This window comes from Lolium rigidum, chromosome 5 (assembly GCF_022539505.1).
Source record: "Lolium rigidum isolate FL_2022 chromosome 5, APGP_CSIRO_Lrig_0.1, whole genome shotgun sequence".
NCBI lineage: Eukaryota > Viridiplantae > Streptophyta > Magnoliopsida > Poales > Poaceae > Lolium > Lolium rigidum.
The window spans coordinates 231,917,732-231,989,820 of NC_061512.1; the positions used below are offsets into that span (position 1 = coordinate 231,917,732).

The 72,089-nt window shown below is 43.8% G+C and overlaps 3 protein-coding genes and 1 long non-coding RNA gene across 4 annotated transcripts; 3 read left to right on the top strand and 1 right to left on the bottom strand.

Annotated features, from left to right (window-relative positions):
• The first annotated feature begins 3,677 nt into the window (after window positions 1-3,677).
• LOC124654869 lies at window positions 3,678-5,668 on the top strand. Its single transcript, XM_047193848.1, has 2 exons — window positions 3,678-4,497; window positions 4,879-5,668. The coding sequence occupies exons 1-2, from the start codon at window positions 4,188-4,190 to the stop codon at window positions 5,019-5,021; spliced, it is 453 nt and encodes a 150-aa protein (XP_047049804.1). The 5' UTR covers window positions 3,678-4,187; the 3' UTR covers window positions 5,022-5,668.
• A 6-nt stretch (window positions 5,669-5,674) lies between these two features.
• LOC124654870 lies at window positions 5,675-7,735 on the top strand. Its single transcript, XR_006988499.1, has 2 exons — window positions 5,675-5,762; window positions 7,419-7,735. It is a non-coding gene; the product is annotated as an uncharacterized LOC124654870 (long non-coding RNA).
• Window positions 7,736-23,371: 15,636 nt separating this feature from the next.
• LOC124657225 lies at window positions 23,372-26,317 on the top strand. Its single transcript, XM_047195812.1, has 5 exons — window positions 23,372-23,470; window positions 23,540-23,729; window positions 23,834-23,995; window positions 24,570-24,633; window positions 26,018-26,317. Exons 1-5 carry the CDS (start codon window positions 23,372-23,374, stop codon window positions 26,205-26,207), a joined length of 705 nt encoding a protein of 234 aa, XP_047051768.1. The 3' UTR covers window positions 26,208-26,317.
• Window positions 26,318-38,921: 12,604 nt separating this feature from the next.
• On the bottom strand, window positions 38,922-43,085 carry LOC124657226. The gene is made up of 5 exons (XM_047195813.1): window positions 42,939-43,085; window positions 42,005-42,194; window positions 41,747-41,908; window positions 40,954-41,017; window positions 38,922-39,538 (listed from the first exon to the last, which is right to left on the bottom strand). Exons 1-5 carry the CDS (start codon window positions 43,083-43,085, stop codon window positions 39,334-39,336), a joined length of 768 nt encoding a protein of 255 aa, XP_047051769.1. The 3' UTR covers window positions 38,922-39,333.
• Window positions 43,086-72,089: the final 29,004 nt, after the last annotated feature.

Consider the following 72,089-nt stretch of genomic DNA (forward strand, 5'->3'; position numbering starts at 1 on the left):
TTGATTTAAGTGTGAGTATGAACCCTGAACTAATCTATTCAAGAATCCCCATACATAACTGCATTTTTAGTTTACAATTAAATTATTTAGGCTTTGTTTGGTACTTGGGTTTTTGTGGGGAGTAGTGAGGATAATCCCCACCAAATCCTAAATGCCCGTTTTTTAATAAAATATGTTTGGTACTAGAGTATTGAGCATCCCCGCTTATCCCCACTTTTTTCAAAATCTTAGTGAATTTTTTCAATCCCCAATTACCCATACCTAGTGGATTGGAGATGGAATCTCGTAGAAATTGAATGAAGGTAGCGGTTTCACTCAATACTCTATAATCTAGAGTATTATTCCTACCAATGCCCATAAAAACTCTAGTACCAAACAAAGCCTTAGCATTCTTCTAGACTTGGAAAGAAAAATACTAAGCTTTGTAATTGCACGGGTTATGTGTGCAGGTATAATCATCGCCGTGCTTGCCAAAGAACATGGCAACAAAGTTGTCGTCCCCCTTGATTTCATCAGGTTCGTATTACATACGCCGCATGCTCCCACAGTTGTAGTACCTCGATTTGACTTCATAACTGACTATGATGTTTGACAACTAATTTAGTGACTCGGTTAATTAGTTAATTTTTTGTCCTTGTTCCTTTTTTGCAAGGAGATCATTAATTTACTTTCTTAATTTGAATATCTTCTATTTGCAGTGTACTTTGTCACACAAGGTTATGAACTATTATAACTTGTAGGTTAGAATGAAAGTGCTTCTACGAATTTTGAAAGTGTGGGTTGTAACTTGTAGGTAAAAATCACTTAAGCGTAATTTGAACAATTAGTTAAAAAGTTATTTGAAATCATGGCATGTGTGTAGATATACATTTATCTGGAACTCAGTAGTGTTGCGCATAACTAAGCACATAGCATAACCCACACCACATACTGACGTAGGAATTTTAGTTTACTTCTCGGATCATTGGCATGTCATCGATTATGCAATACACTGAAGGTCGCTGGCTAACATGCATCCTGTCAACTGTGACACAGGCTAGCTATTTTCAGCATCTACGCTTTTTTGGTGACTAGTAAACGTGCACGTGCAATGCACGTGTAAGATTATGAATTTGTTTGCCAATATAACAAATTATCACTAAGGTACAATAACATACTTATACAAAAAATTTGTTTACAACATTACCGTAGGGGAAACCCCTCTCTATGGTGTAATTTTATATATTAAAGGGAGAGCACACTGTACAAAAAGGAAACACCCAAGTGGGCTTATTACATTAAGGTGGATAGAAATACCAATAAAACGACATCAAGCTATATAAATAGGGTGTGTCTATGTCTCAGTCAACTGAGATTTTCTTAAGTCCCAGTTACCTCAGAAAAGTGCAACTGCAGTTTAAAAGAATGTGCAACTCGGATCAGTTGCACTTTTCTAGTAGAAAAGTGCAATTGCTTGACATAAACGTGCAACTCAAGTGCATTTTTGTGGGTGACTGAGACTTCCCAGCACAAGTAGTGGATAACAATATTATGCGGTATATACATGCTAACATGCATATGGGATAACACTATTAACCTGTATTTACATGCAAAACGGTTTTTGTGCTCTCTTGTGTAGAGGATTTGCCCAATATCATAAATATAAAAATATACAAAAAAATGGCATGCACTATAGTTTCAAACTTCTGAAATATGAAAGACCACTCATATGTCTATTGCCTTCTTCCCAAGATTTGAGCTGAACCAGTTATTTGTAAAATGTGTTTGGACATAATTAAGGGGAGTATGAACAAAACAGAAACTATTTAAGCATCTAATTTGCAGGGGGTGACACATTGTTTACGGATTACCATAAACTGCCCTCAATTCTCTTTCCCCATCTTATGGACAGCCGAAAATACTATGGTATATGTATGTTCTGTAAGACATGTAACTATATGTAGCCGGGATAGATGACGCCGAGGACAGACTATGTGTGTCCTTCCTGCAAAAAAAACCCAGTATATGCCGCTCATATAAGAGGCGATGGAGTTGTGTATGAGACGAATGATGAAACATAACTTTGATAGTTTATGCAAGAAATAATTTATTTCAAAAAAAAAGAAATACTTTATGCAAGAAAAGAATTGTGATGCCTTCTTTATTTGTATTGCTCACATTAGGGTAGAGCCATGAAAACTGGATATAACACTGAGAGGGGTTCAAACCTAGGAATGATGCTACTGGTTTAGATACATGACTATAATTAATAGCCTGACTTCTCTATTTCGAAATCATTGTTCAGTCTAAACAAAGTACAATCTATTTCCATAGAAACATGAGAAGGATCGAACAAAAAATAGTTTGTCAATTGCTGCAGCTAACAAGTCTCGATGCACGACCCAACTGCGAAAAAGTAGCTGTTACAACAAATTGCCGCAGCTACATCTGAACATGGAAAAGAATATATGCATTTAATCAGCCAATTGCCCCATCATTTATCCTCAAACTGAATCAAGGTGCACCAGCTTGATTAGCAAGTTAAAATTATCATGTGTGCCTGTGCAAAATGCATAGATCAATTCATGCCAACTAATTAAAAAAATCAGCCTTATCTTATTGCATGATGAACGACCGAAAATACACCTGCAAAAAATTAATCCAAGATAAGGCTGATTTTTTTTCGTACGACACCATGCTTTCTACCCTTTTTTGCAGGTGTATTTTCGGTCGTTCATCATGCAATAAGATAAGGCTGATTTTTTTAATTATCAGCTGTTGGCATGAATTGATCTATGCATTTTGCACAGGCACACATGATAATTTTAACTTGCTAATCAAGCTGGTGCACCTTGATTCAGTTTGAGGATAAATGATGGGGCAATTGGCTGATTAAATGCATATATTCTTTTCCATGTTCAGATGTGCTGCGGCAATTTGTTGTAACAGCTACTTTTTCGCAGTTGGGTCGTGCATCGAAGACTTGTTAGCTGCAGCAATTGACAAACTATTTTTTGTTCGATCCTTCTCATGTTTCTATGGACATAGATTGTACTTTGTTTAGACCGAACAATGATTTCGAAATAGAGAAGTCAGGCTATTAATTATAGTCATAAGTATATACTATACTAAACCTGAACATTAAAGTTTTTTCTCAATTTTTGGGATATTTTTTTACCCTACCTGCCCTGCTGACACGTGTAATTTGCTGTTAAATTTAGCTTCTGTGTGTATTTCGGGGGATGCGTTTCTATTTCTCTGTATTTTCTATCCTCACAGTTCGTACTTCCGTGTGTGTTCTCGGGTGGACTTAGTGCTTCTTTGTTACTGTGCTGCTGCCGCCTGGTGGGCCCGCCTGGGACATCGAGTGGTCCGGCCGCCGCTTGACCGCTTCTCTGGTCGGTACCTCTCTTCTCTTTTCTTCTCTTTTCTTTCTGCTTTTCTGTGCTTCGATTTGGCTCCAATGGTGAGGGGATCGGCGCGTGGATCTCGCGCCCGTCGTACCCTCGCCGTGCTTCTGTCTCTGCTGCTGAGGGTTTGCTCCAGGACCGCCGGCCGCTGGTCCTCCCCGTGTCGCGGCTCCGGCTCGCGGCCGTGAGCGGATCGGGGATGCTCTTCCCATCTGCGCCCGCGGCGTTCGTGCGCCACGCGGCCGGGCCGTCCTCATTTAGCATTTGCGGATGCCGCTGAGTCCGCTGCCGGCGTTCGTGCGCCCCGCTGCCCTCTTCTTCTTCAGTGCGCCCGGGCGTCGTCTCCCACCGGCCGCTTTTCCCCCCCACCCCACACCACACCTTTCTCGAGCACAGGGAGTCACGCCCGCCACTTTGCCGCGATTGTCTCTGTCGCCATGATTTTTAGCTGTTGGAGGTCAAATCCCGTGGCACCAGATCGACCGCCGGTGTAGATGCCGTGCGGATGTCCCTTTCTTCATCTCCTATTTTCACCCATTATTGGAAATCTCCTTGGATGAAGATGCTCCCAGCTGCCTTGCAGGAATCAAGATCCACGTGCTGCTCTGGCCCCCACGCTGCTCTCCGGAGGTTCAGCGCTGCCAGGTTCCTTTGCCGCGCTGGACGGATTTCGCAGCGCCCCTGGCTCCTGCTGGATGGGAGAGCTGTTCGCCGTGATTGGCGGCTGCACCTTCCAGCGCCGCCCTGACTCCCTCTAGCGGGCGAGCTGGTCGCGGCGATGGGCTGTGGCGGTTCCTCATGTTTGACATCCGGATTGGGAGGGAGAGCCTCCACGGCAGCGGTGCACTCAACGGAGAGGCTCTCGACGGTAGTGGTGCGCTCAACGGAGAGGCTCTCCACGGCAGTGGCGCCCTCTACGACGAGACCCTCGACGGCCGCTGCCCTCTGCAACATGTTGGTTTAGGCGATGCAGGTACCGGAGGCAGGCTTACTGCAGGAGACTCTCCGGCTCGCTGCCAGGTTCTTCCTCCGGCCTCCCCCGCGTGCTATCTGCAGCTAGGAAGTGAACATCTACCAAAGAAAGAAGCAGCATCCACAGGGTTAGCCGGTGAGTTAGCTCTCCCCTGAGGTTGCCTTCGGATCTTTGTAAAAAAGAAGAAGATTGGTGTGGATTTTGATGGTTTTAAGATGGGTTCCTTTGAGACGTGGATTAGATGGCTACATCATCCTCAAGGTTCATCAAGTATGATTAGTATCAGGCAATTCTGAACAATACAAGTTTCTAAAAACATGCCATGGTAAGGTATTTCAGGCCAGATTAACAGCGTCAATGGAGTTAACACGAAGCTGAACTTTTGTTCAGTACAAATATATGTGAACTGATGACTTTATTGATTCTTTCCTGCAGTTGGGGTCAATGGCACGAAGCTGAACTTTTGTTCAGTACAAATATATGTGAACTGATGACTTTATTGATTCTTTCCTGCAGTTGGGGTATTGTTTTTATATGGGACGCTCTGCAGCTGTGACGGTGTGGCACGGGCGGTGAGAACGGACCTGCATCTTTGTTCGAGGCCTCTCAGCCTTTGCGTGGTCCTTTCCTGCAAGGCAATTCTTCATGCTGTACTGTAGGTTTGTTCTTCACCTGGAGTTTATGTTCTACAAAAAAGGTTCTCAATTTAGAATCATTACTTATAAAAGGTTCTCCACATTTAAAAGCCTGTCTTTCAAAAATCATTACCTGAACGAGTTGGCAGCTATTCTTATATTGTAGACCAACAGAGGCAGTTCATACATTATTTTTCTCTCTTTCTTACTAATTGGTACTTAGTAGAAATGCGGAAGGTTCTTCGTAGCAATCATGCACTTTGTACAATGTCAGTTGTCACAGAGCAGTTACTAAGATAGATTATTGCATATATTTCTTAAGCTTACTCTGCTCTAGGTAGCCAATTATTTTCAACGACCAATGCATGGGTTCACATGTAAAACATGAATATGCATTGGACCATTGTCTTGCTCAGTTGTGACACAATTGGCCATATTTTTTTTGTCTACAAATATGATCATTTCATTTCACTTAAGGAGATCTATTTTGCTTCAGAAGGTGTATGCTGGTATTTTGGATTGGGAACTTGTGTATTTATAAAGATATGCTGCATTTTCCTGTTCTCAAACATTTTAATTGTCATTGAATTCTTGGTTAATTCGTTTCCAAGGGTTATTGCTTCCAGATGAGTAGCTGTACATGCAAAGAAGACAAACCATAGGCCGGCTACCACGTGTGGAGAACAGACATATGTGCTTGGAGAGGAACTGGAGGACAGCCATACGTGCCTGACGAAAAGAAGAAAAGTTATACTAATTTATTAGGTAATTAGTCTCTTGAACCAACATATTTTGATCTGAGAGTAATAAGTAGGAGTAACATCACAAGAGTAACCTGATCTTCCTATTAGGTACAACCTAACATCAATACGCACTTCCGAAATCTGGAATGAACCTTGCAACGAAAAGAAGAAGAAAAAAGTGATACTAATTTATTTTATAGTCTGCCTCTAGCTTTGTAGTTCGCCTAAGGTTGCTTGCTCTAAAATTTAGTCATGTGGTTGAGTTGAATGTTCAGAATTCTTTGTCCTTCTTTTTCTTCGGTAAGAAAGAAAATTACTGACCCAGGAGATCTCCCCATACATGGGTCTATGAGAAGGTATTCAGTTGAGGAGTTGTATGTTTGGTTCAGCTTGCAAGACAATTGCTCATTCGGTTATTCCTATGGTACTCTCCCATTCTTGATTTTCTTGGTGATAAAAGGCAGGCTTTTAAATGTGGAGTAATTCTTTTATTGGAAGACTTGTACAGTTGCTTCTTATTATTTTGGGGTTCATTTCTGTTATCTAAATGATTGGCACATTGTTTGCGTATCTAAGTATTCTCCACAAAGGTGTAAATTATAATGCATGATACAAATGCTAGGAAATGACATGTAGTGTTTTTTTTCAGCTTACACTAATTGTTGCATCCTAGGTTATCCCCAAACTTTCATTTTCTTACAAATGGGGAAGCCCCAGCCTCTGCATAAGATGGCAAATTTGCTTCTCCCCTTCTTTCACTTCATGTACCACAGCACCACAATCTGATTCCATGTGGACTGGTTTAACAACAATAGCAACGATAGATTTAATTCGCTCCTGGTGATGATCAAGAACTCACCATGCTGACAAGATTATTCTACCATTGTCATCTCTAAGGACGGGTAACAGACTTCACAATATTCTTCAATAGAATACTGCCAGCTTATTCCATCCTGCATGAGCTTTCCTCCAAGATTCCTTTATTTCCTTTTTAGTGTTCGGAAAATTCATTGACGATGAAAACAATGGCCCTCTTTTCCTTATTATGTGAATCTTTGTTCAACGATTTACATTCCTGAAAAAGGCCAAGTATCATTCCAGAAACAGTGCCAATTATTCAATTCTGCATTTCCTGTCACCGAAGATAAGAATTAATTTGTAAGTGCCAACATCTCCACCAAAGAGAAGCTTTGAAATCAGTTAGTACCTAAGTTACTAAATTTGCTATCCATAGACAAGGAAAAAAGGTTATTTCTAGCAGTGTCAAAGACCTCTAGCTTTTGTACAAACCACATGGCAAGATGAGTCATCTCCCAGTCCATCCCACAAGTGATAAGTGGGAATCAGATCCAAGCTTTCACGTTCTTTGGTGAGTGATGAGAGCATATTATTGTCTTGCAAAGTGCTTGGAATAGAATTAAGCATTTAGAGTTCTTCAGTTGCAGGCTCTAGGTGATAATATCATGCATTGCTTTGCATGCCGCAGAATATATTATCAGTCAAAAAATTCTAGAGAAAGAAGACGGAATTAATAGCTCAATCAGTTTTTAGTTTGCAAGGCTAAACATAGTGCTCTAAACTATTCATGAATTTCTGCTAAAAGTCGGTCTTCTCCATGCTTTTCTGTTTCCATATGTGTGTATCTATCTCTGTACCTAATAGATTCACTTGCACGCAGGTTACAGGGGCAATTTACACTGATTTAGTTAAGGATGTCTTGCTTGGAGCCCATCAATAGAACATATTCTATGCGCATCAGCAGCGGCGGCGGCTCTGCGCATCAACAACAAATCAGATGATCTATCCCTTCTATTGTTTAGCTCAAGACAATCTACAAACCTGCACGAATCTCTATCGGCGTCATCTGTTTCAGGCCTGGAAGATGTATCGGTGGCCTCTAAACCAGTTCAGTCAAACCATGTAATGTTGTTGTCTGGCCCAGTCCAGTGAACCGACATATTCTTCATATAATCCAGTGTGAATGCCCTTATCCACCTAAGTATCCCTGCTTATATTACTCCGTATATGTCTTATCTTAGTTCAAGTAGTTGTTTGGAGACACTAATTTTTGAACTCCTGCAATGCCTGCTTATATTATATGTGTCATTTTAGTTCTCACATGTATTCAGAGACTCTGATTTTGAAACTGCTACAATCCGACAGTCTATTAACCATAAAACATATGTATAGATTTCTTAATGTTAATTACATATACCAAAGATGTATAGGCATGGGCACGCAACCACCTATCTTACATGGGCCAAAACAGTAAGCACCGTATTTAATTTTTTTCTGAGATCATCGTATTTTAAATAATTGTAGAAGCCAAAACAGTAATTACTGGCCCATTCATATTTACATGGGCCAAAACAGTAACCACCATATTTTACGCACCGTATAAGCACACACGTATTTACTAGCATATCCATTTTTGTTAATCCAATTTATTATACATATTAGTGTAATTTAAATAGTGTATCTTTTTTTCACCAAAAAACCATTGCACTGGCGCGGCGTGCTGCCGCGCCCATCTTTTGCTAGTGTATCTAAATCAGTAGCATCATTCCTAGGTTTGAACCCCTCTCAGTGTTATATCCAGTTTTCATGGCTCTACCCTAATGTGAGCAATACAAATAAAGAAGGCATCACAATTCTTTTCTTGCATAAAGTATTTCTTTTTTTTGAAATAAATTATTTCTTGCATAAAGTATTAAAGTTATGTTTCATCATTCGCCTCATACACAACTCCATCGCCTCTTATATGAGCGGCATATACTGGGTTTTTTTTTGCAGGAAGGACACACATAGTCTGTCCTCGGCGTCATCTATCCCGGCTACATATAGTTACATGTCTTACAGAACATACATATACCATGGTATTTTTGGCTGTCCATAAGATGGGGAAAGAAAATTGAGGGCAGTTTATGGTAATCCGTAAACAATGTGTCACCCCCTGCAAATTAGATGCTTAAATAGTTTCTGTTTTGTTCATACTCCCCTTAATTATGTCCAAGCACATTTTACAAATAACTGGTTCAGCTCAAATCTTGGGAAGAAGGCAATAGACATATGAGTGGTCTTTCATATTTCAGAAGTTTGAAACTATAGTGCATGACATTTTTTGTATATTTTTATATTTATGATATTGGGCAAATCCTCTACACAAGAGAGCACAAAAACCGTTTTGCATGTAAATACCGGTTACTATTGTTATCCCATATGCATGTTAGCATGTATATACTGCATAATATTGTTATCCACTACTTGTGCTGGGAAGTCTCAGTCACCCACAAAAATGCACTTGAGTTGCACTTTTATGTCAAGCAATTGCACTTTTCTACTAGAAAAGTGCAACTGATCCGAGTTGCGCATTCTTTTAAACTGCAGTTGCACTTTAGACTTAAGAAAATCTCAGTTGACTGAGACATAGACACACCCTATTTATATAGCTTGATGTCGTTTTATTGGTATTTCTATCCACCTTAATGTAATAAGCCCACTTGGTTGTTTCCTTTTTGTACAGTGTGCTCTCCCTTTAACATATAAAATTACACCGTAGAGAGGGGTTTCCCCTACGGTAATGTTGTAATTTTTTTTTGTATAAGTATGTTATTGTACCTGAGTGATAATTTGTTATATTGGCAAACAAATTCATAATCTTACACGTGCATTGCACGTGCACGTTTACTAGTGTTATGTAAACATGTGAATTTCTAGTTCAAACTCGGGCTCATTCGGGAGGCGCTACTTATGGTGTTTATTCTTACATACATACCTCACAAAGATTATGAGTTTGAACTTGGAAAACTCGCATGCTTATAGAACACCGCGTTCTAACATATCCCCTCCGTTCCACAATAAGTGGTGCAGCTTAGTCTCAATACAGAGTTATCTATATATTAAAATACATCTAGATATATCTATATCTCGATAAGGTTGTGACTCTTATTTCAGAACACAAGTAGCTAAACTTGTCTTTTTAGATATACGCGTCATTGGTCATTGAACTTGTTGAGGATGAGCACTTCAGTTATAAAGTCGCGAAATGTCATGCGTGGGCGGTGGGCTAATCAATTTGGGAAAGATGAGCAAACCGGTTTGAATGGAGATAGCGAGGACAAGTAGCATTGATGTGGCACGCTAACTGGTCTGTTGTTTTGCAAAAAGAACCTCTGTAATTTTTTTGATTGCAAAAACAAAACACTATGCTTAGACATTTGGTCGAACAACTTATGATTTGTTTCGCTGGGAGTTCACATCGACGTTCACGGGGAGTACACGCTGGCGCACGCTAGTGGAGTACATGTAAGCGACGTGGAAGATGGGGATGGCGTGGGAGAAATCCATGAATGGCACATCGTGAGCTCGTAGCTCGTGTGACCAAGCTTGTGGTCGGCGCTTGGTGGCGTGTGCGGGCGAGCTCGGGGCTCAATTTGTGAGTTTTCGGCTCACATCGAGGCCTTGCTCGCAGCTGCTGACTTTGGTAATTTCGGTTTCAGCAATATTTTGGCTCCACAAGTTGCATATCAACTCGGATCGTGATGACTCAAAAATAAAAGTTGCTTGTTTCGATGAGACTCACAACTTCCGTTTGCACCAATTATTCATTTGAGGTCATCTAAAGGATCCGTGGGGCAAGCCATCATAAATTGATCCTCGAGTCACCTCTCGGTGCTAACACAGTTGGCTATCAAGTCTGACCGTGGCATGACACAACATAATTGGCATGACGTCTCCTTGAGGAATAATAACACACAGAATGGAGCTTTCCAAGTGTGTCTCACCCGATTCATCTATCATGGCGAGATTTCATCTTTGATTAGATATCAGCCCAAAATGAGTGCCAACATCTACGGTATGACAACACAAGACACCATAGGAGAGTCTCACTAGGAGCCATATGGTTTCAAAACATCTACATCAACCCCCATCATGAGCAGCGGATCTTAGGGACTCGACCATCAACATTTTACCCTCGGATCACTGTGAAAATCTGATAGAGTGTTATGCCAATAGTTAAATTTAAATTGAAGAAGCTTCTTTAAATTGTTTTAGATAATGATACACCCAAAACGTCTAGTAAGATATTTGTTCGAGCATACACATTACAAATCTCTAGTATTTAAGAATATTGAAGTTATATTGAATTTCCAGTTAAAAATTAGAGGAGCCGTGCGAAACTTTATTTTCACATTTACATGCATTTGGTTTCAAGATATCCTGAAGGAACAATGTTAATGAGGGATAAAACTAACTTAATGTTGGTTACAAAATACATTCAAGTTTTTTTCAACATAAGTGTATCTTCAAGAACCCTACAACTAATATTGAGACACTTCATATGTTGCTAACTACTCTAACAAAGTAATATAAAATATAATACATAAGAATGTAGAAGATAAAATAAGTTAGAAAGAAGTATAAAATTTTGTCTCGCTAACTCATATAGCTTGTATAATCTATATGATGTTGACTACGCTAACTCATATTGCTTGTACTCGAGTGATGTCTTATGTTGCATGCATCCACTAACGTCAACCCAACCCACTGTCACGCACAAAAGCACTTGCCGCAATGAGCTTCTTAGATAGCTTGTATGTTCTTGTGACGAAAGAGAGCACCTGAGGCTAATATTGTGGTGTTGCATTGCAGAGCTAATACGTGGCACACCACCACAATCTTGTTGATACTCTTGCATGTCCTGAGAGCACAAAACATATGGTACGGCTTGGCTTTTTTTACTGCTTCTGTTTCGCTCCAAAGCGGCTGAACCCACGCACCACCTTGTTGTTGACTTTGCCTTCGTTCGCACGATCTGCTCATCGGTCCTTCAACGCAGCTGGCTGCCGCCGCCCCTCCAATCAAAAATGACAAGCCTCACCGAAAGGGCTTTCACACACCGGTCTCGCTAGTCACCCTAACCGTACGGATGTGCCAACCTACACCACACCAGCGCCAAACTACGCCGAGACAGTCAACTGCAGTCCGTCGATGATCTTCATGGCATCCATCCATCCTGCATTGAACTTCAGAGCAGAACTGAAGAAAGACATGTAACACCTATATGGAAGGAGCTGAAGTCTGTTTACCACATACTGAATCCACTACTACCATCTTACGAGATACTCGTCAGTTTCAAACACTATATGAACAAGAAATAGGATCACACACAAAAAAGGCGTAAAATCTAACTTTTCATACAGAAGTTTTGATTAATCAAACCAACGAGTCGTGTGGCATAGGCTCTACCCTTAAGCTCTTTATCAAGAAGGGCCAGCCGGTAAAATGGGCTCGTTTCGTGGTGTGTGTTGTGGCGTCTTACTTTTTCTCACTACCTCGCCGTGACTGATCACCAGGCCCAGGATGGATGGTGCGCGCCTGCCCGGTACTCTGCATCTATACCTTCATTTTCCGTTACGACAAATACCACATTTGCATACATGTTCCACAAAAAAGGCAATACTAGTGTATTCCAGTTGCTAGATACTTCCTAGATGAATAACCACTGCAAAATTCCAGATAACCGCCACACAGTGCATATAGATCCCACAACTTCCAAGCTACAACATCCATTAAAGAAACAAGACATGTGTTTTACCTACGGGTGTAAACGGATAGGATAATTTCCGCACCGAAATCGGTCCCGAAACCGCTTTAAAGCATCCATATCAGATGTTAAGGAATCCGGCGTATAAGATATCCGATTCCGAAGTGGTGCCCCGGATACGGTGTAGGATATGATATACAAAATATCATGCGGATATGGATTATCTGAAATTTATGTAGGATAATCCGAAGGTTTTAAACCGGATAATCCTATTTCTGAGTCAACAGCCAAGGCCAATCTCACAATATTAGTAGTTATTGACTCACTGAATTCATTCGCCGAGCATATTTAGCTCCCAATTTCTATCAATGCTTGAGTTTTAGCGTATTGTCTCTCTTTTCTCTTAACTATACAAGACTACAAGTTTAAATCCTTCTGAAAATTTGCAAGAACTATAATTATCTATCGGTGAGAGCATATATCCAACTATTTTTGTTTCCGATATGAGTCTGCTCCACTTTCGATTCGAATCCGCATTCCGGTATATCCGCATTCGAATCCGAAACCGGTCAATATCCGTTCTGATCCGAATCCGAAAAAATATATGATAAAAGATATGGTATGAGAAAAATTCAATCCCATCCATTTACACCCCTACTTTTACCCAATACATCGCACTGTGTACGGGGTAACCACACGCACGCAGAGCCCCCGCGTTTGCTCCCCTGCTGGGCCGGCCCAGGTAACCCTCTTCTCCAGATTTGTTTTTCTTTTATATTAGCAAAAAATCAAATTTGAAAAACTTTTGATTTTTAGCAAAAAATTTGTTCAGACTTGAGAAATGTTCAAATAAAAACTGTTTAAAATAATTTCTCAAAAAACTTTTGGAAAGAAAAAAATTTCTCAAAATTTTTGTGGTCAAAACAATTTTTGCTCAAAAAAAGTTCAAAAAATAAATTTGTTCAACTTTCTTGTTCAGAGACATAAAATGTTCATATTTAAAAAATGTTCAAAACAACAAAAAAAGATTTGTTGAAAAGATCAATCAGAAAAGAAGAAACAGAAAAAGAAAAGGACAAAAAATGAAAACCGAAAGAAAACGGGCGAGAGACTGCCTGAGCCAAAGAAACAGCAGACCCGAAGAAAACCGGAAGAACCAGTGAGGACCCGAAGAAAATGAAAAAAACTGGATCAGAAAGTTAACCTAGAACCGGAATGAAAAGACACTTGTACTCGCTCATATGCGCGACTGTACTCGCACGTGTGCACCACGGTACTCGCTTGTCTGCTCGACCGTACTCGGTCATGTGCGCGACTGTACTCGCTTGTCTGCGTGAATATACTCGCTCGTCTGCGGAACTGTACTCACTCGCGAGGTATTTTTGATCGATCGATTCACTTGTTAGCTAGTTAGAGCATCTCCAGCCGTTGGGGCTCCCCGGACCGAAATCCGACACTATTTAGCGCTAGATTGGACGAAAGTTTGGCCCGGGAAGCGCCAAAGTTCCAGCCGTTTCCCCGGTAGACACCAGGGGTTCGGCGTTTTTTAGAGAAAAACGTCCTTGATGCCAAATTTCTTGCATAATTCGGCGAATTTGACCAGTTTTACTAATATTTGGCTTATATTTACAAATAAACGTTACAGTTCAACAAAACAAGACAAGTTTTCAAACAAATCAAATGGAAACTAGTTGGTGTTGCCTCGAAGCGTCCATATGTGCTCCATCAGATCATCCTGCTGCTGTTGATGCATTGTGGAGTCTCGAATCTCCTGACGCATAGCGATGAACGCAACTCACGATACCGCAACTGGTGGTTAGGTTGTGCAAGAGGCCCTCTCTGTCATATGGTGCAGCTTGTTCGCTCAGAGGAACTGGATGCTTCCTCTCATCCTCGATAATCATGTTGTGTAAGCACACACAACAGTTCATCACCTCCCACATCTGATCTTTGGACCAAGTCAAAGCGGGGAACCGGACTACAGCAAAGCTCTGTTGGAGGACACCAAATGCACGCTCGACGTCCTTTCGGCAACCTTCTTGTATCTTGACAAACTCCAACTCCTTCGGGATGACGGCGCCTGAGATAGTTTTCACAAATGTTGCCCACTTTGGATAGATACCGTCTGCAAGATAGTATCCCTTGTTGTACTACCGGCCATTGATCACAAAGTTAACCAGGGGAGCATGACCCTCAACAAGCTTGGAGAAGACCGGCGGGCACTGCAAGACGTTGATGTCGTCGTTGGATCCCGGCATACCAAAGAAGGAGTGCCAAATCCAGAGATCATGGGTAGCCACTGCCTCAAGTATCACAGTGCATCCTTTTTTTGTGACCCTTGTACATTCCCTGCCAGGCAAACGGTCAGTTCTTCCATTTTCAATGCATGCAGTCAATGCTTCCAAGCATCCCTAGAAATCCTCGAGCTTCATTGACAACGAGGATCGTAGAAGTGTCTTCGATAGTCAGTGATCTCAAATAGAGGTCCCCGAACACTGCTATCACCGCCCTGCAGAACCGGTAGAAACAATCAAGGGCGGTGGACTCCGCCATCCGAAGATAGTCATCGGTAGAATCACCAGAAGCTCCATATGCCAGCATCCGCATAGCCACCGTGCACTTTTGGAGGGCGAAAAACCCTGCCATGCCGGTGCAATCTCTCGAAAGACATACACAATTTTCAAGAAGAGCTTCCGGCTCATCCTGAAACGACGCCTAAAAACAGCCTCACCGTGCAATGGATCGTCGGCGAAGTAGTCGGCGTAGAGCATGCAGTAGCCCTCCATTCGCTGCCTCGGCTTGCACTTCCGGCGACCTGGTGCCGACCCACCACGGTCACCAATGGCCGACTCGGCGTACAAGCCGGATAGGCAAGCTGTGCTCCTCGTCTTGGGCGGTGGCTGCCGTTTCTTCTTCAAGAAGCTCGGCGAACATCTGCTCCTCCTCCTTGTTGGAGTCCATGTCCGGCCAGGCAATTGGACGAATACCTGTCGGGTGTGTCGACGAGGAGCGACGCGAGGGAGCTGCCCGCGGCGGAAAATAGGCAGAGGGCACGACGGGCGGCGGAATATAGGCTGCTGGGTGGAGGAACGGCGTAGTTGAGCCAACCGGCAGGCGACAGAGTAACGGGAGGGGAGGAGGGATTTGCGTCGACAAAGTGGTGGGGTTTGTCTGTTCTCTCGCTGATAGAGCGGGCCCGTCCCCGCTTTTCTCTCGTCCGGAGTCCCCGAGCGCACCCCGGGGGCCGGGGATGGCCTGGGCTCTCCCGGATGGATGAAAGATCTAAACCGGACGAAAACGAGGAGCCGGGGGCGCGACTGGGCTCGTGATTTGGAGCGCGTAGTTCTTCGGGGGGGGGGGTGAATTTGCGGGACTTGCTCACGCGGGACCGCGGGGTCTGCCACGTGTCAACCACTGCTATGTTGTGGAGCAAGTTTTTCCCTTCCCGAAAGTTGGTCTCTAGCTAGTGGTACCCACGAAACCAACAAAGAAGATAAATGTCCCGGTCGACGAGGAGAAAAGTTCACCGAAACGGGCAGAGCAGTTTCGTTCGCAGGCCATAAGTATTTTGTTTTTGCGGTAGTAGATGGCCACAGGGCAAATTACATGCTACAAAACGATTAAATGGCAAAGAGAATTCTAAAAAGCCCAACTAGCCCAACTCTATGAGAACAAATAGTACAGCAAAAAAAAAAGGAGAAATAACACCATTTAATAGATCGGTGAAGCAAATACTCCCCATTTCGAAATTACAAGTTTTCAAATTGCAAGTCTCGAAAGCTACCCCACCTGCTGTGAGAGAGAGAACAGAAATTTTCCAGAGAGCGGCCGCGGAGTTCGTCGGCGAGAACCGGCGACGCCCGATGGCGACCACCGGAATCGGAGCAGCGGGGCTAGTCAAGAGAATCGGAGTCAATGCAGGTATCCGCTTCGCCGGCGCGCGCTCCACGACGACCGGCTCCACCACGGCGCGCTTCCCCTTCCCGCGCTTCCCCGCCTCGGCCTCGCGCTTCCCCGCCCCCCGCTCCGCCGCCAAGCTCTTCACCGCCGGTAACTACTCGCCCTCCCCTGCTCCCCCATCTCCACCGCAGACCCTAACCCTTTTCTCCGCTCACGCAGCAGGTGGGACGCCCCTCGTGGTTCGCTACGGTTCCCGCCTCCTCCCGGTGCGGTGTGCCCCCGACGCACCGCCAGCTCCGGCCGACGCGCCGCCGTCATCGCCCGACTCCGCGCCGCCGTCATCGCCCGACTCCCCGCCGCCGCCGCAGTCCGACGCCCCAGCTCCTTCAACTTCAAGGCTGAAGAAGCTTTGGACTGCACTACAGCCACTTGGTTTCTCCATGGCGATGCTCGCGGTTGCTGTCAGCGTGGGGGTGATGGCGTCCAAGGAGCATGCCTGGGCCCTATATGTGGTTACGCTATGTGAGAAGTCCGAGAAGGTCCACAAAGTCCTATCACACCTACTTCCGATCCTGATCGCGATCTTCAAGTCATTTTGGTAACTATTTCCTCAACAAATTCTTCTACTCCAGTTCAATTATATTCACTGGTACTCCTAGCCTAGGTATGTGTCCAATTCGACAGGACAGGAAGTGACCCAAGACCTGTGGCTGTCAATGTCATGCATTGGGTTGTTTTATTGGAACGCTAGCATTTGATTGACTTAGCTCAGCAGAATCGTAGGTAGCGATAAAACTGAATCCAGGAGTTCAAATTCAGATCGGCAGTTTAGGAGGTGTCGTGTTTTTTCTACGTCTTTGAGCAGCAGAGCGTCCACGCCTTCTTTACTTTAATGTATCATATCATAGGAGGAGTAGTGACCGCCACCCTCAAACAGTCTGTTACAAACTGCACATTGGATTGATTGCATTACATTTGTAGGGCACTACATTGGAAAGTGTCAATTTTATTCTCTAACATTTGCTTGCATTTTCTAAACCAGGTGAAGGTGCTGAGTATGGAGATGCTGATAGAAGTAACCGATCCCTAGCTGTGAAGGTGAACATATGACAGTGATAGAGAAGAGTTTGTGTGAAACTTTGTTTGGTGACAGATTTTGGTTACAAGGATATCTTGGCAATGTTTTTGCTGTGAAACAGAACTCTATGGTGCCTTTTGAGGTGGTTGAAACCATGTTACAGATTATAAATGATGTGGTCTGTGATGGTTACTGAATCATCTGTTATTATCTATAGTCCTGACAGATTTTGGTAACAAGGATCTCTTAGCAATGTTTTTGCTGTGCAACGGAATTCTATGTCGCTTTTTGAGGTGGTTGAAACCATGTTACAGATTATAAATGATGTCGTCTGTAATGGTTACTGAATGCCTCTGTTATTATCTGTAGTCCTGATGTGAAATAAGCTTTGCTGTGGAAACACATACTTTCATGCGATGCTCTTGCAGGTCCATGCTGAAGTTAGCTGCATGACTGTTATAATTCCAGGAGATTCTTTCGCAGGTCCATGCTAAAGCTAACTGAATGATTGTTATAATCCCAGGATATTCTTTTGCAGGTCTATGCTGAAGGAATTTAGCACAGGTACATGCTGAAGCTAGTGTATGGGTGTTGTAATCCGGAGATGCATATATCCTGTATGACGTTGCCAGATGGTTGGGAACAGGAATACTACATATTTTAGCTTCCAGTCCTGGATGCAACCTGGCAGAAGAAAGGAACAGCCACAGATGAGAATGTTGAGGATTCTGGTCTGTTTCTGTTGCTGGGAAATTACGTCCGGAGTATGGCTGGCCTGGTATGCCATTGTGTTTGTAATTGTCTATAATTGCAGTTTTTACAGAGTTTCCAGTCCATTATAAACAATTCATATGGTTCACTTCTTCTCCCAAACTATCTGTAGGTACACTTCGTTACCTAAACAATTCCTAAACTTGGATTAGTGCTGACGTGGCCATGTTAGCATGCCTAAAACAGCAACTTCTCCTATGAAGGTCACGGTTGAAGTCGGAGCTGCCTCCTCCTCGACGTGCTTGGGGGTCGACTGTTTGGCATAGGCTCACTTGGGTTCCGATGTTTGCGGCGAGGGTCTCGATGGCGGATGTCTAAGGTGAAGTCGGAATCGCTGTCTCGTGGAGGAGTGACGACGATGACGCTCGATGACATCCTCAACGATGGTCTTTCTCCTCGATGGCGTCTGTGCTTCGTGTGGGTAGCCAGGTTGGCGGGGTGCTAGGTGTGTGTTGTTGGTTTTCGCCCAATTTTCTCCTAAAAATTGGACACTTTCTTCTTAATTAATAGATTGAGGCAAAGCTTTTGCCTCCGTTTCGAAAAAAAAATAAAACAGCAACTGGTCTAAGCCGGGATTTGGGTGAGCTGGACCCATTCAACCGAACCACCCCGAGCATCCTGGGGTTGTAGCCAAAGTGTATGTTGAAGAATGTGCAGTAGAGAAAGTTAGCAGCAATGAGGGCAGTGATTATATATTTCTCAAGAACATGCAAGACTTGCATGTCATGTCATTAAGGTAGATGAGTGGCAATGATTATGAACTAGACCTACATGTGGAAAGATATGCATCTGATTCTGATGATGGGCAGTCATGACAAGCCCAATAAGTTACCAGACAAAAACTGTCAAAGAGAGGAAAGAGGAAGAAAGGAGCAGATGAAGGCTCAGAACCTTATGATCTTGTTTCTGTACCTGAGAATGGCCATCATGCAGAAGCACTGGATTCTGAAGAAGAAGAAAGCTCTGACAACGATTTGTCTACCTGAAGATTATGACAGTTCAGGAGAGGAAGAAGAGGCTGCAGAGTACAGCAGGCATGCCAAGTCGGTACAGAGACACATAAGAGAGAAAGGCTTGCTACCTTTAGTTACGGAAGCATCTTATGAGGATGAAGAGAGTCCTGAAGTGCATGATATCAGGAATAGTAGCAGGTTTTCTAGGAACAGTTGCAAGGATGCTATTCCACAGTTCTGTGTTGGCATGACATTCAGAGGCATATATCTTTTTCCAAAAGATGATCTGGACAGGGCAGGCGCTATATGCCTACATGTTCTCGGCAAGGTTTTCCCTGGGTAATATATGGAGCATATAGAAAGAAAAAGTGACTGTTCCAAGTACAGACATATGCAAATCAGCACAACTGCCCTCAAGTTAGGCATAATAGACTTGTCACATCAACCAGGATTGCTAATAAGTATGAGAGGCTCGTTTAGGGGAACCCCAGCTGGGAGATTAAAAGCATAAAAGCGACAGTGCTGTTAGAAGATATTTATTGAGATATTAAGTTCTTATGAACCAAAGATAAAGAGAGCAAAAGCAATTGTTATGAAAAGAGTGCTGGAGGGAAACAAAGACAATATCTTACGTTGTTTGACTACCAGGCTGAGATATTAAGGAGTAACCCTGGTAGCACTGTGGCTATATGCCTTGATCCAGCTTATGACCCTTCCACTCCGGTATTTCAGAGAATTTGCATATGCTTCAATGCCTGCAAGAAGGGGTTTAAACTTTAAAGCTGGGTGCAGAAAAGTAGTCGGTCTAGATGGCTGCTTCTTCACGGGTGGAACAACTGGTGAATTGCTCTGTGCAGTTGGCTGGTATGGAAATGACCAAATATATCCTTTGGCTTGAGATGTAGTGAAGCAGGAGACAAATGACAGTTTGTATTGGTTTCTGTGTCTACTACAAAAGGATTCGGGAAAAAATCATGTTCAGTACTATGTATGTTGTACTATGAGCGCTTGGTCATCACTTAAATGGTACTCTGTCATTCAGTTTAATGAAAGCTACAAGGTTTGATCAGGTCCAAAACTGCAAAAGCAGACACAAGGAGCAGGCTACACTTGACTGACTGTACCAGCCAATATCTGAGTAAGATGAGACAGGAGATTCAGGAAGTGCAAGATATTATTTAGCTGCTCAGATTCAGTTAGTGAAAGAACAATATGCAGCTGCTTGAAGGAAGATGCATAAATGTGCTGATGCATCTCAGTCTTATACAGAGCTAAAAGCGCCAATTGTCACATCCATTACTCACGGAGCTCAAACCAAACCAATATCAGTCCTGATAAGTGCAGTTCTTCTTGCTTCACAGTGAGCGACATCCTGGAATCCTAACGAATCAACAGAGCTTGCGGAGCCCATCTTTTGCTGTCACTCTCTTCGTCCTGCCCGAGGTGACGCAACTGATCCAGCCTTCCGGAGAAGCAGCCGGCATCACGGAGCAAGGCCACACCGCCTTGCTCACCCGTGCCGCTGGCGACGGCGCCGCTGGCAGTGCAACCATCCAGCGCTTGCAAGGTCAATGCCTCGTCGACGATGAGAGAGATTAAGGGGCGACCGGACTAGGGAGGCAATCCTGACCATTTATGAAGATCATACGGTTGAAATGCTTGAATGTTTGCAAAAGGAAAAACAATTGCCCTGTTTCTGAAAGCTTATATCCCTTCTCCTACCGGAAGCCTTCGTTAGAGGTGAAAATGACTACCGACCGTGAGGTCTCATGTGACATTTTCTTATATGGCTAGATTCCCACTCACAAATATGGAAACGTGCATGGTTTTATGTAAACGGGCATGGTTTTACTATAAATAATAGTGGGAAACATCTCTGTATACATGTATTTTTGACTCCCCCATTTGCTTTGATTACCGTTTTGACCAATAATTAATCAATTAACATGTAACTTTTGTGTAACAAAATTGATGTCATTGTATCCTATTCAAAATTGATGTCATGTTGTTGCCTCAACCACCCTCTAAACTAAAGCCCATCCATTTGGGCCATCTTCTCATGCGTCAATAGAAAAATACAAGCTGCAGCAAATCCCTACCTTTGAAATCTACTCCCCGCACAATGAACTTGTGATATGCCTCTGCCGCTACTACCACATTGGCTCCCCTTTGTGTTGTCAGCGACTTCAGCTCGGTCTACCTTTTATATGCAAACGCCACCGCGTCATCGGTGCCTCCAGCTCAATCAACATAAATTAATTTCACTATTGACAAATCAACTAGGTTTTGGGGAAAACGCAACAAATCCCCAAAACTATTTGGTGCTTTGCCCTAGCCCTGTGTGGCAACTGATCTGGAGATACTAGTGTGCCAACTTTTGCTTTTACAAAATGAAGTTACTGGTTCAGTCGTCTCATAATTAAATTGGCAAGATTATTTAATTTTAATTGCAACCCATGTTACAAATCCGACTAGCACAAAATCACGAAGAAATCAACATTTCAAAGCATTTTTTAATGCAACTCATGTGCAAATAATGAAATCTTGTTGGATGCAAGGATGTTAGTGCAATCCTTGCAAGTTGCAACTCATGACTAGAGGGAGCGAGAATTAGGATAATTGTTAAAGAGTGGCTTTCCCTAAAAAAGGGATAATTGTTAAAAAAAAACTCTGAAAAACAAAGAGGAAAAACAGCTTAGCTTTTCCGATAAAACGAATATATTAATATCAAAGATACCAATTACACCCAGCCTCTGCAACAACGTAACACCCTACGTATGCATATATCCAAAAAATAGAAAAGAAAACTAAGAAACAAAAGTCCTGCTATAGTATCCCAAGCCTAACAACAGCAATACATCCACCACCAAGACAACACCTGAAGTACAGACTCTCCAAAAGCGACGCCTTCAAGAAGTGAACAATGCTCCAACACCGTCGTCGCCCGACCAAAGATCTTAGGTTTTCACCTTGAAGATAGTCTCCGCTTTTAAAACAATGCCTCTAACAAGGTCATTGCCAGGCACAACCAGTTAAAGTCAGACCTTGGGTTTTCACCCTGAAATGTAGGACTCTGAACTTCACATGTGTTATCGCCCTCACTTTCATACCGCTGATGTGAAGCCCGGAACACCAAGCAAGTCCCTCAACGGAGACTTGAACCTCCCTTACCTAGTCCTCCCATCCGGCCTTCGTGATATTCTCTTCTTCTGACTTTCATCATGGATCCATAGTCACTTGATGTCAACACAGAAAAGAGCTTCGCGCCGCTCCCTCCAGAACCAAATGGCCGGAATAAAATCATGGCGCGACCGAATACCACCCGATCCAGCAAACTCCAGGCAAAAAATGCGTTGTTCCATTTGCCGGCGGAGCCTTCCGAAACTCAACACTCCGACTAGATAAAAAGGACCAGCATCCGGTATGTCCTCATCTTCGTAGAAGAAGAACCCTAGGACCGCCACCTTCAAACCCGAAGCAGACGAACAGGACCCCACGCCACCACGCGCTGACCAGCGACGACGAAGGAGGAATCGGTGGACGGAGGAGCCGGAACCACACCATCCTCGCCCCGCAAATCGCTGCCCCCTTCCTCGCGCCGCCAGCAGAAGCCGACGATGGATCTTGGCGGGCACAAGATCCAACAGCCGTCGCCACCATCCAACGCTGGAGGCCGTGGAGGAGCTGCCGCCACACGTCCAGGGTCACCGCCCTAAGACGCGGAGCACGTCGAAACCGGTGCCGCCGCCCTGGCTGCCACCGTCGGTCCGCCGCCTCCATCATCCCCTCGGGCACTTTGGCACCGGGGCCCGCCGGCACCGTGGCCAGCGCCGACGGCAGCGGCGGAGGGAGGGGCGGCGGTGGACGGGTGTTGGCCCCGAGCGCCACGGGAGGGAGGGGTTAGGGTTTTTAGTAAGCCCTTAGCTATACACAGTGTAGCAAAAATGAATCGGAAAAAAAACAGCTTAGCTATCAGTCTATCACTCGCCTCCTGCTCCTCGTGGAACCCCCTGCCCTGCCCCCCAACACCCGCCTCCGCCGCCGCCGCCGCGGCCACCCGCCCGCCCGTACCATCCGCCGCTCGCCGGCCCCGCTGCCCTGCATCTAGGCTGCGTAGAAGCTCCTCTCGGCCATCTTATACATTCCTGAATCCTGTAAACAGGGGAGAGCAACGAACCCGTTCACCCCATCTTCCCCGCATCGGCGGCGCGCCATCGCAGCCTCTCCCAGCTCCCTTAATCCTCCCCGACGCTCCTCATACGTCCACAATAGAAGTTGATTCTTTCCGTCACCGCCATTGTATCCATCCTCCTCGTTAGTAGGAAGAGTAACCTGCACCTTGTATGGTTGCTCTAAGGTGCGGTGGCGGCGCCGCCGCATACATGCCGGCGCCTAGAATAACGGCACCTCAGAACGGAGATGGCCGCTTCGGCATCCTTACAGTTCGTGACAGGATCAGGGAGCTTCCCCTGAGGACAGTGGTAAGCATTTTCCCCAGATTTGCATTGGTCAAATTCCACAATTAATCTTATACGGACTCCGCTCTTCAGTGTTGCTCTGCCGGTTCTCCTCCTCGGGCGAAGCGGCGCTGCTTCCAGAATAAGGGAGTACCTGAGGGGTTGGAGGCGTTGAAGGCGGCCACCGCCGACATGTTCCGGCCCCTGCGCCTCAACCTTTCTGACATGCGCTCTCTCAACACAGTTTATGACCTCGAAGACTACCAGATTGGCATGATCTTCGGTGTGCTTCAGTTGTCCACTCAAACAATTCTAGTTGTTATTCCATATGATCGACCACTGGACCCTGTTTTGTTGCTGATTAACTGAGCGTGTCTTTGTCTGTAGGTGCTTTTGTTGGATGCGTTTGCTGTTACCAACTCTGGAGGGCAGCCCCTGCCATCTTTGTTGATGCTGCCCTTGGCTACATCATATACAAGCTTAGTGTTGTGTCCTCGGAGCTGCATCAGCTGCGCAAATCCAACAGTTTAATCACCCGACTAGAATTCGGTATTTACGCTTTTGACTAAACTAATGTCTTACTCCTTTGGATAGGTGGGTAATAACATGCTTCTGTTATGTATTTCTTGGAACTATAACTAGATTCATCAATCCAATGTAACATCATTCAGGCAGTGTGCTTTTGTGCTGCAAGTAAAATCTGGAAATCAAGTGGTATACATAAAATCTTATATAATTTTAAAAATAGTAACGGGGAAAGATGGCTTCTACAAAGATCTTATGGTTACTTAACTTGACTCACTATGAAGCTACAGCAGAATGCTATCCTTCATTGTAAAGATGGATTCCTAATATTCTAGTTGGGAGCAAAAGCCAAACAAAACAAAAGAAATTCTATACATATTTTCAACCATCACTTGACTTTCTGGATTCTAGATAACTATATTCGGCACACAGGAAACAAAACAATGTTAAGTATCTAATTTGACATGAAATCATTTATGTCGAGATTCGAAGCAGATCTCCACCTATGCAGATCGCCATTTTCTTTTGTTGTTTGGAATAATTCAAGCTACCTTTTATCATCATACATTCTGCTAATTGAATAAAAATTTCAATGCAGGGGTCATACTTTTCATGGTCCTCAAGGATTTCAGAAATAAATATGTACTTCTTGATGCTGTTAGGTCAGTATGCATACTTCTTTATTTGGTTTTAAAGTGTCTGATGTCCTCCACTAATTGTGAACTGTCGTTAAGAACTAGTTAATGTGGTAGCTGCATCTCCTGTAACCAGATCACTGTTTTTCAAAAGTTAATGTTGCAGTCTTATTGGAGCTGTAGAGATAACCTGTAACCATCCCCTCTCCACCTGTTATAATGGACAATAGTAACCATCACACTGAAAGTACTATACTGAAACAAGCAGGATATTTGGAGAAACACTACTGTCACACAAAAAATTGTTGGGAAACTAGACTTGAGAAAGCTAAATCAGAACGTTTCAATCATATTTCTATCTGAAATGAAGAGTAGGGTTGAAACATTTGAGGAGTGGAGATTATATCCTGCCTTACCCATTAAAATGTGTATGCAAGCATGCATATTATGAAGATTATATGCACAAAAGGCATAATTTTCTCCTTACGAAAAAGACATAAAAATAAAAATATTCCCTGACTCCAAAATAACTTTTTCTTAACCAAATTTCTCCATCTTACATGGGAGTATGTTACTCTGTTACATTGTCGGAAGAGAAAACAACTATCGGTATGGTTTATCAAAACTGCGCGATGAGATAGCCCTAGTGAATGGACCAAAACAGGAGAACATGATTTTATCAAAAACAGCATTGACCGTGAGAATCTGTCCTGGAGGGTCTAGGAGCTCTGGAAATATGTTGTTCTCCTAATTTTCTTCTCAAACATAAGATCAAAGTTTCTGGTATATAAGAATAAGGATGAAAAGTACTTCAAATACCCTACAGCACCTCCTTCAGTTGTATACAGAGAGTAATAATGGACAGAACATTAACTGCTAAATTCTTTCTTCATCTGGTACTGGTAGTTGCATCCCATTTATCCCATCAAATTACTGTTCTACAAGGCTGGTTTATGTTGGTTGGAAAATGGATCCCACCAGAGGCACCAGAAGGGAGAAAGGATGCTGTCTCTGTAGTTAGATCTTAAGGACATGTTTTCAAGTGTGCCCAGCCCCTCTATAAAATATTTGCCGTTAAAATCCTACCATACAAAACTAATCAGATGTAAAATTTGTGTTGCATTAGCTCCTCAGCCATCCTTAGAATAGTATGACACAGCCGTTTACCATGGTGCTTGAACAACGATGCATAGTACACTGGTCTTGTTAGCAGTAGCATATCCTTGATAATTGTAATCTTCCCCAGAAAGATATCTGTTCTCTGTTTTTTGTTGTTATATTTTTCTATTCGAGGCTCGTAATCACTGATTTGTTTTGGATTGCAAGACATATTAGAATTCGACTGTTCTTACCCATGCTGTAATGGTTTTGATTTATCTGGTGCTCTAAATGAAATTGTATTTCATGGTAGGTTGCCACTTTTCTTTCTGTACCTTGGTGCATTCATGTTTGACGTGGCGGGATTGAAGAAGTATGGGAGGCGTATTCTGATTTCTTTTATTAATCTACTGAAAATGAGAGGCGGAATAAAAGAAATATTCAGGATCATGTGGTATCCTGGATACGTTTCTCCTTATGATGACTCATTTGGCCAGAGATAAGCCTTGGGGTTTGTCTGTTCTGAGGTATCTCCATGAACACTTAATGTAAGCAACATTACAAGTTGTGAGAATTCTTTAAACAAGACCGATTCTAGGGGAGATGTTCTATATACCTGCAATCAAGATCCAACATCAGGACCAATGTTGATATATCGCTGTCACTGCTTTTTCAGTTTCAGATCTTCGAAATACAGTTTATTGAATATCAACTCCACTTAACATGAAGTTGTTTAGAACTTCTGCATATAGCGGTCCATGGAGTCGCTTGATCGATTTTTTTTGCATGAAACTTTGGGATATAATTCTTAGTCCGGTAAATCCGTTAAAAATTGTCATGATATAGTTTTGGGGACAAATAACAGAACGGCTCCTGGCATGACCGACACAGGGGAGAACAAGACGATCGACATGCACATGACTACTTCATATACGCCATTTTCATTTATTTAGTTTTATTATGTGCTCAAAATGTAAAATCTTCATTTCTTACTATACATGTGGTAGGCTTCTTGCGCGTTGTATTGACGGTAGTTAGGTAAAGACCACTTGATGAAATTTCATTTGAAACTCAATAAATGTTGACAGCTAAATCAGTATTGGATTTTTCATTTGTTGAAATACTTATTAGTTCAAATATTACAAGTTTATTTAGTTTACTAATGTATTGTCATATAGAGAGAAATAGGGAGAGTAACATGTTTTTTGTGTGGCTTGGTCAAAATATCACGAAAGAAATATAATGTATATAAGATTTTTCAAAAGTCAAACATTGTAAGGTTTACCAAGTATTTAGAAAAAATATCAATATCTAGAATACCGAATTAATATCATTAGATTTATCATGATGTATATTTTTAATTGGTATACATTTGGTATTGTAGATATAAATAATTTTCCCAATAAACCCTGTCAACTTTTTAAAAATCTTATATGCACTATATTATGGGTTTGTCTATGTCCCAATTTAAATTTTGTTAAATCTCATTCATCTAAGAAATGTGAGAAAATCTCAAGTCACCTAAGAAAAATGCAATTGCAATTTAAAAAATAGTTGCAACTGGAACGAACGTTGCAAGCGCAACTGATGCACATTTTTTGGGACGACGAGACATAGCAAATCTATATTATAGCAAGGAGGGGGTACATTAACAAAATACTAGAAAATTAAGTTGAGCATTACGCACAATTCATAGAGAAAATTCCTTATATGACACTGGCTTAAAACCAGGTTCCTTATTTGACACTGCCCAAAAAATTCTTCCCTATATGACATCTTGTCTTAACTTTTTTCCTCCTGTGACACCGCCGTTTGCTCTGTCAGTCGTTTCCGTTAAAAAATATCCGCGCAGACAAAAATACCCCTGTATTAGAAGAAGGCAACCTGGCCTAATCCGACCAAACGATTCCTCTCCTCCCCGTGTCGTCCCCTCCCATCCTGAGCCTTAGCGGCGGCGTCAGTTGAGGGACCATGGAAGGTGTGGCTGCGGGGGTCAGAGCAAGCAACGAGGCGGACGGCGACCTAGGCACGGGCCAAGTCCATGGCGCGGCTGCAGGCTCAGGCGACGGCGCTGCTGCGGCCTCAGGCGATGGCGCGGCTGCGGAATCAGGTGACAGCGCGGCTGCGGGCTCAAACGACGGCGTGGATGGGGGCTTAGGCGACAGCGTGGCTGGGGGCACGGCGCAGGCCATGGTGCGGCTGCAGGGTCAGCTTCAGGTCGGGATCCTTTGAAATCGTGCTGGCCAGACAAAATAGATATCAACTTAAGCTTCTGAAGAGAGGATCTGTATTTGACCCTGTGAAGACTGCATATGATACCATATATACTAGCAAGTACTGTACTCGGGTCAATTATTATTTCTCGGGCATTGCAACAGAATGTTGGACTGAGATGCATTCTGGACCAGCTAATGCGATAGAAGTTGCAAATTATGTCTATGTTCAAAGCTATCTAAAGTCAAAACACGCAATCTTAATTTCACGGTCCACCTGAGACAATCACCTGTCATGTGCAAGCAATGGCTTGATGAATCCAAAACCAGGTTATGTACAGATTTTTTTGTCACATTATGCACTAGGGGCAAAATAGTATTTTCATATCTCTCTTTAACACCGTTGGTGAACAAAATGCACTAGAGTGTCATAAGAGGAAAGAAATTAAGGCAAGATGTCATATAGGGAAGAAAAGTTTGTCTAGTGTCAAATAAGGAACCTGGTTTTAAGCCAGTGTCATATAAGGAATTTTCTCCAATTCATATGCCGTTATTACAATGCACATGTGTTAAGCTATTACTCCAAAATAGAGAACTCTGATGCAGAAATGTACATCTGAACCCGAGCTCATATGCTCCTGCACGAATAAAATAATTGCAAAAAATAGCAAACAAAATCAAAAAATCCTGAACTTTTTTCACGATGAGCATGAGAATGTGTCCTAACTGCAAGTAACATTGTGATGAGAAATGACATGTTTAGTGGTCTATGCAAAAAAAAAAATTGATGCTGTGTGGAGCATTTGGATGTGTTGTTTGCAACAAATAGGTTTGTCTTTTTTTCACAGACCAATACATGCATCTTTTCTTGGAATTTTTTGGCATGCTATTATAACACATGCTCATGTTCATTGTACAAAAATTTCAGAAGTTTTTGATTTTTTTTATTGGAGCAGAGCATCTGAGCTCGGGAGCAGAAAAACCTTGTCCCATCTCGGAACGGAAATCGACATGGACAATTATTCTCTTCTATATATACACGAGTCGTGGCGCGACCAACACGATCCCAAAATTAAGCAACATCAGATCGAGCGATGGCGTCGCCGGCTGCCTGCGCACAGTACTCGTCTCTCCTGGCGGCCGTGCGGGTTTCCACGGCACCGCGGGGGCGTCCGGCGTCCTCCTACTCACGCGTACGTATCCCGCCGGCCGCCCGGACGACGCCGCGTTCCCTGTCCGTGTCACTTTCGGTGCTACGCCCGTGCGCGCACCGCGGCGCTTCTGGCCGTGAGAGCCAGAGCGACGACGCTGGCTTCGGCTTTTCTCCGTCTGATCCGGCCGTCGACGACCCCTACGATGTCGCAGCCAGCACCGTGGACCTCACCGCCGACGCGGACGCCGATGACTGCTTGGTGCCAATCGTCGAGGATCCCTTCGAGCGTGCTGCCACCACGGGCCTCGGCGAGGGTGCGGACGATGAAGCCGACGCCGACTTGGTTCTGCTCGTGCCGACCGTCGAGGAGCCTCACGAGGTCGCCGCCTTGGTTCCGCGCATGTCGGCCGGCGAGGATCCCCACGAGCTCACGGCCACTACCGACCTCAGCGCCGACGCGGACGCCGACGAAGACTTGGTTCTGCGCGTGCTGTTCGTCGAGGACCCCTTCGAGCGTGTTGCCGGCGCCGACGCCAACTTGGTTCTTCGCGTGCCGATCGTCGAGGAGACCCACGAGGTCGCCAACGAGGATTCCCACGAGCTCACGGCCACCACGGACCTCTGCGTGGTCCCGCGAGACGACGCCGTCTTGGTTCGTCACGTGCCTCCGACGGTGGAGGAGACCCCCGACCCCGAGGTCGCGGCCACCACGGGCCTCGGCAATGGCGCGCACGACGATCGCATCGTGTATCCCTCGAGGCTGACCCAAAAGGATCTCGACGAGTTCGAAACCATGGACTTCAGCCGGAGCGCCATCAACGCGCGGTTCCAGCTCAAGTCCAAGGAGGCCAAGGCCGCCGTGAAGGGCGCCGTCGTCGGCGTTCTCAGCCCACTCCGGGAACTCGTCCACGACGTGACGAACCTGGAGAGCGTCTTCGACGTCGAGGAGTTCCAGATCGGCATGCCCTTCGCCGCGATCATGACGTGCATGGGGATGTACCAACTGTGGAAGCTTAGCCCCTCCACGTGCATAGACGTCGCCATGCACTACGCCTTCTACAAGCTCAGCGTCATCGCCGCGGACGTCCGGCGACGGGGCTTCTCCCCGGACTGGATTATCAGGATTAAACTCGGTGAGTGTCCATCTATCCAGCTTTAATTTTGTTTTGTGTCATATAATTAGAGCATCTCCAACAGGCGCGCTATAAGTTGACGCGGTATATGACGCTGCCGCCGCGCTGTAAACCGTTGCCGCGCGCCGGAGCGATTTTTCCCCAGCCGGGTGCGCCATTTTGCAGCGCGCGTTGGCGCGGTAAAATAGCACCTCCGCCGGACGCGCCATTTTGCAGCGCACGAGCGCAGCGCAAACAACAAACACACACCTATGCATCCAACAAGATCAAATAATTGTATAAAAATTCACAAATAAAATGTACCATCCAAATACAATACATTGTTAACAACAATAATTCACACCAAATACAACACGTCCAACATACAACAATACAACATAGTTTTGAGACAATACAACACATAGTTTTCGAACAAAAATAACAGGTATGCAACTATTGTTGTCCATTCCAATTCCACCATTCTTTCATGAGATCTTTTTGAAGCTCATCATGTGTGTCGTTGCACCGAATGGCATGGTATGAGGCAATGAACCGGGCAATCCTATGTGCGGACCTCCTCACTTGCACGGGAACCCCCATCAAGTTGTAGTGGGTATGATCCACATCTTTTCCGCGATCATCCTCTATAATCATGTTATGCATGATGACACACGCGGTCATGATATACCAAAGGCATTCTTGGTCCCAAAATCTAGCCGGTCCTCTAACAATGGCAAATTGGGCTTGCAAAATCCCAAATGCTCTCTCTACATCTTTCCTAGCCGCCGCTTGTGTATTATGGAATTGGGTTTGCTTCTTACCTCTTGGTTGAATAATCGGCTTCACAAATGTTTGCCACCTTGGATATATGCCGTCGGCGAGGAAGTAGCCATAGTTGTACTTTTGGCCATTTGCTTCAAACTCCACCAATGACCCTTCCCGCATTGCAAGTCTTGTCATTAGTGGTGACCGTTGAAGAACATTGATGTCATTGCAAGATCCGGGCATTCCAAAGAAAGCATGCCATATCCAAGTCTCTTGGTCGGCCACCGCTTCAAGTACTATGGTGGCATCCTTCTTGTAGCCTTTGAATTGTCCATGCCATGCCGCTGGACAATTCTTCCAACTCCAATGCATACAATCAATGGAACAAGCATACCGGGAAACCCCCGGTTGGCGTTGATCTCCAAAAGCCTTGCTGTGTCTTGAGCATTGGGGGCTCTCAAATATGTGGAGCCAAATACATTGACAATTGCAACGACAAAGCGCTTCACACACAAGATAGAAGTGCTCTCTCCCATGGCCAAATGATCATCAATAAGATCCGCCGGTATACCATATGCCAACATACGCAAGGCGGCGGTCACCATTTGATATGTGCTATGACCAAGTTCTCCGGCGGCATTCCTCCTTTGCTCAAAGAAACGATCATATTTGGTGACCTCCGTTGCAATGTGCTTGAACAAGTTGAGACTCATCCGGAAACGCCGCCAAAAATAGCTTTCGGGGAATATCGGATTCTCATTGAAATACGACCGCATCAACTTCTCATGCCCTTCAATCCTTTCTCTCCACAACTTATGTCTACCGAACACCGATCCACAAAATTTTGGCGTCTTAACGGCGCGGTATGCTAATAGTAGCGATATGTTCTCCTCTTCCTTTTGATCATACTCGTCATCCGATGAATCATATGATAAACTCTACAAACATATGTATGAAATTACTTAACTATTGTAGCTAATTGGCGAGTAAAAATAGAGGCCGGCCGGCGGAGGTGCATACCTTGCGAGCAAATGGGCGAGCACCATGGGCGCGTCATGTTGCTAGCGAGCTCAAGGACGATGATGACGACATGTCGACGGTGGCGCGGAGGAGAACGCGACGCCGGCGGGAAGGGGGACGCGGAGGAGGAGCGCCGACTACAGCCCGTCGCTGGCGGCGGCGCGAGCGCCGCAGTGCGGCGGAGCGGCCGCTGCTGCCAGGAGGGGGTGCGGGCGAGGCGGATCTACGCCGCGGCGGCGCGCAGCAGTGGGGGCGGCGACGGAGTCGACCGGCGGCGGCTGGATTTCGCGTCGGCGGTAGGTGAGGAAATGAGGGCGCGGGCGGGGGAAATTTCCAGCCGTTGGCTTTTTGCGCGGGCGCGGAGCGTTGCCGCGTGCTGTAGCCGACGCGTCAGATATGCCGCTCCGGTTTGTGCAAAACGCCGCGCGCCCTAAATTTTTTACAGCGCCGCGCCGTTTACCGCGCCTGCTAGAGCATCTGATTCCTTCGCGCGCGCGGTATACTGGCCATTTTTTTGCAGCGCGACCTATATAGCGCACCTGGTGGAGATGCTCTTAAGTTGCATGCTCAGTCTGTCTCTGAACTGTAAACTAAGGTTTTCAGAGAATCTCCATAAATAATTGAAATTTTAGCTTACTACTTGAGACATGCTACGATAGCGAGAATCATGTTCTGAAGCGGAAGGCGGCGGAACTCGATGCCAATAGGAACCCTGTGTGATTCTACACGATTAAGTTACAAAAATTACTTGAAATGACGCAACATTTTTTTGAAACTTAAGTTAAATGAGGCTACGTTTTTTGAAACTTACATGCGTAAATGTATGTATTTTATCTTTTTTATACATGTCACAATTAGGCATATTTAAGTTTCAGATTGCACACGTTACTGCATCCGTTACCTACGTGCAAATATATTTTTTTCCAGATTTTTCTAAAATTTGGAAATACGAGTTAAAAAAATACGTTTACTTTCTTGGGTCCCACCTTCGCACCTGGTTGGCTTCAAAATTGAGTTCCACAAAATTCCCTCTACTGCTACCAGTCTAGAGCTTGATCTATATTTTTTTCTGTACTAATCTTTGTAATTACACGTGTTATGTGCGCAGGTATAATAGTCGCTGTGATTTACAAAGCACATGCCAACAAAAGCACACCCCTTGATTTTATCAGGTCCGTAACTATCTCGCTTTGGCTCATAATTGTCCATAATGTTTGGTAACTGATTTAGTTACTCAATTACTTTTTTTTTTATCCCTTCTTGCTTATTTTCAAGGAGCTACGTTATAATATACTTATCTTCGGTTTGTTTCTCCCAGACATGTACCTTCTAGCACAAGGTTGAGAACTAATTAACTCCCTGAGGATTTAATATAATTTCAACCAAATTTCAAAGTGTGAGGTGATACTCCCTCCGGCCACGAAAATAAATGTACTTCTACCTTTTGCCATAATTCAAAATCTCAGAAATTTCAGCAGCTTTAGATAAACGAGTAGCAACATATATGATGTAAAATTGGCATATAATAAAACTACATCTGAAGAAGGATCCAGTGATACTCATACATTGCATTTGCATATAAAAGAGCAAAGTAAAAAAAAAGACATGTTATATAATCATATTATTATGTGATTTAGAATTTTGGGTATTTTGAAGAAACGGTTAGTTGGACACCATGACATGTGTCTAGGTATTAATTAGTTGGATACCATAAAACAATTAATTGGGGTACTCAGAATTCTTACTTAAATTCTCCTCCCAAACTAAACACTTCCATAGTTACACACAAAGTGTAGTCCACATCACGTACTGCCATATAGATTGCGGCATGCATTCTTGAATCGTTAACATGTCAATAAGTATACCCGCAAAATAAAAAGCATGGCAATTAGTGCAATATATTGAACTCAGATCGAAAGGGACTTTGTTTTAAGAAATGGGAATGGTAGTAACCTACCAGCTTTTGGCAATATTTTTTTGTTCCCTGCTAACATGGAGTCCTGTCAACTTTGATGCAGGGTAGCTATTCTCATGATCTACTTTATGTCGGTGTGCTGGGACGTGATGGGTTTCAAGAAATATGCTTCCAGTTTTTCTCTATTCTCTTCCACATGTTTAAAGATCCAGAGGGAACCATGTCACAGTTGAAATGAGCCGGTGAAAGCCACGTGAAAATCATTGTTCAAATATTCCAAAAAAAAAGTACAAGTACGCTGGGATTAATGTTCTCTAAACATGTAAATTTAAAGTTGAAGCTCGTATTCATTTGGGAGGCACTACTCATGCTTGTTTTTCCTATATATCTCGCACTTGAACATGAGATTAAACTTGGAAATTTCCTGATTATTGAACATCGCGTTGTAATACGTATTTTTAAAAGTTAAACTTAGTTTCCGTGCAGTTCTTACCGTAGCTTGTTTACACGAGATATTTTATCGTGACACATGTCCTAAGGGGCTCAAGAACCGAGGATGATGTCTTTGGCTACTAAGCTCCAGTGCCCCTTTCATTAAAAAATATCAAAAAATATATTTATAAGTTTCAAAAAATTGCGGGAAAAGTTCTAGACATATTTAATGTTGTAATTTCCAAGTGTATGTAGAATGCAATACAAAATTCTTTATATTATACTAAAACAAAAATGCAAATATCTGATAAAAACTAGAGATTTTAAAATTATGCATTTTTTCCAAACACTCACAAATACATACATATACTCACCCTTATGAACACACGCACACCCTTACTCTATAAGCACCTCCGAGAGACTGAGCCGGCGGATTTTAAGATTAACAAAGTCATCACAGGTGTCTCACTATTGACAGAAACACGAGGACATAGATCCAGTGCCCTGTCTATTGCAGGGCACAGCGTGCCCTGAGCCTTCCATCCACCGTCCAAAATAATCGAACGGCTAAGGCACGGGTCAGCCAATGAGAGATATCTACACTTTTTTGTCATTTTTGTGTATCTTAAAGTCCAAAGTACTCCCTCCATCCCATAGAACTTATCTGAGATTTATCAAAATTTAAATGTATTTAGATGCTATTTAGTGTCTAGATACATCCAAATCTAGACAAATTCTAGATAACTTTCATGGGACGAATGGAGTATTTTAAACTGATATTTTACACCTTTATGAGATCCATCATTGGCTACATCCAGATATATTTCCAAATTATTATGTAATTTATAAAAGTGATTATCGATTTTTTTTAAACAACCAGATCACTAGAGCCATGAGCCAAAAATCTCCGCCGCCGAGAACAGCTACTACATGAAACAAAGAGTGATGATGAATCATGACGTAATTTTCGTGATGTGTGTAAAGTATATATGGTTCTTGTAAGGGTATCTCCAACCGAGCGATCCAAACGCCAGCGCGTCCGTTTTGGGCCGTTTGGATGGCCGAGCGGACACTCGGACAGCGGCTCGCGTCCGCGTGTCCGTTTGGGTCGCACGCTGCGCCCAACGCGCGGATGCACCGCATATGTAATAAAAAACAAAAAGAAAAATGAAAAAGGAAAACAACAAAAAATAAATTTAAACTAGTGGTTAATTAAACTTAGCCCTATTTTGGGCAATTTTTACACAAAAGAAAGCCCTGTATGGGCTTTAAACTAAAAAAAAAAAGCAAACCCTAGCCAGGGTTTGCGAGCACGGTGGCCGCCGGCAGTACTACTCCCAGTAGTACTCGTCGTCGTCGCCGTCGATGAGGACGACGCCCCCCGGCGGCGATGCGCTGTTCCGGCTCGAAATGCCGGAGGGCGCCGGGGACTCCGGTCAGGGCGACCACTGCGCCCTTTCCCAGGCGGAGTGCGGGTCCGGAGGGCTCGTCGGCCTGCGCAGCCGTGCCCTCCGCGCGGACTCCTTCCGGAGCTGCTCCTCCGCTGCGGCCTGCAGCTCCGCCTTTAGCCGGGGCGCGGCCCGGCGCTCCTCCTCCTCCCGAAGCGCCGCCTGGCGCGTGGCTGATACGTCCAAAACGTATCTACTTTCCCGAACACTTTTGCTATTGTTTTGCCTCTAATTTGTGTATTTTGGATACAACTAACACGGACTAACGCTGTTTTCAGCAAGATTGCCTCCGGTGTCTCGTTTTTGTGCGGAAACTCAACTTTCGGGAAAATCCCCGGAATTTATATCAAAAGGCTTATTTTTCCGAGAAGATTCACGGAGCCGAGAAGGGCAGGCTCGGGGAGGCCCAGGGCCCCCACACACTAGGCCGGCGCGGCCTGGAGGGGGGGCGCACCGCCCTACTGTGTGGCCCCCTCGGCCAGCCTCTGACGCCCCCTCTGGACTACTTAAGGGTTTCGATCTAAAAACGCGAGACGAGAAGTCGAAGTCGCCAGAAACCATCCAGTACGCCGCCACCGTCGCGAAACTCCGTCTCGGGACCAGAAACTCCGTTCTGGCACTCCGCCGGGACGGGGAATTGGAGGAGATCATCGCCATCATCACCACCGACACCTCTCCATCGACCAGCCATGTTTCCCCCATCCATGTGTGAGTAATTCCCCCGCTGTAGGCTGAAGGGGATGGTAGGGATTGGATGAGATTGTTCATGTAATAGCCATAAGATTGTTAGGGCATAGTGCCTAGTGTCCGTAATTGGTACTTTTATGATATTGTTGCAACTTGTTATGCTTAATGCTTGTCACTAGGGCCCGAGTGCCATGATCTCAGATCTGAACATGTTATCAATTCATGATGATATTCATTGCTTTATGATCTTACCTGCAAGTTGTATACACATGTTGCCGTCCGGAACCCGAGGCCCCAAAGTGACAGAAATTGGGACAACCGAAGGGGAAGGCGGTGATATGAGGATCACATGTGTTCACGGAGTGTTAATGCTTTGCTCCGGTGCTCTATTAAAAGGAGTACCTTAATTTCCAGTAGATTCCCTAGAGGCCCGGCTGCCACCGGCTGGTAGGACAAAAGATGTTGTGCAAGTTTCTCATTGCGAGCACGTACGACTAAATATGGAACACATGCATATTGATTGATTAGTACTTGGATACAGTTTTATTACTATCTGCAAATGCCCTACCTTGATTGTTACATGAGTTTCTCTCATCCATGCAACGCCCGTTCATCCATCCCTGTGCCTACAGTATTTTAATCCTGCTTGTTTACTATAATCACTACTTGCTTGTCTTTGTTACACTGTCGTCGTTAGTTCACTACTGCTCTTGCTATAAAACTGATTACTCTTGATAAACTCTTGCGAGCAAGTCTGTTTCCAGGTGCAGCTGAATTGACAACTCCGCTGTTAAGGCTTTCAAGTATTCTTTGTCTCCCCTTGTGTCGAATCAATAAATTGGGTTTTACTTCCCTCGAAGACTGTTGCGATCCCCTATACTTGTGGGTCATCAGTGGCCTCCTCCTGCCGGCGTGCCATCTCGAGGAAGGCCCACGCCTCCGCCTGGGAGTCCTCCTTGGCCTTCCTGGCCTTCTCCTCCAGCGCGGAGGCGCGCAGCGTCTCGGCGAGGTGCGGCCATTTGGCCAGCTCGTCGAGGTCGCGCTGCTCGCGGGACGCCGCGAGCGCCGCCTGCAGCTCCGGGTCGTCCTCCCCCTCCTGGGGCTGGGGCTGGGGCTTGTGCTGGTGCTGGGGCTCATCGATGTAGAGGCCGCCGGGGCGGCGGCCAGCCCGTCTTGCAGGTGTGCGCGGCTTTGCGCGAGTCCGCGCCGTCGCGGACGTGAAGCACGTGTGCCGGCGCGCACCGTACTCCACCTCGAACCACAAGTCCCAGTTGGGACTTGCGTCGCCGTACGCGGGGTCCTCCTGGAGGTCCGCCGGCAGCTGCGCGCGGCGCCTCCGGATATCCGCGACGCAGGCGCGGCCGGAGACCGGGATGGGCGGCACCGGAACCCGATCTGGGCTCAGGTGCCGGCCGTGGGGAGGTGCACGTCCCCCCACGGCATTGGGACGCCGGCGTCCCAGAACATCTGCGCCACCGCTACGATGACGTAGATCCGGTCGCGTCTGGGAGGAGCCGGCGGCCCCATGGCGAACGCCGCCGGTGCGACTGGCCGGCTGCTGCCGGCCTCGTGGTCGTTCGCGGACGGGAGGAACTCGCGCTTCGGGGCCATGTCGGCGCGGAAGCTCTAGCCCGCGCGTGCGTGTGGCCGGAGTGGAGAGTGGGGACTGGATAGGGACAGTCCCCCTCCCCGAGTCCACATTTAATAGGACTGGGGCACCGATAGCTGGGCCAGCCCACGAGGACGCAGCGTGCCATCCGCGGGCACGCAAACTCAGCCCAGATTTGGGCCGGGTTTGCGTCGTTCCGGACGCTGCGGTCATCCGCTTTTGCGGTGCGTCCCTGCGTTGGGCCGCATTTTTGTCCGGCTGGACCCATCCGGACGCGCTGGCGCGGGATGGGTCGCCCGGTTGGAGATGCCCTAAGTCTGTAACATTCCGTGTGTATGTTGTTGGTGGTCGGGTTGAGTTATGGCGCATGTGCGAACTAGGGATCGGACTAGTTCCTGGCCCCATGACCAGGACCTGCTGCAGCGTCGGATCTCGGATGAACCAATACCGTCAGCTTTAGTTAGTTCGATCAGCCCTAATTATGAAAGGCTCGTAAGCAAAAGGGTGTTCGGCAGTACACAAAGATCTGGCAAGGGAGCTTCAGACCTGGTCGACAGTATACTCGGCACTTCGGCAGTGTTCAGACAAACGTTTCTACGTTTAGCTTGTATTCCTGCCGTAATGAGATCATAAGGTCAACTCCCATCTGCATTCACTTTGCCCTTCCAACGACAACAAGCAAATCATTTCATTCGGCACCTTGCAGGAGCAGTGCATGAAAATGCATTACATAGAAATAGAAAAGTTGTAATGTACCAAAGGGGTGACCCATAAACTGTAGAGATTTTTGCAAAACTAACAGGACCAAGATCCTGCTCTTTCTTTCTTTCATGATTAGCCAGAGGCTACAGGGAATCCAGGATGACCATGCTATCGAAAGCATGCATGAATTTTTTTGATCACACGTTCTTGTTGGACCAACATCCTCAGTTGGGTGACTCTCAGGCCCCACTAAGCCAGTCCCTCATGAACATTAGGAACAATTTTCTGCATACTTAGGCTCTCGATCAAGACGGGCTGTGGACGGAAGATCGTTTTCTACATCTATACTACGAGTACTTTTCCAGATAACCACTACACAAAGGCTCCAAAACTTCCCAACTAGTGACAACTACCACAAATGCTTCACCTGAGTCTGGAACGAGAGGCATACGCCCATGGAACTCTACGATACCAAATCCCTTCATATACCAGCCGTTTCCGTGCAAATACTTAAGAACTGCTTCCAAATATCTCCACCCGTCCAAAAGAGAACTAAGAGGGTCTGCTCGCACCTCATGCACTCAAAACATCTGACCACTCGGAAGCGTCTTCATAGGGAGAAACGTAACCAGGAGACCACATTATCCTGTGAATTTCTTGAAGGCCACCTCTCATCTTCAGCAAATTAACCAGGGAAATCAGAGCTCTTCTTCCATACTTCTTCACGCCAGCGACATCAAACAGGAACGCATAGATGTATAGCAGGAAAACTGGCATCCTATGACATGAAACAGCACTTAGTTAGTGATTGAATGAAGCACCTCCAAAACAAAGTTCATGATCAAATCACCAACGGCTCTAACATATTATTGGACTGGAACTTGCCGAGAAGCCCAATCTATTAATACGTGTTTTCATGGTATTGTCGATTTGTATTAACTGAGGCCAGAGCTCCTGAGTTAACTCCCACCTTGTATCATATTTATACACTAGATACAAGAATTTGAGATTACTTGCATGAGGTAGGACTCCGGAATCTATAATCTACAGAAAGTTCCACTAATGATTGGCGGACTATTGAAAGTTGATTACAGACATATATCTAATACATAAGAAACATACAGATATAACAGACAGTTGAGTGCTATCCTCTGTGAAAGGATTATACTTATCAAGACCGTCACATCGTTTATAAACCAGAAGTATATCAAGCTCCAATATTAGTTTACCAAGCTAATGCATGAAGTTGGCAAAAATTCCAGCAAAGGTACACATTATTTACACCAACCATGTTAAATGGCACACCAAGGACTCAATGAGACGGCATTAAACATTGAGAAAAACAGAATTCAGCAGCCCATATTGTGCACATTTGTACTCTTTGCATGCAATGCAATGAGACAAATTGGCTTAACAATACTTCATGCATTATGAACTGCTTTCTCATAGAGGCTTAACAATACCTCAGGGTTCATGTTGACTATGAAAACATTGTGTTATCTCGTTTTAGGGCCATTAGACATCATGTGCTGCCTAATGTGTGCAACCCATTGCACTTTGACTACCTTCGCCACCCTATTATGACTTAGAGTGTAAGACAACCACAATCCCTCGCACTTCTCACAAAAAACAAAGTTAAACTGGGGCAGGGGAATAAAGTGGCCTACACACAACGATATATAATAAGGGCAAGAAAATTGTGCCCCCAGCTTTCTCTTCCATCACTCATCTCATGTAAGCCTTACTATTCCCATCCTTATTATGAATTCAACATCTCAAATGTAATTTGTTCTACTTTGCCCCTCACGCGTTCAATTTTCTGGGGATGTTTTCTGGCGCTATAATGTATCCCTAAAGATCACATTTGGCACAAGGTTCTTGTGGATACCAAAAAACATTAGCTACCGCTGTGTGGATGACCTATATGTAGTTAACCACAACTCCTGAAATATAACTTATACGAGGTTTTAGTGCTTCACAAGTTACAGAAATTGTAAAATATACAAGAAAACACAAGCATCAGAACAGAATTATGTGATGTATAAATTGGAGAGTAGGTTCATATTCTAGAGTTTGTATTTCACTGTTAGAGGAGGGATATCCGTCATTTTTAAAATGCAAGCAATAATTCTGTATGAAACTGTCAAACCTCACTACTAATTGATTCGGTGGTCAGAAATTGCATATACTAACCTAACAGCATCCAGGAGGACATAGCTTTTCTTGATATCCTTCAAAACCATGAAAAGAATGGTACCTACATTGAGAAGGATATCCAATGAATGTCCCAAAATATGGCAAAGTGCAACTACTGCAAACAAGACTGAGATTCTCCGTGAAATAAAAGCTGAAGGATAGTTATAAATTATTATATGAACATGTATGAAATACAGTAGTAATTATGGCAAAGAAGCTGTTTAATGTTGCTAAAGAAGGTCCCCCGTGATTTAAATTATGAACACATGAATGGTACTATTGATCAATCACTGTGAAATGTGTATTAACTGTTCAGTTCATATAAACTTATGCAGCGAGAAATATTGCAGTGAACATATGGATTAGTGCAAGTGGCCAAGAACATTCCAGTCTATGCATCATAATTTTGTTCCTTGAATCCCAAAATGAATGATGTTTTAAATTAAGCTGATAACTACTTTCTTTAGTCGCAAAACAGTAATTAATCAAGATAAGACCATAATAGTAGTTCTAGGAACAGAAAAGCTCAACAGCTTGTATCTATGCTTCACAAACAGATACATCTAGGCTCTAATTGGTACCGAGTAATCCAATTCAAGCAGAACCACCATTCCAAGCAGGGATTAATATTATGTTCTCACTTTGTGCATCAGAACAGAATTATCAAATTATGTGATACTAGTTTATTATTAAATTTCCTCTGTTGCCACTTTGTGCATCACATGACACTTCTTGATGCTAACAGTCTTTAGTATAAACAGAAAAACTATTAGAAAACGTAAAGGGGTACCAAATTTCAGCCGGGTGGTCAAGCTGTTTGACTTGCGGTTTTGACGTAGATCCGAGGATACAATGCTGAGCTTATAGAACAAGAAAGCTAGTGTGACATCCACGAAAGTCGAAGGAGCCGTCTTCCACAGCTGGTAACAGCCAACGCACCCAAGAAATGCACCTGTGAATAGACATAAACACTGTAATGTGAGGGATGCTGTATTGGTTCAGCAATTAAACAATGAATATGCAATGGAACTAATCAATTGAAACGCACCAAAAAGCATGCCGATTTGGTAGTCCTCAAGGTCAAAAGCTTGGCGGGTTGAACAAATCTGGGTTAGGTTGCGAACAAGAGGTTGGAACATGTGCGCGATCTCTGCCTTCAACGCCTCCCATTCCTCCTTACTTCTCTTTTTAGTGACACGCCGCTCCTCCGTCTCAGAAGAGTGAACCGACGAGCAACGCTGCAAATGCGAAAAAGAATTGAGGAAATGAGTTTCGCAGCTCTCTTCTCTTCAATTTCACCGAAGAATTCAGGAAATGAATGCAAAAGGAACAACATTAGTAGGATCTTTGGGACTAACACCTCAGAAATACGCCAAAGTCCAACAAATTGCAACAGCACCTATCATCACTACCTTCTTGTCAATCCCAGAAAAAGGTAGCAAAACATTGCTGGTACAATACAAAAAACCACATACCGTCCAAATGTTCAAGGATATCCCTGCAACATTCCAGATATACTGCGCTAAAGGGCAAGAAAAGAAGAGGAAGTCTTATGTTTCATGAGCATCAAAGAGCTCACAAAAATAAGAACCTTTCCATCCTTTTTTAAACAACTTATCTCTGGTAAGAATATGGTTTTTAACAACCAGCCAACACAGAACTTTATAAGGAAAGTTAACTCTCCTGGCTGACAAATAGATGTAACGAAACTTGACAGAAAATTCACCAGATCTTGTTAACAACCACCTAATTTTGTCAGCTTCCTCCGAAATTCAAAACTGACTACAAGTATTTATCAGATTGTTTCCTCCCGTAGGAACCGTCTCAATTTGATAGAACTACAGCCTTTTGTAAAAACTGTATTTACAGTAATGTTATGGCTAAAAACAAGGTACAATATAATCTACGGAATTGATGACATAGAGGACGTTGGGTGGGTAACATGGAATTGGGTGGGTAACCACCCAGATGAAAAAACTTACCAGTGGCCACGAGCCTGAAACACCAAGGCTGTGCGGGTGGGAGCATGGCCAGAGAGAAACTCTAGCAGCACTGCGGCCATCTGCGTTCCTTCTATGGGCCGTCAAGTAGGCGCCGGTGCCACAGCTGCCGCACCGTGAAAGCAACATCCCAACAGCAATCTACCCTGCAGCATGAATAGGAGCAGATTACAAGCCTACTCCCTAACTTCTGCAGCTTCACAACAACGTAGAGACAGAAAACTGGCAATCAAATTTGCAAACCTATATCAGCTCACACGTGGTTGCGGAAGACACAAGTTCATAGGTTCTACCTGGCAACTAAAGATAATGCAACATATTTCATTTTATGCTATTAAATAAACAAAATGAAATCATTTTCATGAACGAGTCCAAAAGAAAAATAAACATGCTGGAGTTTACACAGGAGATGAGCTTTGGTTAAAAGTTTTGGTTTGTAGACATTTAACTCATTTACGTGTTTAATTTGCAAATAACTTTTAACCAAACAATCACAAACTGTCAATTTTAAGGAAATACTCACAACTTTACATCAGCTTAATAACTTCACCTAATGCAATCCACTTTAACCCGTTCATTAGTGTAAGTGGTTGAAATAGAGCAATGACTGGAAGTGACCACATCGACAGATGCCAAAATAGTTTTGAACACTTACCGTGAGTTCGTGAGGAAGACAGCAGATCAGCAGCGGAGGTGGCCGACGGCGGCGGTGCAGGGCGTCGGCGTCGAAGGTGAAGGCGGGGCGGCGGTCATGGGAAGAAGAAAGCCGCCGGCGTTGCTGGGTGGTGGTGCGGGTCGACGGCGGCGGTGGAAGAAACCCTAGGTTGTCGGGGAACGAGAGAGCGAGGGCGGACGTCGGGTGGTGCTTCAGGTCGATGGCGGTTGGCAGTGGCTGCGCAGGGCGGCGGTAGAGGTGCTGGAGCCTGGGGAGCCTAGGCTTGAGGTGCGGCTGCCATGGCGAAGAGGAGCGGAGCGGGGGAGGAACCGAGGAATGGAGGTCGGAGGGGCTGGGTCGCGTCCGGAGCCCGTTTCGGTGTTTTTCTTTCGACACCGAACCGCACCGCCCTAGTGCGATTTCGTGGCGAGCCCGCACCGCGCCTCAGTCCGTTTCACTATTGGAACCGTTTCAGCCCGAGGACGTGGGCATAGCCTAGTGGTTGGGGTGCGCCAGTTGGGGTCGCAGTGGCGCACCCCAACGACCAGAGTTGGAAACCTATCAGAAGCGAATTTCTGGAATTCTCACGCCAAGGTCCCGCTTCTACTATATCATTTAGTGTCTAGTTCCTCCTAGCACTAATTCATTGGAACCGTTTCAGCCCAAACCAGTTTTTTCTTTTTTTTTTGCGAAAACTCCGTCGAGGCGCCGAGTCCTACTTTTAGATGATACAAATAGATGAAACATTGGAGATTTAAAATCTAGGAGAAAAATTCTTGTTAAAGTGGTTGATGTTCCATCCTAGCTGATGATTTAGAAACTAGTTCATCATGTTGAGTGTTACAACTTTAGACCTTTTTGTAAACTTCTATTATTAAGAGGGTAGATACAAAATTTCTAAATAAAAGTGAACAACACGTCAGCCAATAAAACAAATAAATTGTTACTTAACTTATCAAGTGAAATCCAACCACTAGGGTTTTAGCTAGAGTCAAACCAATACGAAGACATCCATTGTCCTAGTTAGCATTAACCCAGTATCTCCACCTAAGAAAAGTGTTACTATAAAACCTATACCTAGACCTATTCTACCAGAAGCCTAATACCAACTTGAGAAAAGCAAGTTTATGTATTAACCCACAACCTAGTTAAATTAGACCTTGTTGGCAACTCGTTAGAGTACAGGTAGATCTAAACCATCACGTAAGCAGCCATTCCAAACCTAGTAGGAGGGATCATTTAATGGTCTTCCAAAAGCCTAATCCATGATCCATTCACCCAAGACATTATCAGAGACTCATTCGATTCTAGAAGAAACCTCTGATGCTAGTAGGGAGAGATAGTTAAATTAGTAGAACCATCCTCTCGAGAATATGATTAGAGAGGTGAAAACCACATGCCTTAGTAATCTAGGAATGTCGTCCTGTAAACCTTAAAGCCTTTGACCTAAGAATAGCAAGAGAGTAGGGAACCTATTTAGTGCACATCAAACTTGATCATTCCCAATCTTATCCAAGTCATGGATAAACCCTTGCCCATTTCCAAAACCCATGGAACAAATCATCTTTCTTATCCAATTATTTCTATGAGTATATATGGTCCCAGCTTAATGAAGAGAGGCATTAAGTGGATGGAGTACTCTAGTCTAAACTAGGGTATAGACATGCCTTAGTAATCCAAAGCAAGGTCAAATATATGTTTTTCATGCATAGCCACTTGACATTAGCCCTATCAATCAATCAAATGAATAATACTCTGATTGTAAGGCAATTCTACCTTGCTTGGAACTCTAAAACCCTAAACTCTACAATTGTTTTGAGATGAACCATACCTCACACATTTTTGAATCAATTAGATGAGTAAGCCATGGTGTTACTCCAGTCACTAGCCATTGCATGCTCAATGCCACACTTCTTTATGATGATTGAAGTAAGCTAGACATACAAGTGGATTTAAAAAATCCCAAACCAATCTCAAACCTATCCTTGCAAACTTTTCAAGTGTATCCAAAACCTAAGGAAATGAAAATGCTTTAAAATTTCTTTGGACTAAATTTCCATATAAAGGTTTTACCAATATCTTAAACTTGAGAAGTATCAATCCAAACCCTTGCCAATTATGGAAATAACCAAGGTCACTTATTTTAATATGTGACCAAAACAATAATCCCTCTTATGGATAAAGCATAAGAATGAATACCCAATTCCTTTCTGATGGGGTTCGTTGCATAGAAAACAAAAAATTTCCTAACGCAAAGACGAATAAATCCAAGATCTAATCTATGGAACACCCAAGATCTAATCTACAAGATCGGAGCAACGAGATTGAGATGAGACTAACCCTCGAAGATTCCAAAGCTTACGAGATTAATCTCGTTGTTGGTGTAGACGATCGTCCCCGGTGCTGCAGTCCGGCAGCACTTCCGTACTCGGTCGCACGTACGGTGTCGATGAAGCCCCTTCCTCTCCCCGTTCCAGCGGGCAGCGGAGGTGTGGTAGATCTCCACGGAATCCCAGCAGCACGACGGCGTGGTGGTGGTGGTGGAGAAGAGTTGCTGCAGGGCTTCGCCTAAGCCTGCACAGCGTATGGAGGAGGAAGAGAGGGGGGCGGCTAGGGTTGGATGAGAGGTGCCTTGGCCGGCCACCCCATCCCCTCTTTATATAGGTGGCGGGTCGGCCTAGGGTTTCCCCTAGGGCCCACCCATCCCCTTGGCCGGCGCATGGAGGGGGGCAAACCCCTCCCCCAAGTGTTCCCCCTTATCTCTAATTTAAACACTTTAAATTTTAGAGATAGATTCTATCTCTAGATTTAAACCATTTAAACTAGAGATAGATCTTATCTCCTAGGGGGGCCGGCCTGGGCCCACATGTCATAGTGGGCAGGACCCACCATGCCATGTGGCGCCTATGTGGCCTATCCGGGGTGGTGGGCCCACTGGTGGCCCTCTAGAACCTTCTAGAAGCTCCAGTCAAAACACCGGACTTTTTCCCGAACCCCGGAAAATGACTTTCCTTATATGAATCTTATTCTCCGGACCATTCCGGACCTCCTCGTGATGTCCTGGATCCCATCCGAGACTCCGAACAAAAACTTCGGACTCCATCTCATATTCCGAATCTACTTATGCGACATCGAACCTTAAGCGCGTCACCCTACGGTTCGCGAACTATGCAGACATGGTCGAGACTCCTCTCCGAGCAATAACCAATAGCGGGATCTGGAGATCCATAATGGCTCCCACATATTCAACGATGACTTAGTGATCGATTGAACCATTTACATACGATGCCAATTCCCTTTGTCACACGATATTTTACTTGTCCGAGGTTTGATCATCGGTATCTCCATACCTTGTTCAACCTCGTTACCGACAAGTACTCTTTACTCGTACCGCGGTATGTCATCTCTTATGATCTAATCATATGCTTGCAAGCTAATCAGACGACATTCCACCGAGAGGGACTGGTAACTCTCCAATAACAAGTGTTGGGTGAACAAATTACAGTTGGGCAATTGATAGGATTGAAATAGCATTAAGACAGAACATCAAGATTATTAATCATGTAGGCATGTTTCCCATATATAGTCATACGTGCTCGCAATGAGAAACTTGTACAACATCTTTTGTCCTACCAGTCGGTGGCAGCCGGGCCTCTAGGGAATCTACTGGAAATTAAGGCACTCCTTTTAATAGAGCACCGGAGCAAAGCATTAACACTCCGTGAAAACATGTGATCCTCATATCTAAGCCTTCCCCTCCGAGTTGTCCCAATTTCGTCACTTTGGGGCCTTTGGTTCTGGACATAGACATGTGCATACAACTTGTAGATACAATCTAAGCAATAAGTATAGAGCTTAAATCTAAGATCATGCCACTCGGGCCCTAGTGACAAGCATTCAACACAACAAGATTGCAACAATAATAACTTCACAAACTTTATAGATAGACTAATCATAATGTAACAATCCATCGGATCCCAACAAACACAACACCGATTACATAAGATGAATCTCAATCATGTAAGGCAGCTCATGAGATCATTGCATTGAAGTACATGGGGGAGAGAATACCAACTAGCTACAGCTAGAACCCGTAGTCCATGGGGGAACTACTCACGGAGCATGATGGAGGCGGTGGCGTCGATGGAGATGGCTTCCGGGGCACTTCCCCGTCCCGGCGAGGTGCCGGAACAGAGACTTCGTTCCCCGAATTGGAGTTTCGCGATGGTGGCGGCGCCCCTGGAGTCTTTCTGGAGTTTCGTCAATCGGTATCGATGTTTTAGGTCAGGACGGCTTAAATAGGCGAAGAGTCGGAGTCGGAGGGGCCACGGGGCCACCTCACACTAGGGCGGCGCGCCCCCCTCCTGGGCCGCGCCGGCCACACGTGTGGGGCCCCCAGGGCTCCCCTCTGGTCCCCCTTTGACTTTCCGGAAGGTTCCGGGAAAAATAAGGTTCCGGGCGTTGATTTCGTCGAATTCCGAGAATATTGCCCGAACAGCCTTTACGGAACCAAAAACAACGAAAAACAACGAATCTGGCCCTTCGGCATCTCGTTAATAGGTTAGTTCCATAAAATGCTTAAAAACATTATAAAGTGCAAGCAAAACATGTAAGTATTGTCATAAAACAAGCATGGAACATCGAAATTATAGGTACGTTGGAGACGTATCGGCATCCCTAAGCTTAGTTCCCGCTCGCCCTCGAGTAGGTAAACGATAAAAAGAGTAATTTACGTAGTGACATGCTACTTACATAATCTTGATCATCCTATTATAAAGCATATGAGATGAATGCGAGTGACTCAAGGCAATGATCTATAGTTGCTAACAAATAGATAACATATAGCAAAACTTTTCATGAATAGTACTTTCAAGATAAGCATCAAAAGTCTTGCATAAGAGTTAACTCATAAAGCAATAAATTCAAAGTAAAGGCATTGAAGCAACACAGAGGAAGATTTAAGTTTCAGCAATTGCTTTCAACTTTCAACATGCATATCTCATGGATAATTGTCAACACAAAGTAATATGATGAATGCAAATAAGCAAGTATGTAAGAATCAATGCACAGTTGACACAAGTGTTTGCTTCTAAGATGGAAAGGAGTAGGTAAACTGACTCAACATAAAGTAAAAGAAAGGCCCTTCGCAGAGGGAAGCAGGGATTAAATCATGTGCTAGAGCTTTTTAAGTTTTGAAATCATATAGAGAGCATAAAAGTAAAAGTTTTGAGAGGTGTTTGTTGTTGTCAACGAATGGTAATGGGTACTCTAACTACCTCGTCAACCAGACTTTCAAGAGCGGCTCCCATGAAGGACGTTATCTCTACCAGCAAGGTAGATCATCCCTCTTCTCTTTTGTTTACACATGTACTTTAGTTTAGTTTTATTTTTTTTTATTTTTTAGATGACACTCCTCCCAACCTTTTTCTTTCACAAGCCTTGGCTAACCGAATCCTCGGGTGCCTTCCAACAATCACATACCATGAAGGAGTGTCTATTTGCAAAATTAAGTTGCTTACTGATGAATCAGAGCAAAACATGTGAAGAGAATTATTAATGCAAGTTAATTAATGGGGCTGGGAACCCCATTGCCAGCTCTTTTTGCAAAATTATTGGATAAGCGGATGAAGCCACTAGTCCATTGTGAAAGTCTGTCAAAAGTAAATGAAATGATCGAAAGATAAAACACCACATACTTCCTCATGAGCTATAAAACATTGACACAAATAAGAGATAATAGCTTTTGAATTGTTTAAAGGTAGCACATGAAGTATTTGCTTGGAATGGCAGGAAATACCACATAGTAGGTAGATATGGTGGACACAAATGGCATAGGTTTTGGCTCAAGGTTTTGGATGCACGAGAAGCATTTCCTCTCGGTACAAGGCTTTGGCTAGCAAGGTTATTTGAAGCAAACACAAGTATGAACCGGTACAGACAAAACTTACATAAAAACATATTGCAAGCATTATAAGACTCTACACTTGTCTTCCTTGTTGCTCAAACACAATTACCGAGAAAATATCTAGACCTTAGAGAGACCAATCATGCAAACCAATTTCAACAAGCTCTACGATATTTCTCCACTAATAGGTTTAAACTACATGATGCAAGAGCTTAATCATGATCTACTTGAGAGCTCAAAACAATTGCCAAGTATCAAATTATCCAAGACAATATGAGGCATTTTCTTTTTCCAACCAAATAGCAATAAATGCAATAGCTTCCAACTTTTATCATTGAACATTAAAAGTAAAACGAAGAACACAAGTGTTCATATGAAAAAGCGGAGCGTGTATCTCTCCCACACAAGGATTGCTAGGATCCGAATTTATTCAAACATAAACAAAAATAAAAACACACAGATGCTCCAAGTAAAGCACATAAGATGTGACCGAATAAAAATATAGTTTCAATAGAAGAAACCTGATAAGTTGATGAAGAAGGGGATGCCTTGGGCATCCCCAAGCTTAGACGCTTGAGTCTTCTTGAAATATGCGGGGATGAACCACGGGGGCATCCCCAAGCTTAGACTTTTCACTCTTCTTGATCATATATCATCCTCCTCTCTTGACCCTTGAAAACTTCCTTCACACCAAACTTCTCATAAACTTCATTAGAGGGGTTAGTACTCAAAAAACTTTAATCCACTTTAGTCCTGTAGTGACACATTGCAAGAACTCAATAAAACATTAGCTACGACTCTCCACGTCTAGAAAGCCTTACTTAAAGTCCACAAGAGACAATGCAAAAAACAGAGACAGAATCTGTCAAAACAGAACAGCCAGTAAACACGAATTTTTAAAAGGTACTTCCGTTGCTCAAATCAAAAAACTCAAAACTAATGAAAGTTGCGTACATATCTGAGGAACACGCACGTAAATTGGCAGATTTTTCTGAGTTACCTACAGAGAGCCCTGCCCATATTCGTGACAGATAGAAATCTGTTTCTGCGCAGAAATCCAAATCTAGTATCGACCTTCTATTAGAGACTTCACTTGGCACAACATTGCAATAAAATAAAGATAAGGAGAGGTTGCTACAGTAGTAACAACTTCCAAGACACAACAAAACAGTAGCAAAATAAAGACATGGGTTATCTCCCAAGAAGTGCTTTCTTTATAGCCATTAAGATGGGCTCAGCAGTTTTAATGATGCACTCGCAAGAAATAAGAGTTGAAGCAAAAGAGAGCATCAAGAAGAAAATTCAAAACACATTTAAGTCTAACCCACTTCCTATGCATAGGAATCTTGTACACAAATAAATTCATGGAGAACAAAGTAACAAGCATAGCAAGATAAAACAAGAGTAACTTCAAAATTTTCAGCATATAGAGAGGTGTTTTAGTACCATGCAAATTTCTACAACCATATTTTCCTCTCTCATAATAATTTTCAGTAGCTTCATGAATAAACTCAACAATATAACTATCACATGCAGCATACTTTTCATGATTCACAAACACATAATTTTTATCAAGTTCAGAAATAATAGGATTAAAACTTTCAAAACCACTTTTATCAATAATGTAACAAGATGATTGATCAATCTCAAAAGATATGGGACTCCTAGATAAAGTCAAGAACTCTCCAATCCCATTTTCATTAGTAGTACAATTAATATTATCAAGTAACATAGGACCATCATCTAGAGATTTATCATAAACATTTGCCAAGCAAAACTCTTTAGTACCATGCATTTCGACATCAGGCACAAACAAAGCATTATCATAAGATTTATCAAAATAGTATGGATTATCATGGATAACAATAGCATAATTATTCTCACAAATTTTACTCATAGGGAATATTTCAACAGAATCCACAGGAACATAACATTCATCCTCCTTTGGTAAGCATGGAGGACAATCAAATAGTGTAAGAGATAAAGAGTTACTCTCATTAGAAGGTTGGCATGGGTAGCTAATCCATTCTTCCTCCTTTTGTTCATCACTCTCCTCTTCTTTTTCATCCAATGAGCTTTCGGGTTCATCAATTTCTTCTTCCACTGGTTCCTGCAAATTGTGAGTGCATTCTTGTGCATTAATGAGTCTCTCTTTATAATCAATGATATAAGGATTATCACTGTAGCTTTCTACGCAAAAATTAAGGATAGAAGAGACACAATCTTTAAGGTCCTTACAAACAACACAAGTTTCATAATTTTTAGCAATGAAGGATTCTATCTCAGAGGCTCCCATAAATATGACAAATTGTTCTACCTCTTCGAACCCAAAATGAAGATAGCTATTCCAATTATAGTTCTTAATTAAAACTTCCTCACTAAAGCCACATTGAAATTTAAGATGTTTAGTATCCTGTTTAGAGCAACAGTTTATATCATGGCGTTTAAGCAAGATTTTAGCAATTGTATTCAATTTTTCTATCACGGCACTCATAACTTTTCCCGTTCTTGATTCTCTATAATTATTATATAATTCAATAAGCTCCAAATAGGTTGTAGGTTCTTCCATAACAACAGTTTTTAATTTTTAGGTTTTTCAAATTTTTATGGATTTTCGGGTATATAGGGAAAAATAAAACTAGACAAAAACAAACTAGACAAAAGTAAACTAGGCAAAATAATACTAGACAGAAATAAACTAAGCACAAATAAACTAGAGAAAAGTAAACTAAGCAAAACAAAATAAAATAAAACAGAGAGAGAGGTGGAGTGTACTCCCCAGGTGAACTTATGAGTAGAGCTATGCCTCCCCGGCAACGGCGCCAGAAAATAGTCTTGATAACCCACAAGTATAGGGGATCGCAACGAGTCTTCGAGGGAAGTAAAACCCAAATTTATTGATTCGACACAAGGGGAGGTAAAGAATACTTATAAGCCTTAACAACCGAGTTGTCAATTCAGCTGCACCAGGAAAAACACTAGTAACGGGGGTGATGTGAAAGCGAGCAGTAATATGAGAGCGAGTAGTAACGATAACACAGCAGCGAGTAGCAGTAATATGAGAGCAATGGCACCGAGAAAATAGTTGATACTACTTCCAATGACATGTAGAACGAGTATATGATGATGAAAGATGGACCGGGGTTCCCGGCTATCTACACTAGTGGTAACTCTCCAATAATAAGTGTTGGGTGAACAAATTACGGTTGGGCAATTGATAGGATTGAAATAGCATTAAGACAGAACATCAAGATTATTAATCATGTAGGCATGTTTCCCATATATAGTCATACGTGCTCGCAATGAGAAACTTGTACAACATCTTTTGTCCTACCAGCCGGTGGCAGCCAGGGCCTCTAGGGAATCTACTGGAAATTAAGGCACTCCTTTTAATAGAGCACCGGAGCAAAGCATTAACACTCCGTGAAAACATGTGATCCTCATATCTAAGCCTTCCCCTCCAGTTGTCCCAATTTCTGTCACTTTGGGGCATTTGGTTCCGGACATAGACATGTGCATACAACTTGTAGATACAATCTAAGCAATAAGTATAGAGCTTAAATCTAAGATCATGCCACTCGGGCCCTAGTGACAAGCATTAAACACAACAAGATTGCAGCAACAATAACTTCACAAACTTTATAGATAGACTAATCATAATGTAACAATCCATCGGATCCCAACAAACACAACACCGATTACATAAGATGAATCTCAATCATGTAAGGCAGCTCATGAGATCATTGCATTGAAGTACATGGGGAGAGAATACCAACTAGCTACGGCTAGAACCCGTAGTCCATGGGGGAACTACTCACGGAGCATGATGGAGGCGGTGGCGTCGATGGAGATGGCTTCCGGGGCACTTCCCCATCCCGGCGGGGTGCCGGAACAGAGACTTCGTCCCCGAGTGGAGTTTCGCGATGGTGGCGGCGCCCCTGGAGTCTTTCTGGAGTTTCGTCAATCGGTATCGATGTTTTAGGTCAGGACGGCTTAAATAGGCGAAGAGTCAGAGTCGGAGGGGCCACGGGGCCACCTCACACTAGGGCACCCCTCTGGTCCCCCTCTGACTTTCTGGAAGGTTCCGGGAAAAATAAGGTTCTGGGCGTTGATTTCGTCGAATTCCGAAAATATTGCCCGAACAACCTTTCTGGAACCAAAAACAACAGAAAACAGCAACTGGCCCTTCGGCATCTCGTTAATAGGTTAGTTCCATAAAATGCTTAAAAACATTATAAAGTGCAAGCAAAACATGTAAGTATTGTCATAAAACAAGCATGGAACATCAGAAATTATAGGTACGTTGGAGACGTATCAGGGACCAGAGTATATCTATCCGTTATCAGGATGGACAAATCCTACTATTTATCCATATGCCTCAACTCACACTTTTCGAATACTTAATCCCATCTTTATAACCACCCATTTACGCAATGGCGTTTGATGTAATCAAAGTACTCTTTCGGTGTAAGTGATTTACATGATCTCATGGTCGAAGGACTAAGGCAACTATGTATCAAAAGCTTATAGCAAATTGAACTTAATGACTTGATCTTATGCTACGTTCATTTGGGTGTGTGTCCATTATATCATTAAACCAATAACATAACCTTGTTATTAATAACATCCAATGTTCATGATCACGAAACCATGATCATCCATTAATCAACAAGCTAGTTATACAAGAGGCTTACTAGGGACTCCTTGTTGTTTACATAACACACATGTATCAATGTTTCGGTTAATACAATTATAGCATGGTATGCAAACATTTATCATAAACACAAAGATATTATAATAACCACTTTATTATTGCCTCTTGGGCATATCTCCAACACTTTCAACCCAAATTGACTTATCCCTTAAATTCTTTATACATATCTTAACTCAATTTTGAGTGCTAGAGATATTATAAAGTACCTTCCAACAAAAGGACATTCATTCGAGATTTCTCTCAAATTGGAAATCCTTGTTGATGTTCTATATTTCATGTGAGAAGTGAATATAGAAAGCCTCTAGAACTTGCCCAAAACCCAATAAAGGCAATCTAGAAAACCTTTGGAGATCCATAGATAGTTCAAAATCTTCCTTTTGAACTAAATTCCAAATTCAAGTTTCAACTATATGTGTTGTATCCAAAATTCTTTCCCATTTGGAAAGTACTAGAGCTAGATATTCCAACTCATATAAATGTTTGAAGTTCAAATATGACATATGAACCAAATCCATTTACGAGATGGCAAATCACTTTAGTATTACATATTTTCGTATATGAGAAAGAAATAACTTTTAAAATCTTTTACAAAAACTTCCATGGGATGCTAATACCTCTTAGTCGCTCTTAAGAGATAATTCAAGTCACCAAATTATTCAAACCCTTCTAAATTTAAAACCATTTAGAACATCAGAAGTCATTTGAATGCCACATAGCACTATGTGAGGAAATTCTAATTAACAATAAAACTAAAAAAAGAGAGAGATTAATACCTCATGCATTTAATAAACAACTCAAATAATAAGGATATTTAAATACCATTTCAAACCAGCTTAAAATACAAACCAAAATTCAATGTTTGAAAGGAAATGGAAAATAGAAGAGACAAGACGGAGAAAAAAATAGAAAACTTAACTAACCTGGTAGTGACCCAACTAGGTAGCCCATCTACACTACAAAAAAGTTGCCATATGCGATGAAGTTGGGCGCCAACCGTGGTCGATAATGACCTATCCGCAACGATTTTTGCTCTTTCCATGGTGGATCGTAAAAAATCTTGTTTTTGAGGCCATCTAGCACCACAAATTCGGGAAAAACATCACACATGGCCGCCCGGTACGTGGTAGATGAGGATTTTTCGGGTGTGCATGCAAAGTCAACCTAAATCGGCACCCCGAGGATTATGGGGCCCTGATGGCAGGATATCATCTTATCATGTTTGTGCGATGTGTGGGATTAACATTTAGTCCCACATTTTTCCATGCATTAGTAGGCCAAGTGGGCCTGATCGTTTCGAGGGAAATCAATGAAGGAAGCAAGTCATCCTATGCCATGATCCTAGTGGAAATAGCTGAGCGTCGAAGTCATTTCGAAAATACATTAGTTATCCATGAGAAGAGATCTTTAAATGTAGAAGCTCATAATGTAGCTAAGAGCGTTGTCCACTTAGAATATGGCCGGCATATCTGGCTTGGAAAGTCTCCTGATCCTATCCTTGTACCTCCAAATATCTTTGATTAACAAAGAAGGATCTTAAGCTAAAAAAAATATATTGAAATAGACTATATAGGTTGGGTCATATTAGTCGAAATTCCAACAATGGAGACTCGCTATTCCGTTGTGCTTTGTTTTAGGAAATGGGGGCGTGCCCCATGCATACAGCTACTTTATTGCAAGTGTGCTTTTGTGTTGATGGTTAGGAATAGTGTAAGCATTGCCATTTTTTGGGGTTTTTATCATTTCTGCCACTATAACCAACGTGCACGCAAAATGCCACACCATGGTGTCTTTGGCAGTATTTCCCTCCACCTACCAACGTTGAAAAAACAATGGGAAAGAAGCTGCATCTACACACCGACATGAGGGTGAAGCAAGAGATGAGCCAATTGAAGAAAGCAACCCATTGCTCCTTAGTTGTTGCAAGTCCTTCATCAAGATTTTGTTGCAGAATTCCTTTGTATTGTTATCAGAATTTAAGTCATGTCATTAATCAATACTTTACAAGGGTAGCAATAGATATTGTGCTAGCATTCTCATTCACGGTCTCTTACTCGACAAATTCAGACTAAATTAATTCATGCATACGAACAAAAAATACTTTGTATGCCAAGTGTAGAAATTTGTGGAGATGTGCCTTTGTAGAAAGAACATTATCAGGCTATTTGTTTGTAATTCTAAATGTTAAATGCTTGCCCCTTTGACATATTAAATGTATTTCCATCTTCCTCCACTCTTCAAATGGCAAAACTGATAATAGACTAATGGTGGAGATGATGAAATGGCAAATTGAGGAGTGTTTTAGCTGAGCAATGGCAAGATTGAGGTTTCCATTGGTCAAATGGCAAATCTGAGATTCCCGTTGGTCATAGTGGCAGGAATGATAAAAACCCTTTTTTTTTGCTGAAGAACAACCTAATTTCTGAGCAAGGTGGTCAGATTGATTGGTAATCAAAAATAAGACGGGAAGAGGTTAAGATTAGATCAACAAATGCAAGGATGACATGTAACACGTGTCAGCAGAGCTTCAATGACTGCAATTACATGGGAGTCAAATTACTTTGGCAAACGTCCAACATTTTTGCAAACAAGCAGTCAAAGAAGAGGTTACCATGTTTTCAACTTTATTGTGACTTGTGAGAAAACAAAATGCAGCTAGAGTTCGAGTTAAGATGCTATAGTTTGAATTCAGATTGCCAACACCTTGCATCATAGTTCAATCATACAAATACCTTTTTGAGGACTTAATTTTTCGTAGTTTACCCTTGAAGCATGAGGTCATGATAACTATTAGACGTGTAGCATCTTGAATTAAAATGAAAAATCCATTATGATGAAAAAACGTTTTGTTCCACGAGAGAGGACCCTACCCCTAGGTGGTTACTTTTTTAGTCATCTTGGATGGTGCAACTGCCCGGTCCGCCCCGCCTTTTATGGTTCTTCTAGGCCTTGGGAGGTGCGGCAGATCCATGCCGCTCCCCGGTGGGAGGGGTCTCATTTCTTGCTTTAGTTTTTTAGTGTCTTCTTCGCTATGGTGAGGCAACGAAAACATCTTAAAATCAGAATAAGATCATCTCCACCCTATCCTCACCCTGCTTGTGCGCCTAACACCGTAAAATGCGCGCGTGAAATTGTGTGTCCGTGGATATCCTAGGATCTAGTCAACTTTCAGCTTAGTTGGTGTGGCTTCAAATCTGACTCTTTCGATCTACGTTTCTCATATTTGTTGATGGTTGCTGCACTGGTGCACTACCTTGGGGCCTTAGGGCAGGAGTAGTTCGCGCGTTTCAAACTATTTCAACTTCCTGAACGGAAGTAAACAAAGTGGGATTGTCTCGGTACTATCAATGCGGCTCAGGGTAGGTGATGATATTGATTTACCTTTGTACAATGTTGGACTACATCAATTTATCTTTCACGGTGTGCCAACCTACCGCCGATCGACACTTAATATTTTGAGCACATTGACGCGCATCGTGGATAATTACCACGGGACCGTGATGGAGGATTCTATTCCACCTCATGGACCACAAGTAAGATATCTTCCACACTGATTGGTGCAATCTATTTGTCTTCGTCGACAACATTGGTTGTTCTAGTCACCACATGCTTGATCCATCTCCTTCAGATTAGTTTCAAGGTTTTTCTTATTTGCAATTGTGTTTTTTATTTTTTATAAAACTATAGGTATGCCATTGCTATACTCTAAAAAAAGTGTACCAAATATGGATTACACGACAAGAGCAGAAGCCAAGGAAAATAGAAAAGGGTAGTTTGATGATTAGGCAAAACCAAGCAATGCTTGGTGAACTTGGGATTAGGAAGCAAGGACCAAGAATAAACATAAGAACCAAACAGAACAAGGAAGGAAACAAAATTAAATTCAAATTATGTTCACTCTCTTTCGGTTGCACATCTCACGTTAGGCGAAGGCCCAAGGCGGCAAGGCCCACACGAAACCAACGTTTTTTTTTTTTTGAGATACACGAACCCAACTCGATACAAAAATGACCCACGACCACACCGGAACCCACCTTCAGACGGCGAGAGAGACCTTGGCTGGCCACGCTCCGCCGCGCCAACTCCGCCCCGCCGAATGGAGGCTGCCGGTTTCGCACCCGGCAAGCGGGGCGCACCCGCGGCCCGCCGGGTCGGGCTCGACCTCCAGGCGGCGGCGGGAGGCGCTGGAGCACGCCGGGCCATGTCCGCGGGGCGTCCCCGCTTCGGCCACCTCGCCGTCGCCACCGCTCGCTCGAGCATCTACGCGGCGTTCAAAGGTGCGTTCACGCGTCCGACTCGCGCTAGATGCAGTACAGACCTAGTAGCGCCCTTTGGAAGAGAGGAATCGGGCCTGATGAGCTCTTTGCGTTTGCGTGCGTGTGGCTGTATGTATGTGAAGAGGTTCGTCCGCCGCGACGGGAGTTCGCCGTGATGGCCGCGGCGGCGGCGGCGAGAGGTGCTGGTACAGCGGCCGCGGTGGATCGCAGGTCTACGGTGGCCGTGGCAGCAGCAGGTGGGCCTTCAGCAGCGGAGATGAGAGGCCTTCGCCGTTGGTCGGCGGCGGCAGGAAGCGCAGGGAGGCGCTTCTTCTGCGGATCCGGCAACCTCCAGGCGGCGGAAGGGGGCGCAGGGGCACACCGAGTCTTCTCCATGTCCGGGGATGCGTCGAACCTCGGCGGCGGCCTCCACCACTTCGCTCCCCCGACCTCCTACGGGGCATACCAAGGTGAGGTCACGCACGCCGACGGCTGCTCTCGCCTGCTCCGACTCCGAGAGAAACCTTATCGACCACCACCTGTTTGTATGTATGCTTGCAGAGGGTTGTCCGCCACGACGTGTGTCTGATGGTACGGCGGGAGGCGCCGGTTTAGCGTCGATGGGAGGCGCAGGGAGGTGCTTCTTCTTCGCAGCCGCTGGCATCGCGATCTCCCCAGCAAGCATGGCGCTGCACAGCCGGCACACACCGCACGCACAACCAGGAAACCGAGACGCACCATCTGATTCTGACGACATGTTGGAAGCACAGTCCGACGACAAGCTCAAACCTGAGAAGCAGGCAGGTCCTCGCACTCTCGAGGAGTTCATGGACGCACACCCGAGGGCAGTAGCCTTCATCAAGCTGCTGGTGATTGTATTGTGCACCTTCGTGTGCTACCTGTCAGCCAAGGGTGATCCACGAGTGAAACTGCTGGTCGAGAGCGCCAAGGACGCCGCTGAAGTATACGCTTTCCTTGCGAGTGTCCTGATCCTCTTGAAGAAGTTCCTATTCCCAGGTGCGGGCAAGAAAAGGTAATTAAACATGCACTGATCGAAATATTTACAACACAACCTGCTATATTACTTCGCCTGGCATTGCTATACTTATAAGAAGTTAAGATACATGATATTTCCTCGCCCACTTGTATCAGATCGAGAGACTTTTTTTTTTTGCCAGAACTTGCATCTATCTATCTATAAAAAGGTTCAGTAACTCAAGATAGGTAGCTGTGTGGTGTTACTGGTGTAAACTTGCAAGAAGCATATGCAGGTTGCAACGATTTCCTTGAAATGTTAAGTGGAGGATGCACGGTTCATGCTGCCAAAATCACCAATATGCAGTGTGGAGACTTTTTCTAGGATGACTGATTTGGCGTTAAAACAGTAGTGCTTACCTATATCAGAGAACATTTTCTTTTGACGCCATTTGATCTACTTTCAGCTCTGTGTATAGATGAATTTATTAGTGCTTCTCTACTTAGCTAAGATTATTAGTATTTATCTTAGGACATTTATCTTGAATCCTCTCCTCAAACCCAGAGATGGGATTTATGTTGTTGCCAACATGAAACTACTTGGCCATAATATATTTAGTGGAGTATTTGTCTATCAAAGCTTTGAACATACTGTGAACATTAAATAGATGGAATTGTTGCTTGCCAACATGAACCTACTTGTCCATAATATTTTCTGTTGAGTATTTCTCTATCAAAGCATCGAGCATACTGTGAACATTCATTCCAGAGAGATGAAATTGTTGCTGACAACCTGAAACATTTTAGCTATGATATTTTTGGTGGAGTATTTGTATACCAAATCATTGAACATAACTTATTATTGTACCTTCTGTAGGTAAAGAGCTTCAGCTTCATGAAAGAAAGAGCTTGCTGAATATACTCACAGAACTGCTCAAGAGAGAGAGAGAGAGAGAGAGAGAGAGAGAGAGAGAGAGAGAGATGATTGGATCCGAAATGTTGTTCGTGTTGCTATTTTTGTCTTGCAATACCTTCATGTTTAAGGTTGCTTATTTTCTCTCATTTGTATACATTGGGAAACACATAATTTGGCATGTAAAAATTAGTTTAAAATGTGTGATTATGATGTTTGTTACAATGGAACCACCAACAAGTGATGATCATCTCTTAAGTAAGAGAAGACATACTTCAACTCAACCATTTGTTGCACCATGGATAATATAGGTTGTTCAGTACATGCCACAAATGCTTACAAATAAAGTTGTAACATGTAAATTGTTCAGTTTGACAAGGAGTAGATGGAGAAATTATAATACGGATAGAGAGAAAATATGGCCGCTCAACTACTCAGACAAATGTTCTGATATAGTACGATCTAGAATGCTTCTGCCTTCCTTGGTTTTCAATAGTTCGATGAACGCAGCCAAATAATACTTGCCATACTTCTTCAGACCACACAAGTCATGAAGAAAAGACACGAAGTAGAGAAAATAAACGGGTGTCCTGTGAGCAAAAAAACAACCAAAATGTTAGCCACCGAAGAGGAAAACATTGGAATAAGGAAAATATTTTGGCATGATCTCAACTGACTAGTTAGCCCAATTTATATTTTCATATGAAGCAACATCATAGCAAAGAGTATATCTAAAAGAGTGTTTTTCTTCATTTTTCTCTTCTGGCGAATAAATCAAACTATATTGTCACGATGGAACCTTTCATCTCTAGATTTATTAAATTAAGTCATTTATGGTCTACCAAAGGGACAAACTGAAAGAAACCGCGTTCCTATCTTATACATATATTTTTTGTCCGTCAATGTATGGTATGCATACCTCATATACTTTTTAAAAATATTTAAAGCGTCCAACCATCCTTTAAAAACCCTTTCACTAAAATAAATAAGAATTACTTGGGTTTCACATGTACAGATACTATTACTGGATTCATAATAACAAACAAAAGGCTTGGAAGGATTTCTCGAAATCACAATGGAAAAGACTACTTCCGTACTCCCATCCGTGAATAAGTGTACACTTAGTTTTTGTTTAAGTCAAACTTTGTCAAATAGTCAACTTTACAACAAAAAAGTAACATATGTGACATCAAATTAGTATATTATGGAACTTACATTTTAAGATGTATCTAGTGATATTAATTTAGTGCCATAAATGTTGATGCTTTTCTTGGAAATTGGTCAAATTTAACTAAGTGTTATTGAGGACAAAAGTAATGTCCCTATATTACTCCTTTGTGGACGGGTGGAGTGCAGGCATTAGAATGTAGTACCCGGGTGGGATCTAAGGGAGTATTGAGTGATGAAGATATGTAATGGGCCGGTTCTTAGATATTTCTAAACAATTATGAACGATGCATATATTCCTCTATTTATAAGAAACCCATGCCACCAAAAGTTAAGATAGAAGTACAAACGTATAGAAACATATAGTGTGGTCAGGTACCTTTTTCTTTTTTAAAGGAGCCTGGATATATAGGGAGCTTGATGGAGTTAACTGGCATAGTATGTGCATATACTAGAGTGGCGAAGCCGGAAAAAAAAAAACTAATCACTTGGTACCAAATGAAATACGTCATGATCTTGTAGTTGATACGGGTGTTCAAGATGAAAATTTCCCGGATATATTTTATATAGATTTTTGGACACTTTTGCACAGTAATGTGTTTCTAGTTATTTGACCAGTCTCGATAAATTGTATTCATCAATATCAAAATTAAGTTGAAGAATTTGACATCAATGATTGTGTATATAGGGTGTTCAAGATGCAAATTGCCCGGATATTTTTTATATAAATTTTCGGGCACTTTTTCCACAGAAATGTGTCCCTAGTTATGTGGTCAGTCCCGATAAATTTCATCAATACCAAAATTAAGTTGAAGAATTTGACATGAATGATTGTGTAAACTTTCAGAACGACACAATAGATAGTAATACTTCGATTGTAAGTTTGCTGGGCATTTAAGCATCTAAGGCCTAGTTTAGCAACGAAGTTTTTCTAAAATTGAAGTTTCTCAATTGGGGGTCGGGGGAGAAATACTGCAGTATCTTGATAGTTTTGGGCAAAACTACAATACGCTGGGAAAACATTGTTTTAGCCTCCCTTCGACCGATTTATTACATTGTATTTTGATCTCTTTTGATTGGTAGATGCCTGCATGGCTGTCGTATACATGGTTGTCCCTGAGTTGCTCCTTTTGAATGCTTCAGCTATAACTAATCAACACACCTATGAATAATGGGTTACCTCGATTCTGCTCGTACGTACGATCAGTCTATCACGGCATCTGGCCCTGGATTGTCCGGGTCTGGAGTGCGCTACCATGGGCGGCAGTACGGGGTAAGCCTGATGCGTCTTACGAGGGGCACGAACACGTTTCTCCGTTTTGGAAAAAAGAGGTCGGCGGTGTAAAAAGAACAGTAGTTTTGGAGATACTTTAGTTTCTAAAATCATCGTATATTCGTATTACTTGAAACCAAATGCTTTGAAGTATATACTTCATTATTTTTGGAAACTGAAGTATTCCCAAAATACTCAAAAAAAATGGTGCTTCCAAACAGGCTCTAAAAGGTTCGCACCCAGTAATATTGACGAGAAAGAAGTAACCAATATTGCAGCATAAAATGCTCACGCAAGTGGTAAGAAAATTAAGCCGGTGCGCATTAGAAGTTTCAAACCTGATAACATCGATTGGAGCAAGAATTTTCCTAAAATCTTTCACGGCCATGAGTACGACAATAGCTGCATTAAAATAAATGTAAGTAGCAGTATTTTACAACACTTGATACATGAGATATACAGTTTTGATTTCGAACAGGGACTGACCGAACTTGAGCCGCCCGAAGAGGTCATTTGAGAACCCCTGTCTCCTGACTTGCGACGCCAAGACACTTAGCCTGTAGAACGCGTAGCCCAGTGCGACGTCCAGAAACGTCGATGGATCCAGCTTCCACACTTGATAGCAACCGATGCATGCAATGAGCGCACCTGAAGAAGAGCAGATAATTTCCTGAACTTTCAGATGAGACTGAAACAGCCAACAGATTGGATGATCGGATATATAGGATCCAAAACATCAGATGCAGGCGAAAACCTTTCGATCTGTACATGAATGAATAAAGAGATTTATATACTAATAATGCTATCAGTAAGGCCATCAATACAGCGTTGGCACCCCATCTCCTTCATCCACCTCTCGTCCTCTTCCTCATTCTCCCGAGCGTTTTTTTTTTTGATTGTAGGGGCCACATGGCCCCCAATTTCAATTAAGAAATTGTAGTCAGCATTACATCCAAATGTATGACACAGCAACTAAAACCCTCCAGGCTCAGTCACACAAACTAAAAAGATCAACCATCTAAACAGTTACTAAAACCTCCAGGACCATCTCTACAAAACAACACCAACTTTTGAACACGACATAACAACCATAAAGACAGGCAGGTCTCTACACATAAAGGATCCAAGTTTTCCGGATGAAGCGATTCAGCCGTCACATATCCGTTTTGTCATAGGCGCCCACCCATATCTTCTGCAAAACATCTCGCTTGCAATTCTCCGAATCCGTTCAGACACCCGTCGCACGAGCTCTTGAACCTTTTCTTTCGGGTATAATATTCTCCAAATTCTTCTTCCTCGCCATGTCCTCCGTCTTCTCCATTGTGTGAGTATCTTCCTTGCTTTTGTTTCTAGCACTCCTCCTTCTGTTCTCTAACTCATCAGCTGCAGCTTTCTCTTTGGCTCTCTGAATTCTTGTCTCCGCTTCACTCACATTCTTTTGGACACCCAGCTTCTCTTTCTTCTGTCCCACGGTCTCAGTCCCCCCATCTCCATCTCCAAGCTGAGCTACTTTGTTGTTCTGTGACTTCTCAGCATCCTCATCCTCCATTGCATAGTCAGGGTCTACATTTTCTTTATTGAATCCAGCTTCCTTCCTTTTCATCTCAACTTCCAACTCCATCTCTTCTACAACTTTCTTATTGATTTCTCAATTTTTTGAGTTCCCAATCCCAGCTGCCTAGCAAAGCTATCCGGGTGCTCATCATCATCGTCATCAAGGTCACAAGCCTCCAATCTTGCCGAGTCTTCCGCAAATGTTTCATTGACTTCATTCACAGCTTTAGCGCCACCACTGTGCATATTCTGTCTATCCAAAAGGATCTTTCTGGTCTCCAACTCTTTTTGAAGGTTCTTGTCCATTTCCTCTTGACTACTTGGCACAAACTGTTCCCCATTGTCATCCAAAAACACCTCACCATCTCTCACCATATCTTCAGAATTCTTTGGAGACTTTGAGGTTTGTGAATTATCAGGTTGGGACAGTTCCCTTGCTCTTTTTAAGTCTCCAGCACTCATATTTGCACTATCCTGAGATGTCTTGACAGTATCATTGTCACTCACCAGAATACCACCCATCATTGGTCCTCCCTCCTCCACAATATCTTCCAACTCAAAGTATATATCATAGATATATTCCTCATCATTAAGCGGAGCACTGAAAGGTATTTTTCGAGGATCTTTCACTCCAACTTTAGCTCTGATTACCTCACAGCTCCTATACAATTCCATATCAATTTCATACACCTTCCCAATCAGAGAAGCAGCCTCACAAAAGCCCTGATAATGTAGCATTGTTTCTGGGATACCAGACATCTTAACCCAGACAGAGTAAAGTTTAAATTTGGCCATATAGCTGTTGGTCCACCTGTTCACACGTACTGTAGCTTTATGTCCTAGGAGACCAAAGAAATTGAAAGCCTTCATCTCATCAATCTTTTGAACAGACGGGAACTTCACTAAGTAGCTGTTTTTCAGGTATGCTTTTGTTGTCCACTCCCAACCCCATTGAAATTGTCTGCTGAAAGCATCCACTAATTGTTGTGCTGTAACTGTCCCAGAGTGAACTGTAACTATCGCAATGGCTTGTTTAGATTTTTCCGCATCAATCTTCTTACTGGTGAGCGATGTAAACATCTGTAGTCCATCAGCCCCTCCTCCTATGAGAGCTGCCACAGGCTTTGGTTGAGAAGGCAGGACACAGTTTCCAGAAATATGTGTGGTCTTCCCGCAGTAGATACAAAATAGAACTGTTTTGCAATCCTTGACACCATGTCCAGGTAAACCACATTTGTAACAGTTTTTGTTACTAGCAGGGATTCCTTGCTGTCCAGACACGCTAGAGGAGCTACTTGCTTGCATATTCATAGGAATAACATTTTGACCACTTCGGTTAGGACCTGCAGCACCCACACCCGTCGATCCACCCCTAATTTGCCCACTGAAGTTTGTAGCAGAATTATTGTTGTTTGCAAAGTTTTGAGCAGGATACTGAGCACTATTGACAACCAAATTCTGACCTCTAGCTTGCTGATCACCATAAGCAGTAGACGAATTGGGCATGAAAAAAATTGTATCACCTTGATGAATTTGTCCTTGGAAATCCTGTTGGCAACCTTGCTGCTGTCCAAATCCTCCTTGACTGTAACCACCCGGTCCTCCATGAACAAAATTCTGCTCGCCATAGAAGCTTCGACCACCTGCAGGACCACCTTGACCTTGATGAAAGCCCATCTGCCCAGCCATCTGATCTCCTCCCTGAGCTTGATGGTATACTGGAGGAGCTCCCATCTGGCCACCGCCCTGAGCTTGATGGAACACCGAGCCACCTCCTTGCCCCGATTGGAAGGCCTGAGGAGGAGGAGGGCCGCGCCAGCCGCCGTTCCACTCCCTGGCCGCCGCGTCCGGGTGCCCAATTCCCTCGTCCACCTCCGCCACCTCTCCCTCCTCCTCCGCCCCGACCCGCCATGACTGCCTGGGCGTAAGAGTGTCTTGGATTTTGTGGATTGGAAGGATTTGGTGCTGGAACTCGCCCCTCTCCCGCAGCAGGCCACTCCGCCGCCTCCGCCGCCGCACGAAGGTCTGGATCGATGGATTTCTGGGGCAAGTGAGTCCACCCACCACGAAATTGAACCCTAGACGGTGACGGAATATTCCATTGCCGCCTGAGCAGGTCCGTGAGAAACTTTGGGGTCCCTTCAGTGTCGCTGCCTGACCTTGGATCCGCCATGGACGCCTGGATGTGCGCCACGCCACCTGCAGATTCCCACGTTTCCTCTGGATTCGAAATCCCCACGCGTTCGTCCCGCGTGGTCGCGCTGTCCTGGGCCGAGCGTCCCTCGTCGCGGGGATCGCCAGCACTCATCGCCGGCCATCTCTCGAGGGCCTCACGTCCGGCCGTCGCCCGAACCCTAGCCGAGATCCAGCCTCCACCTCGATCCGCCATTGTTTCTTCGCTCCGAGACGCCACGGTTCTTGGAGAGACAAAGTCACAAAGGGCGCGTCCCATATCGACTATATTGTCCTCAAACCAAGCTAAGTTTCACACCATATTTTGTCTTTAACTTAACTTGATTGTCGTATTTTGGAAAATACTTGCATGGAAGGTGGCGAATTGGCTGTACACTGTCCGGAGAAACCAAAACGGGACCAGGCCAAGGAAATAAAACCTCATAAACAACTCCCTCTCCCGAGCGTTCGATGTGGCGATGTGCAACTTGTTAGTTCTAGACTTCTAGTGATCGGAGCGGAAGGTGTAATTATACCGAATGGCATGCCGATGTGGTAGTCTTCGACGTCGTAGACGGTCTTGAGTGAGCGGAGGTGGTGGAAGTTGTCGACGAGTGCGCTGCACGCACCGGCGGCCGCCGCCTTGAGCGCGGCCGACGCCTCCTTGGACTCGCGCACGAACCTGCGGTGGGTGTCCAGGAAGTCCTCCTCCACATACGCCGGAGGGTCGTCATCTCCCCACGGCCACGCGTAGGGTACCCCGGCGCCACTGTCGACGACGTCGTCGCCGCCACGACGCGTGCAGAGCTATAATGCAATCGATCGAACGCAAAGGTTGGAAACAGATCGAGTTAGTTAACGAGCGAGGCAAAAGTAAGCGTACGAACGGTGCGGGGCTGATCGATCGCTCACCAGCGACACACGACGCGGCGTCGGGGCGGCGGCGGCGGCGACGAAGACGTGCCCGCGCCGCGGCTTCGGAGGAGAAGGGGCTGGGGAGAGAGGCCGCCCCGTGCCTATCAGACCGGCCCTAGAAAGCAAGGCCGGCGGCGCCATCGATCACGTGCGTGTTCAATCTCTGTAACCAACCAAAAACGCTTGAACTTCGTTAACAGAGTACATACGCGCGTGTATACCCTTTAACAGCAGAAGTTGTATTTTCAATACACTCATTTCATAATAGGTAAATTAATTGGACTTTAGGAGTCCTGAAGTCAATTTTCAGTTTGAAACAACAAGTTCGACTTCCCTATTATCTGCTGATTTCCTTTCCTTTATTTTCGTTTCTTTGTTCTAATAATGTTCTTCTTATTTCTATCTTTCTTCTCATTTGTATTTTCATATCATTCCATTTACCCCCCCCCCCCAATTTTTTTTATGCTACTAAATTGTTAACGATTTTTGTTTCCCACCATCAACGTTTGTGTTCTTTAAAAGCTTATTTTCGTAGAAGCATCTTTTGATTTCATGATGAAAATAGAAGTTCGATGTAAATTTTCCACATAAGTTTGGACTGGCCACTTTCATGTAGTATTGTAACTTCGTTCATCTAAATAGTTTAAACATTTTTCTCCCCGCAACAAAACATTTACTAGGACCATGACTAAAAATTTCCGCAAGTACAGTTGAGCATTTTTGTTGAGATAAGTAAACACTTTTCTGCAGATAGTGACCATTTTATATTTTATTAATTTCTCTCTTTCTTTTCACTGCAAGCATATCGACACATTTTTATGGGATCATTAGTGTTAATGCCATTAACAATTACTGAGTTGTAATTTTTTCTTGGAACACATGGACATTTATTAATAAAGTCATGAATATTTATTTGAATTATGTATATATATTGCAATAAAGTAGCTTGATGTTTTGTAATTTCTATGGTTTTTCGAAAACACTTGTAATGAGTAGTGCGAATATTGTATTCGATATGCATGAACAAAATGCACACAGTAGATCAAAAATGAGAAATGATAAATAGCTTTATGGTTGTGTGTCCCGTGGACCTCATGTGATAAAGTTGTTCGTATTCGTTGGTGCGGTTTCATATATGACTCTTCCGATGATCTCATATTTGGCAATGGTTGTTGCTCTGGTGCACCGATCCTTTAGGGCCTTACCACGATGACTTTCAGTTTGTCTATTACAGTAATCTCTACCGCGACAAGGTTTTTCTGGCTCCGATGAGGGAGGGACGATGAGAGCGACGTGCCTTCGGCTTGTGCTATTGTGTGTGGTAGTCGCTAGGTGGTCTAAAGACCCATTTGTGTTTTGATTATTATTTAGATATTTTGCACTACTATGGATAAATATGAATATATCGATGGACTTTTCGGGAAAAAAAAACTTTACGTACCTAGCTAGTAGAGCTTCCTTGGAAAAAAGACCATTTCTTTGTTTTGAGGAATAACTCCTTTTTGTGGAACATTCTTTTTGAATTCATACTCACTTTACTAATGAAAGGCCAAAATTAAAAGGAATAATCATCACATCATGGGGTTCTAAAAGCCAGGAATGGCGCTCCTGACCTAGAGATAGAGAACAGGTCTTTTTTTTAGAACTAATAGAGAACAGCTCCTTTTTTTTTTTTTGAGGGTTAACATAGCTCTTTATTCAAAGATAATGTTGTTTGGAATACATAAACCGTCAGGCGGCTGTGCAAGCCAAACCTGGCGTCCAACACTAAGAGAAACAAAGAAACGAGCTAGTCTATGAGCTTCAGAATTTGACAACCTATTTTCATGTCTAAAGAAACTTTGTTCCAGGAGATTTGATCTTGCTTTCACCTCCTGTATAACCATGCTATAAGCTCCAGCGAAAGGTCCCTTCATAGCATTGACAACTGCTAGACAGTCCGATGCCACTGTCACACGCTGCAGCTGTAAGTCAGAGGCCAAAGCCAGCGCCTCTCTGCAAGCAATGGCTTCTAATGTAGCAGGATCGCTGATTCCCTTGATCGTCAGAGTGGCGGCGCCCATGAAGACACCCGCTCCATCCCTGCAAACAACTCCCACAGCTCCACCGCAGCCATCTTTCGCCATTGCAGCATCAACATTCAGTTTAACTGTTCCTTCTCTTGGAGGCAACCATCTCGGATGTTTCGTAGCCTCCTTCACAGCCTTCCCCTTGGTAGTTCCCGCAATCGAGAGATCCCGAAGGTAATTCTCAATAAACAAGTGTGTTGATAGTGGGCTTTGGAATTCTCCTTCATGGACTATCTTCCTTCGAGCATACCAGATTGCCCATAAGGTAACTGCTACCCTTGCAAAATCATCTCTCGGCAAGGACTCCATCATGGCAAAGAGCCAATTCCGTGCTGAGGGATCTTCGTTCATAGATACATGCTCCGTAATTCCCTCCTCCGCTAATGCCCAGACGCACCTCGCCACGGAGCAGCTCAATAGGGAGTGGCGCCAGGAGTCAGCTGCGCCACATATAGAGCAGGTGCTCGTCTCCGCCATATTGCGGTGTAAGCGGACATCGCCTGTTGGCAGGGAATGTTGAGCAAGCCGCCACAGGAAAATCCTGAGCTTTGCGGGCACCTGAACGGACCACAAGCGCTTCCAGGACTCCTGCTCGCCCGTTGTGTTTGAAACCGCCGGCCGATCCTCTAGCCAATCCTCCCGCCTTTTCTTGGTCTGCACCAGGAGGCGGTAGACAGAACGAACCGATAGAAGGCCATTCTTCTCGTAATGCCATGCCCATGCGTCGGCCATCCTCCGAGTGCTCAGGGGAATAGCACAAATGGCCGCAACATCCATCGGGAGATAAAACTGCTGGAGCCGATCAACCCTCCAGGTGGCTGTAGTAGAATCAATGAAATCTGCCACTGTCATCGGTGGATCCGTTCCAAGGCAGGCCACCGGTCTCATCATGAAATCACGCGGCAACCAATTCTCATTCCACGCGTTTGTATTTTCTCCCGTTCCGATTCTTTTGATGAGACCCTATCTCATGACGTCTCGTCCCTCCACTAGAGCTCTCCAAACCTGGGAAGGAGACGACCCTAATGTTGCATCAAGGAAATCAGAACCTGGGAAATAGACCGCCTTCAAAATACGAGCACTTAAAGCCGCCGGATTTTGGAGTATACGCCAAGCTTGGCGAGCTAGCATGGCCAAGTTAAAGAGCTCTATGTCGCGGAAGCCTAGACCTCCATCATATTTAGGAGAGCACATCTTCTCCCATGAAACCCAACACGTCTTGCGCTTTTCCTCTTTCGAACCCCACCAGAAACTTCGGAGCATAGAGTTGATAGCAAGACATAAACCCCTTGGTAATCTGAAACATGACATGGAAAATGTGGGTATAGCCTGGATCACAGACTTGATCAAGACCTCCTTCCCACCTACAGCCAGCAAGATCTCTAACCAGCCCTGAATTTTCTTCCAAATCCGGTCCTTGAGATATTTAAAAGCCCCATTCTTTGATCTCCCCACGGCAGACGGCATTCCGAGATACTTCTCATTCAGTGTCTCATTGGGTACATTTAGAATATCCTTAACAGCTTGACGCCGTCCCTCTGGGCAGCCCTTGCTGAAAAAGATAGATGACTTATCCAGGTTTATGCGTTGTCCTGAAGCCTGGCAATATTTCTCCAAGATCTCATTGACTTCCACAGCACCCTCATCACTAGCTTTCACAAACAGCAGGCTATCATCGGCAAAGAGGAGATGGTTCACTCGCGGGAGCCGTAGGAGCCACCCGAATCCCCTTGAGGTGTGATGATTGACGACTTTGTTTTCGGAGGCCGGAGAGGCCCTCTCGCCGCAAGTAAAAAGAGATAGGGTGAAATAGGATCTCCTTGACGCAGACCCCTGGAAGGATGAAACTCCTCGAGTGGTGTCCCATTAAACAGCACCGAGAACGACACCGATGATACTAGACTCATGATCAAGTCCACCCATCGACGGTGAAAACCCATACGAAGCATAATAGCCCGTAGGTATGACCACTCCACCCGGTCATAAGCTTTCCTCATGTCGAGTTTTAGCGCACAATGTTGGTGTTTTTTCGCGCCGTTCCTCTTCATGAAATGGAGACACTTGTAAGCTGCAATTATATTGTCCGTAATCAAACGTCCTGGGACAAAGGCTGATTGCTCTTCCGAGATAATTTCTGGCAAGATTGCTTTAAGTCTGTTTGCTAAGACTTTTGAAGCGATCTTATAAATTACATTGCACAGACTAATTGGGCGGAACTGACCCAACTCTTCTGGTGATGCCACCTTGGGAATCAGGACTACAAAGGTCCTATTTATCCCTTCAGGACTATCCTCCCCCCGCAAGATTCTGAGCACAGCTCTAGTAACCTCATCGCCACATGTGGCCCAGTGCTTCTGAAAGAATTGGGCGGGGTAACCATCTGGGCCTGGAGCTTTCAAAGGATACATTTTTAAAAGTGCTTGCATCACCTCTGTGTCCTCAAAGCCTGCCATCAGCTGATCATTCATAGCTTGAGTAACTGAAACAGGGACGGAAATCAAAACTTCTTCCATTCCCGCTGTACCCTCAGTAGTATACAGATTCCTGTAAAAGTTCCGAGCCATCTGA

Excerpts from the sequence above, each read along its gene's own strand:
- LOC124657225 (XM_047195812.1), top strand. The coding sequence starts at position 23,372 with ATGCCGGCGCCTAGAATAACGGCACCTCAGAACGGAGATGGCCGCTTC. Across the intron at positions 23,471-23,539 it reads AGCTTCCCCTGAGGACAGTG|TGTTGCTCTGCCGGTTCTCC; the intron begins GTAAGCATTTTC and ends TCCGCTCTTCAG. Across the intron at positions 23,996-24,569 it reads AATCACCCGACTAGAATTCG|GGGTCATACTTTTCATGGTC; the intron begins GTATTTACGCTT and ends ATTTCAATGCAG.
- LOC124657226 (XM_047195813.1), bottom strand. The coding sequence starts at position 43,085 with ATGTTGCTTTCACGGTGCGGCAGCTGTGGCACCGGCGCCTACTTGACG. Across the intron at positions 41,018-41,746 it reads GACCACCCGGCTGAAATTTG|GTACCATTCTTTTCATGGTT; the intron begins GTACCCCTTTAC and ends TTCTCAATGTAG. Across the intron at positions 39,539-40,953 it reads GTCCTCCTGGATGCTGTTAG|GATGCCAGTTTTCCTGCTAT; the intron begins GTTAGTATATGC and ends TTCATGTCATAG.
- LOC124654869 (XM_047193848.1), top strand. The coding sequence starts at position 4,188 with ATGTTTGACATCCGGATTGGGAGGGAGAGCCTCCACGGCAGCGGTGCA. Across the intron at positions 4,498-4,878 it reads AGCATCCACAGGGTTAGCCG|TTGGGGTATTGTTTTTATAT; the intron begins GTGAGTTAGCTC and ends TCTTTCCTGCAG.